General features: G+C 32.3%; 1 protein-coding gene and 1 pseudogene across 2 annotated transcripts; both read right to left on the minus strand.

The window, feature by feature from the left end:
• Positions 1 to 6,005: 6,005 nt before the first annotated feature.
• LOC149549981 (longifolene synthase-like) lies at positions 6,006 to 16,702 on the minus strand (annotated as a pseudogene). The gene is made up of 10 exons (XR_016354160.1): positions 16,564 to 16,702; positions 16,288 to 16,469; positions 16,077 to 16,192; positions 10,721 to 10,968; positions 10,507 to 10,598; positions 10,331 to 10,420; positions 9,578 to 9,935; positions 8,822 to 9,073; positions 8,324 to 8,731; positions 6,006 to 6,034 (listed from the first exon to the last, which is right to left on the minus strand). The product of XR_016354160.1 is annotated as a longifolene synthase-like (transcript).
• A 4,816-nt stretch (positions 16,703 to 21,518) lies between these two features.
• Positions 21,519 to 30,044, minus strand: LOC149549982 (longifolene synthase-like). Its single transcript, XM_089793168.1, has 9 exons — positions 29,870 to 30,044; positions 29,594 to 29,775; positions 29,383 to 29,498; positions 24,019 to 24,266; positions 23,805 to 23,896; positions 23,629 to 23,718; positions 22,876 to 23,233; positions 22,121 to 22,372; positions 21,519 to 22,030 (listed from the first exon to the last, which is right to left on the minus strand). The coding sequence occupies exons 1-9, from the start codon at positions 29,975 to 29,977 to the stop codon at positions 21,734 to 21,736; spliced, it is 1,743 nt and encodes a 580-aa protein (XP_089649294.1). The 5' UTR covers positions 29,978 to 30,044; the 3' UTR covers positions 21,519 to 21,733.
• Between the last annotated feature and the right edge of the window lie 42,045 nt (positions 30,045 to 72,089).

Here is a 72,089-nt window from a genome sequence, read left to right on the forward strand (position 1 = left end):
GGCCTATTTTTATGAGATTTTTACTTCAAACATGTAGCTAACGACTTTTTTTCACCAAAATTTGATGAAATGAAAAGGGTTTCTTAAGAACATTCTTATATTTCCATAAATGTAAAGTTTGTCAAATTATGAGTTTAGTAAGTAATTATTATTTATTTTCTAATGGAGTTACGTATAAAGTGTCGACTGGCACACTACTTCAAAAATAACTATAAATTTCAAATGGTACAACATTTTTTAAATCCAAAAGATGTATCACATTCTATGTTTCTTCTACTATAAGGCAAAAAAATAAAAAATTCAATTTTGCATAAATTTGAATTAGTTAAGGTGGTCAAACACGAGAGTTCTTTTATTCCAAAAATTCTAAAGTCAAAAAATAATTAATTAGTATTTATTTATAATAAAAATACCCAAAAATATATGTCACATCTAGGCATAATTCTACTACTTATATCTAGGATATTATTAAACAATATTATCATTTAATTTTGATTAAAGTGGTCAGACATATGTCTACTTCTTATTTTTGTTCTGAAATTTTTGTAATATTGGATTAAAATTCAAAATTATCACCAATCAATTTTTATTTTTTCTAAGATAAGTCCTAGTAGTTTAGAAACTAGATTCAATTTTCTAGAGATTATTTTCTCTCAACTTTTTGATATAAATTTAATAACAAGTAGAAAATTGCACATCAAGTTGACATAACCTTGATTTTCTGATTTTTTATTGCCACTTAAGAGCATAGTCAGGTTGACCATGATCCTACACATGCCCTTAACTTGTTGATATCTTCAATATCTGATCTTATCAAGTATTCCCTCTTTACATAAAAGTCATACAAATTTTGTTCTCTAACTTGCAAGTATATCAACTAGATAAAGTGTGCATTCAAACATTAGATCATTACACTATAGTGTCACACTTTGCTAAACAAAAAGATAACTCCTTTATGTTGGAAACTTCAATTCAGCCAGCATTGTATCCTTGCACATTGCCAAATATTTAGTTTATATTATTCTAAATGTGTGTTAAAATATACGATGTCATCCCAACCTTTTTTAGTAATTATTGTTCAAGACAAGGTAATTCCTTAACCAAAATACCAATACTTTGTTCTTTACCTAGTTCTGCTTGTCAAACCTATTTCTGATAAATTGCCCATGTGCTATCCAAAACTTATCATTAGTTTCAAAAATCTTGCACATGTTCTCTCTAGTATCTATACTACCTTCTTGTAAGCTTTCATAATTTCATGTTCTTCCAATGAAGGTCATTGAACAAAATAATTTACCTATTCCCTGAATTCTTGCTTTATACTTCGTCAATCTTCTAAGTAATATTTTAGTAGACTTAATCAAAATATTTTTACTCTACACTTATTATCAAAATTATGCATGCAATAGTCATACCTTTTTATTGATTAATGTTAGGAGCTTATCGAAAAGCTATTTGATGTGGTCCTTATGGAAAACACAAGTTTTTTTTTCTTATTTAAGTAAGGAAAGGTTTCAAAGGAACACAAAACCCACACCGTATCTAACTAAAATGTATAAATAGTAATGACCAATATAATATTTATGCTAGAATTATATAAAATCATGCAAAACATCCAAAAACTAGCATCCAAAACGAGCACAAAAGTAAAACCAAAAAAGAAAAGAATATGGAATCCAAACCCAAGACATCTTCTTCCAAACCATGGTCTTCATCTTCCTATTGATTCTTCCCTTAATTCTTCTCCCAGGCCCATCAACATCATCTTGTTATTCTTTTTATTTTTGATTTACATGTATTTCAAGGATTGTACCCTCCAAATCAATCATTCCTTTACCTTTCATAATCTTCTGAAAGGAGGAATCAATCATATTGTCCCTATTCTTTAGCATTTTACCTTCACTCAAAAATAATTAGCAAATAAGACAACAAAATGATAAATGATAAATTCCCTTGAGAAGAAATGACACTTGGATAAATCCCTAGGTCCAAATGGTTTTAATCTAGGATTACTTCAAAAATGTTGGTCTTTCTTAGAAGTTAATTTATATTCTAAAAATCTAGGAGATTATTGACCCATAGCCTTATGTAATACAATATACAAGTTACTAATGAAATATTTTTCCAACAAATTCAAACTGTTGCTTGCCAAATTATCTTATAAGATCAAACAAGATTCTTCCCTAATAGCTTGATCCTAGAAGGCATTGTAATTTCTCAAGAACTAATACAAACTTTGCAAACCGATAAGGAACTAGGTATTGTAATTAAATTACACATCCAAAAAGCATACGATATGGTCGATTGGAGATTCTTATGTAAATGTTTGTAAGCCTTTCATTTCTCCAAAACATATATAAACATGATATCTTCAAATACATTTCGACAACTAAACTTTCACCATTAATTAATAATCACCCATAAGTTTCCCTCCCCTCCTCTAGAGGAGTCAAGCACAGTGATCCTATCTTGTCTTTCCTTTTTGTTATAATGAGAGAAGAATTGGATAGGTAGATTATGAAGAAGCATATTGAAGGTGTAATATTATTTCAGTTATCACACACAAATAATTTGTAGATGATACTATCATTCCAAGACAAGCACTAAAATAGAAGCCCATAATTTTAAGAAAAATATTGATCTTTTTATGTAAGCAGCACATCAAAAATTAAATGTAGATAAATTTGAAATATACTTTATGAATTCTTATAAGAATATCAAACTTAAAATTCGTAATATCCTAGGTTCTAGAGAGAGTAAGTTTCCTTCCAAATATCTAAGAATCCTTTTGGATACTAACACTTGAGTAACAAAATTAATGGAATAAATTTATGAGAAAGTTTCTAATAGGAAGGGTTATTAGAAAGGCATATGCTTATCTAGTGCAGTGAGGGTAACAATGATTAAATTAATTCTTTTAAGGTCATTCAGATATATCAAATATCAACACTTCCTATATTAGGGAAAAACAAATCTACATTAGACAAACACTTTTCAAGCTCCTTTTAGAAAGGTTCCTCTTAAAATAAGAAACTTCCTACGATTGAGCAGAAATATATTTTTTCATTGCAAGATAATGGTGGGTTAGGTATTAAGAACCTCTTACGGAAAAATATGGCCATACAAGTGATTTTTTTGGAGTATCATCCAAGATCCTAGAAGAAAATGGGCCTCCATTGTCATAAATAAATATGTAAAGGATACATGTTGGATAAATATCTTTAGATCTTACAACCTTAAAAAAGGCTTCAGAATTTAGAATTTTGTTAGTGTGCATAGACAATTGATTAATGAAAAGTTATCATGGGATGTTGGGAATGGTGAGAATGACTTTTTCTGGGAAGACTTATAGTCACTATTAATTATTCTATTGGGCTAGGTTGGTAATGGAGGAATATCAATAGTTTAAGAAGATAGGTTGGTAATGGAGGAATATCAATAGTTTAAGAAGATAGGTTGGTAATGGAGGAAAATCACAAAATGTCTTTGCCTATATATGGATGGTTCAATCTTAACTTTGATGACATGTCTAGAGGTAATTTAAGGAAAGTTGGCATTGGTTTCTTAGTGAGTTATCAGACTAGAAATATTTATACCAAATTGGCCAAACCTATCAATGAAACCACATATAATATGGTTGAATACATAGCATTTATTATGGGACTAAAGTTGTGTAAGGATATAAATATTCTCAACCTTGAATTTAGATGTGGTTTACAAATTAGTATTTATGCATTAACATTTAGGAAAATTGTTCATTTGAGATTGAATTCTTACCTTAACAGAGCTCTTTGGCTCTTTCACCAATTTATTTAAATATATATCACGAAAATATACAAACAAGGAAACAAGAAGGTAGATATTTTTGCAATTAAAGGAAAAAATGAAGAAAATATTAAAGAAATTCTAAAAGAGACTATTTGAAACTAATAGAGCCCTCCTAGATTAGAGTAATTTAATCTATATACACACTATGTGTTATCCTCTCTAATACACTTTAAATAGTCATCAATTTGTCATTAATATTTATCTCCATACATGCCATCTTATGATGAAAGAACTATTTAAAAATTCAAAGATATCTAAATAATATATTTCCTTTGCCGATAATAAAAAGTGAAGATGATAGGTAAGAGCTTACAACACAATGATAACTTATGAACCTTTCAACTGGGAGATCTTGGGATTAGATTTACATGAGCTTAACACATAATAATAATTAATTTTAGAAAATAATAATTACTTATTTGGGCTTCATCCTATTTCTTATAGGAAGAAGAATTAGATGTAATGTTTCTAGCATCCATATCGAAGGAGATTCTTAGGTAATTATAAACTCTTGTCTCTCATGGTCTTCTCAGGCCTGGAAATTAACCTATATCCTTCAACAATGTTGGGATTTAATTGACTCTTTTCATGCTACTTGTCTCTCTCATACTCTAAGGTAGGGCAATAAATTGACTAATTGTCTAGCTAATCTTGGTTGTGAAGGCTCCATATTTGAATCTTTCCATTCAGAGGATTTTTTTTTTTTAAATTCCCATGCTTAGAAGAGTGTCATACTTAGGACACAAAGAAGATGAATGAACCGTAATAGAAACTAGTGCTATAGTTGTTCGACACACTTTTCATTTATTTGGCTATTTTTTTTCATACTCTTTGTACACGAGGATTCATCTTTTTATTGAAAATGGAAGGTATGGAGTTGGCCTTCATGGTTCGTGTCCCAGATGTTGATTTGGATGGTATTTTTCTATTTCACAAATGCTCCAATTAGACTGGTAGTTCAATGTTCTCTTGATTTTAGTTAAATCTTCCAGGAGGAGAAGTTCATGTGCATAATTACACCCTGCTCATTGCAGTGTATAATTGGACCCTGCTCATTCCAGAGTATTTGTATATACCATGTTTTGGGAACTCTTTCTTAATGCAGAGTAATTGAATTTTGTTGTAGGTATGTCTGGTACAACCTATCAGTCTTCAACATTTTTATACTTCGGCAAGGATTTAGAGTTTTCTTGCTAGTTCTTTCTTTGATGAGCCCTTGAACTAGTTTATTAATAAATATAATATATAAGTGCTATGTCACTTTTTGATATTTAAAAAAAAAGCATAATTATTCATGAATTATTCAATTAAAATATTTTAATCAATTTTGTAATAATTTTTGCCCTTTTCACTAATGACAACACAACAATAACAATATATAGATGAATATCTTTGATCATCCCAACTATTCTATTATCCCAAAATTATTCTCATCTTCGCAGAAGATATAAAAAATAGCTCACAACAATACACAATGTTTTTTAATAGACATGTGGAGCATCCATTGTCCAAACACCTCCAAGAACTTCCTATACCAACTTGAAAACATGATACCTTCCCTTTCAAAATTTATCACCTCATATCCTTATAAGGTTCCCTACACACTTCAATACCCTAATTGACTCCACACATACATGTTGTCTTCACAAGACTCTATTGAATCATAGGAACATAACACTTCACTTGTTGATAACAAATTCCTCCTTGACAAGATGTTACCATCATAACCCCTCTAACCATACCAACTGAATCATTGTTAGAAATATGTAATACTGACAGGGGGGTGAATAATTATGTCAAATGTTTTACCAACTATGGATAACAATAACACTCCTTAAACTTACATAGATGATCAATCTAGAAAGTAAGTTCATAACTATAACACAATGAAACTCATAATAGCAATTTTTGTTAACTAGAAAAATCTTGGCCAAGGAAAATTCCTAGTGGGGATGGTACCCAACATATGATCCACTAATGGAAACTATTTTGTCAAAGATCTTGACCATATTAGGAGTCTATTACATCTATATAACTTGTATATGTTCTTGTTACAGGACTAGGCCTTATTAGAACCCTCAAACCAATTAAGAGTTATGCTTACAATACAAAGTGAAAGATGATCTCACTTATCAAACATATGCATACAACTATACAAATCTATCTGTAGAGATATATATGAAAGCCTTTAACTTCTTATTGATATCTTCAATATTTGATCATATCATGTAGTTCATCTTCAAATAAATATCATACAAATTCTTTTCTCTGATGTGAACATCAATTTTTCATATATATCAACCAAATAAAGTGCACATTGAAACAATATATCATTACAATATAGTGTTAGACATCACTAAACAAAACGAGAGCAGCTTTATAGAAGAAACTTTAATTCTGCTAGCCTTGCTACCTCAAATGGTACCAAATCTTCAATTTAGATTATTCCAAATTTGTGTTAACATCTAGAATGTTGTCCCAATCTTTTTACATAATTATTTTGCAAGAAAAAAAAAAACCTTAACCAAAATAGGTCAACAATTTTTTCTTTACATAATTTTTTCCTATCAAACCTATTTCTGGTAACTTGCTCATCTATCATCGAAAACTTATCATTTCATTCAATGCTCTTACACACGTTCTCTCTAGTGTCCATGCTACCTTCTTCTAAGCCTTTAGCATTTCATGCTCTTCCAATGAATCTCATCAAACAAAATAAGTTACCTATTCGTTGAATTCATGCTTTATAGTTAGTCAATTTTCTAAGTAATATTTCTTTAGACTTATTCAAGACATTTTTACCGTACACTAATTGTCAATCTTATGCATGCAACAGTCATAACTTTTTATTTCTTGATGCTAGGAGCTTACCCCCAAGCTATTTGATGTCATGTTAATGCCAAAACACAAGTTTTTTGATTAAGGTAAAAATAGGTTTCAAAGGGACCCAAAACACACATAGTATCTAATTAAAAAGTATAAACAATAATGTCAAAAATAAGAACTATGTTAGAATTAGATAAAACCCTACAAAACATCCAACAACTAGCATCTAGAACTAGCACAAAACAAAAATAAAAATAAATAAGAAACAAAGAAAGAAAGAAAGAATATAGAACCCAAACCTAAGACATCTTCTTAAGATCTTTCACAGCTTGAATCTCCCTCACAACAAGAGTAGCCCCAAAATTCTTCCAAACCATGGTGTTTGTCTTCCTATTGAGTCTTCCCCTCATTATTTTTATAGGCCCATCAACATCATCTTGTTGTTCTTTGTCTTTTCTATTTATATCTATTTCAAGATGAGTAACCCTGCAAATCCATCTTGCCTTTACATTTTGTAATCTTCGAATGCAAGAATCAATATATTGTCCCTATTCTTTACAATTTTGCCTTCCCTCAAAATCCTTCAATTACACTTCATTTCTGCAAACTATTCTCCAAGCAATCCACCTTCTCTCCAGGGGAAATAAATTAATTGTAAACCAAGGTATCAAATGGCGAAGTGAGATCAGTTTATCCTTTCTTTGGAGAGGATGCCAAAGCACAAGTTTCTACCACTAGCATAGCTAGGTTTGGCATGATGCACTTTCTAAAAAAATCTCCACATGAAAATTAATGCATTGTCATTAAAACTTATAATAAACATATGGTATAAAATTTGCTCTCACTTTACTCTAAATAGCTCATACTATCATTGACCATTTTAAACACTCTCATTGTAGTATGTTTTTTAGTATCAACTATATTTGTGTTCCATTTTCATTCTACCATAATTATATAAGATCCTATAATCAAGAGCTATTCATAAACCATCGCACACATGCAGTTTATGACCATAATGAGATCTAATCATAAGCTAATATTCATTATGTAAAAACCTATAAATATATGTCAACGGCAAATGAAAAAGAAATATCTATGACCATGTTTATGTTGTATCTCACAAACTATATATAGAAGTTTGTGGTATCTCCCAAACTATATATGGTACCTAATCATTAAGTATCCTACAGATGTAGTTTATGACCACAATCAAGACCCAATCATAATTTTAATGTCCATAATGTAAGAATCTACACAAAAAATCTCAAGTTAGCATCATTTGAAATATCTAGTACCATTTATATGTGGTCTCTGAAAAATTATAGAAACAAACTAGAAATTTTTATTTTTTGAGTCAAACATAGTGGAATAATAGATTAGAGATGTATACTGAGAATCACTATTTATTACAAGTACACCACATTACAATACTAATGAAGAAAATATAAAACGATATCTAAAATCAGATAATTTTCTTAACTTATAAAATTTGAGTAACGTCTTGATATAAAGAAAACTTGTCTTATAATTAAATGGTATGGAAAAAAATTCTAATAACCATATTACATTCATGAAAACATTTTTTAAAAACCATATTACATTCAAAGTCTATCTGAAGGTGAGTGGTAATTCAATCTAAATCAGCACAACTAACTATAAAATCAAATACATTATTACAATAAAGTAAAAGTAGAAGCACATATATAAGTTTGTGCCTCATTTCAAGTATAAGGTAATAAGTGAGTTTCATTTTTCTTAATAATGAGAACTCTTTTATTTTCTACACCTTTATTAGATCAACAAGAATTTTAAATATCTGATGCTTGATCTCCTTGTGAGAATATGTAAACCCATCTCCAAGTATATAGTAAAATTGCACTCCTCTAGTACTATTGACACATATCTTTTCCCATTCAACAAAATTAATATTTGATTTCAAAAAATCTCTTGTAAATTCTCTCAATAAGTTATTATCGAGTGTGACGATTTGATTGATGGCCTTGCTTTCTGAACAATTTGGATGATCACCCTTATAACAAGAAATAGCTGAGGCAATCTTTCCATGGAGCCTCTCATCCTACAATAAAATTAGATATACATAAATATTTGATTTTTCAAAATATCTTTTTCTAATTTTTTATTTCTATAAAAGGGAAAAGAGTAAAACCTCAAAATCTTTTATATCATCAATCAACCACATACACACTCGCATGAGTTTAAAAAATCTAGATTTGTCAAGGGATATCTTCTCAATATCATCATCGCATAAATTAGGAGATGCTAGTAGCACAGTAGGTAGAAATATCAGTCCAAATCCAACACATAGTTCAGCAGACTTCATGTACTCATTGTAGGTTGGAAAATATCCTGTCAGTTTCCAGCGTCCCTCCTCAAAGCAGGCTTCTATATAATCTGCCCACTGAAATACAATATAATGTATATGTTAAACTAATCTTCTAAATTCATCCCATTGTCATTATAATCATGTTTTACTTGTAAATATTTGTAGCAATTTAAAATATAAATACAAATACAAATATTTCTTATATTGATATTGTACTAGTTCAATCTAAAATGACATACTATTATTTTAGCAATTATAATATGTTATTATAAATATATATTTCTAAAATTGATAAGAAAGAAATAATTTTAATAGCAAGTAAATTTTTGATATTGCTATTGGGATTTAACTTTGTATCTATTTTTGAGTCAAACACATCTACCCGACTCATGTAGCCCATATGTCATGAGAATGAATGGAACATTTAACACCTATTAAATCTAGGGTATGTGTAATGGTTCCAAATTCCTAGAAATCTCAAGCATCTAATATAGAGTTTTATTTGACTTCTCAATTTCTATAGAATCTATATAAGACTTTAAAAAACATGCATAAAAGGTATTGGAGAAGTATACATACCACTTTTGTAAAAAAAGGCATCATGTCATGTCCTTGATATTTAGTAGCATCTATTGCCATTTCATGAACTGTTTTAGAAACAAATTCAAAGCATGTCTTCAAGTTGTTGGGAATATTTTCTATAATAGAAACATCCCAATTTTTAGAAATGGCATCTGTAATACATTTGAGATCCTCAAGTGTTGCATAGTCATCAAAGATGTCATCCAGTATTGTAATAAGTGTGGTGGACTTTGCAATAGCTATTCTACTACTAGAAAACTCCAACTCATCTGTAGAAGCAACTGCCCAAAAAAGATATTCAATATATTGCTCCCTTGTTGCAATCAGATTGGATATGCCAGATTCAACCCACCAACTGCTATGAAAACTAGTATTTATTAGAAACATTCTAAAAATAACAAAAATTTGAAATAATATAAATTTTAATATATGATAAAGTTTAAAGATATAATCATAGGCAACATAGAGTGAAAAATGGGAAAATGAAACTCAAAAGTTATATAATTATGTCACCATTATTTATTATAATTATTTTTTATTGTCAAAACATAAATTAAATTTTAGGAAACAAATCAGTTTTAGAAATTATTGAGAATAAATAGTAAACTAGAACATGATCTTTTCAAGCTCTTGGAAAGAATGAATTGTTTTCTTGGAATAGTTTTTATGCCTTAAAGGTTATAGTAATATGTATGGAATATTATTGAAAATAAAACATTCTAGATATCTCTTTGTAACTTGAAAAATTACCTTGAGAGATTTTTCATCTCCAGCTTATATTGAAATTGTAGTATATTAAAATCCAATTTTGCAAGTTCTAAAATCCTTTTGTCTTTCAACCTAAAAATATTAATAAAAATATATAGTTAATTTAAATAAATAAATAAATAAAACTTAAAAATAAAGAAACAATATTTTAATTCTACCTGTCATTATCTAAATCACAGATTTCTATGAAATTTTATGCCTCCCATCTAGTAAAGGTTCGAGGCCATTCATATGTAAGAGCATACTCCACCTATATGAGAAAGAAAAATTAAAAATATATAATTTAATAATCAAATTCTAGTTTATAGTTGGTTAAAATACACAGTTTTAAATTATTTGTAATTAAAAAATATAAAGACTAGAATGAATCACCTCTTTAATAAAACTCCTGTTAAATGTATCTCCAGAAATTTCTAATAATTCTTTAAGGTATCTAGTGCTAAATGCTTTAGCCTCTTCCATAATGATTTCTCCAGGGAATGCCAAACTGGATAGTCTGAACAGGTTGAGCATACTTCTCATCACTTTCTCTTCCTTATTAGTGTCCTCATCGTTATTGTCTTTATTTTCTCCACAGAGGAGGAACACCCCAGTATTGTCCTTGAAATTGTACAACGTGTCTTCTCACCGTACAAAACGTAAGGAGTTATTGAGATACAGATAAATATATCAAGAAGTAAAGATAGAAATTTGATTTTATCAATACACCTTGATATTAGAATTGAATGTTCCTTCAAAATAACAATCAAGATAAATACATGATATGTTTCTCAAAAATGTCGAGGAAAAACTCGCGCTCCATAGATTTTCAAAATGTGTTAATTGGTATAACTATAGAAGATCTGATGCTGCGATCAAAGTATTCTTAAAAGTAAAACTCTAGTTCCACCGCTGTTTACAGGAATTACAATTAAAACTTTCATGCATAGTTATCGGCATTCTTTTGTAGTTTGTTAGTAGTTTATTTTTAAATTCTTAAATTTTCTCTTTAGCAAGACATGGAATAATGCTAAAATCACTGTCAGAACTCCAAATCTATATTTTGATCTATGTGTTAGGGATTAGTTTTAACAATTTTCTTATTTGAATAAATGTATTGGTTGAATATCAATTGTGGTTGGAATAATATATCAATTTTTTTTCTCTGCAGTAAAACAAAGCCTCCCCTGTTCTGAATATTATCATTTTAATTATTATGTTGCTACTATTGTCTAAATCCTACATTTGGTATCAGAACTGAAGGTGTTTGAAAGACAACAGCATGGCAAACAATTTGCAAATCCCAGAGTTTGATGGAGTTAATTACCAATATTGGTCAATCAAAATGAAGACTTTTTTGATTGGAAAAGATTATTGGGAGATCGTTGAATCTGAATATGAAGAGCCTACAGATTGGAATACTCTCCAACCTAATGATAGGAGATTGAATAAAGAAGTTGAGAAAAAGAATGCAATGGCATTGTTTCACATCCAAATAGCTCTTGATAAGAGCTTGTTTCCCTGAATTGCTGATGCAAAAACAACAAAAGAGGCCTGGAAGACTCTAAAAGATGCTTACCATGGCAATGATCAGAGCAAGGTTGTGAAGCTACAATCCTTGAAAAGAGAATATGAGAACTTGAAGATGAAGGAGACAGAGAGTGTGGGAGATTTCTGTGTGAGAGTGAAAGATGTGACTCATAAAATGGCCACTTTGGGTGAATCTATTGCTCAAGAGCAAATAATACAAAAGGTATTGAGATCTCTAACCCCAAGATGGAATATTGTAGTAATTGCCATAAAAGAAAGCAAAAATTTAGCTACCATGGAGTATGATGAATTGGTTGAATCTCTTATATCACATGAGGATAGAATAAGGGACACATCTACCAGTGTTAATGAGAAGGCTTTGGCTTCTCAATTGCAAATTTCAAAGAATGATGGTGCTAGCAGCAGTAGTAACAAGAACAAAGGCTTGGGAAGGGGCAAAAATCAGAATTTTTTAAGAAGATCTAGAGGAAGAGGAGGTGCTCAAGGAGGAAGAGGTACAGGCAGATTTGATAAAAGGAACATCCAATGCTATCATTGCAATAAGTATGGACATTTTGAGAGAGAGTTTAGACTGAAATCAGGTAACAATAATGCAAATTATGCCCAACAAGATGAGGATCCTTCCTGAGGTAATTTATTTTTGTGTTATGGGAAAGGTGAAAGTAATGTGAATGATGTTTGGTATTGGGATTCTAGATGCTCTAACCATATGTCTGGTAACAATGAAATATTTTCAAAGCTTGATGATAGTTACAGATCCAATATTACCCTTGGTAATAACAATACTATGGATGTTGCGGCCAAAGGAGCCATGGATGTTCAAACAAAAGAAGGTATGAAAAGTGTTGAAGATATTTATTATACTCCCAAGTTGAAGCATAATTTATTGAGTGTTGGGCAGCTATGTGAGAAGAATTATAGAGTGGTATTTAAGAACATCAAATGTACTATCTCTGATAAGAATTAGAGAAATAAAGTGATTACAGTTGTTCCTATGATAAAGAATATGATGTTTCCTTTGAAGTTTGGTGAAAATGACAATCAGCTTGTCAATATGGGCAATGAAGACAAAAGTTGGTTGTGGCATCTCAAGTATGGCCATTTGAATTTTAATAGTTTGAAGAATCTAAAATCAAATGCATTGGTTCTTGGATTGGCTAAGGTTGAAGAACATAAAAAAATTTGTGAAGGGTGTACAAAAGGGAAGCATGCTAGAGAACTATTTCCAAAAGACAATGCATGAAGGGCCCAACACCCGCTTCAGCTTATTCATTTAGATATTTGTGGTCCTATGCAAACACAAAGCTTGGGTAAGTCATCATATTTCATTACTTTTATTGATGATTACTCACGCATGTGTTGGGTGTATTTTTTGAAAACTAAGGATGAAGCCTTTGATACACTTAAGAGATTTAAAGCTCATGTAGAGAATGAGAAAGGGAACACAACTAGATGTTTGAGAACAAATCGTGGAGGAGAGTTTTGCTCAAAAGATTTTCAGAATTTTTGTGAGATGAATGGGATCAAAAGACAACTCACAATTGCATAGACACCCCAACAGAATGAAGTGGCTAAAAGGAAGAACCGTACTGTAGTAGAAATGGCAAGGAGCATGTTACAAACCAAGGGTTTGAACAATTCTTATTGGGTTGATTCAGTTGCTACAGCCGTATATATTCTAAACAGGAATCCTACAAGTGCCCTACATAAGATGACTCCATATGAAGCATGGTATGAGAAAAAGCCTAACATAAATCATTTTAAAGTCTTTGGTTGTTTGGCTTATGTCTACATCCCTGATCAAAATAGGTAAAAGCTAGATGGTAAAAGTGAATCATGTATTTTTGTGGGCTATAGTGAGGAAAGAAAAGCTTATAGACTATTCAATCCTATTACTAATAAGATTTTTGTTCCAAGAGATGTGATTTTTGATGAAGGGGGAGTTTATGGTCATAAAAAATAACATGTTGGAAAGCAAAAATCAGTTTTGGGTGATGATGATATTGCTGATAATGATAATGATAAGCCAGCTAATGGTTCTATCTCAAGATCACCAAGCCCACCAAGAAACCCCTCACCAATACCAATAGCAAGTCCATCTTCAAGTCCTCCAAGAAACATAAGAAGATTGAGTGATATCTATGAGAAATGTCAAAATCAAGCACATGAAGAAGATCCAATAGGTGAGACAGTAAATTTTGCATTACTTGCTAAAGCTGATTTTGAGCCATCATGTTTTGAAGATGCATGTTCTAATGAGGTTTGGATACAAGAAATGAATGAAGAGATGGATTCCACTGATATGAATGAAACATGGGAGCTTGTAGATCTTCCACATAAGAAGAAGAAGATTGGCACAAAATGGGTCTATAAGATCAAGTATAATAGTGATGGGAGTGTTGAAAGACACAAGGAAAGATTGGTTGCTAAAGGTTTCACTCAAAGGTATGGCATTGATTATGAAGAAACTTTTGCACCAATAGCAAGACAAGAAACTATTAGGATGCTAATCTCTCTTGCTGCTCAAAAAATATAGAGTACTCATCACATGGATGTGAAAAGTGCCTTCTTGAATGGGTACTTAGAAGAAGAGGTATATGTGGGACAGCCACAAGGTTTTGAGATTCAAGGCAAAGAAGATTATATATACAAGTTGAAGAAGGCTTTTTATGGCCTCAAGAAAGCACCACGTGCATGGTATGCAAGAATAGATGGATATTTTCAACAGAATGGCTTTCAAAGAAGTAAGAGTGAACTTACCCTTTACTACAAACAAGAAGGTAATGAAATTCTCATTGTGAGTTTGTATGTTGATGATTTTTTATATATGGGTAGTAGTTCAAAGATGAAATATGAATTTAAAGTTGCTATGATGAATGAGTTTGAGATGAAAGATTTAGGTCTCATGAAGTACTTTCTTGGCATGGAGGTTTATCAAGGTAAAGATGAAATTTTTATTTGTCAAGAAAAGTATGCAAAAGATATGTTGAAGAAATCTGATATGGCTGATTGTAAACCTCTTTCCACTCCAATTTCTCATGGAGTTATATTATGTAGAGATGATGGTGCTCAAATTCTTGATGAGACATCATACAAGAGCATTGTGGGGAGTTTGATGTTTTTAACTCACACAAGGCCTAATATTGCTTATTCAGTTTTATTGGGTTCAAGGTATATGAAAAATCCATCAGAGGAACATATGAAGGCAGCCAAGAGAATTTTGAGGTATGTGAAAAGCACAATAGATTTTGGCATTCACTATTCTTCTAATAAGTTTGAGCTTGTTGGCTTTAGTGATTTAGATTGTGAAAGTTGTTTGGATTACCGAAAATCTACATCTGGTAATTGTTTTTCCTTGGGTTATGGTTTAATTACATGGAGTTCAAAGAAGCAAAGTATGGTTGCTCTCTCTTTTACAGAAGAGGAATATGTTGCGGTCACTTCAGCTGGCACACAAGCTTTATGGCTTAGAAGGCTTCTTGAAGAAATTAGAGAGATACAAGTTCAGCCTAATGTGATTTTTTGTGACAACATAAGTGCCATTAAATTGGCCAAGAATCCGGTCCATCACAGGAAGACCAAACACTTTGATCTGAAACAACATTTCATAAGAGATTTGGTACAAAATAAAGCAGTTGAGTTGAAGTACATCAGTACAAAGGAGCAAATTGCAGACATCTTCACAAAGGCAATTGCAAAAGATCAGTTTTTGGCACTTAGAGATCAAATTGTTAGTCCTCTTAGCATCAAGGGGGAGTATGTAGAAGATATGATGCTGTGATCAAAGTATTCTTAAAAGAAAAACTCTAGTTCCACCACTGTTCACAGGAATTACAATTAAAACTTTCATGCATAGTTGTTAGATTGTATAGTTATCGGCATTCTTTTTTAGTTTGTTAGTAGTTTCTTTTTAAATTCCTAAATTTGCTCTTTAGCAAGGCATGGAATAATGCTAAAACCACTGTCAGAACTATAGATCTATATTTTGATCTATGCGTTAGGGATTAGTTTTAACAATTTTCTTATTTGAATAAATGTATTGGAAGAACAACAATTGTGGTTGGAATAATATATCAGTTTTATTTCTTTGCAGTAAAACAGAGCCTCGCATGTTTTGAATATTATCATTTTAATTATTATGTTGCTGTTGTTGTTTAAATCCTACAATAACACACCATAAATAAAGTGAAAACAATACCTGGAGACATGTCATAACAATGAAGTATAAGTATTCTGAGTCCCAAAGCTGTGGCATTCAAATGTTTTGTAGCACTCTTGCAGCCTAATCCTATACCCACAGTTCCATCCCAAGAGCTGCACTCATTGTACATAGTATTTTAGTATAATTTCTAATTTTAGGTTTAACAATCCAAATGTTAGCATTAAGAGACAATAGGGTTTTAACAGACAAGTAAACATAATCAAGAGCTTCTTTAATCTCAGCCTGAAAATATCGCTCAATGCCAAGGCATTGCAATGCATCAACCATCTCGAGCTGCTCGATTAGATCGCCATCTCTATTTTGCATTTCTTTTAACAATATTTTGACTTGTTTCACAAGTGTTTCAGCATGTTCACGGTATTCAGGTTCCTGAAGGATGATTGTAGAAATAAAAATAGGAATACAGATAGAAAAATAGTAGAAGATTGTAGAAAGGAAAATAGGAACATAGATAGTTACTTACCCCGTACGACATCTCCATAGATTGAACAAAAGCATCGGCCCACTCATTAAATGCATGGGCTGGAATGGAAGAAACAGAAGAAATGTGGTCTCCTTTCAAATTCGACATTGCAGAAGCACTAAAGATAGTTTCTCTTAAAATAAATATGATATTCAAATGTTTAATGTTTGTGCTCAACTCTTCAAGGGTACTTCTATTTATAATGCTCTTCGTATGCTTTGGCTATTTGTTTTCACACTCTTTGTACACGAGGATTCATCTTTTTATTGAAAATGGAAGGTATGGAGTTGACCTTCATGGTTCATGTCCTAGATGTTGGTTTGGATGGTATTTTTCTATTTCACAAATGCTCGAATTAGACTGGTGGTTCAATGTTCTCTTGATTTTAGTTAAACCTTCCAGAAGGAGAAGTTCATGTGCATAATTAGACCCTGCTCATTGCAATGTATAATTGGACCCTACTCATTCTAGAGTATTTGTATATACCATGTTTTGGGAATTCTTTCTTAATGCAGAGTAATTGAATTTTGTTGTAGGTATGCCTGGTACATCCTATCAGTCTTCAGCATTTTTATACTTTGGCAAGGATTTAGTGTTTTCTTGCTAGTTCTTTCTTTGATGAGCCCTTGAACTAGTTTATTAATAAATATAATATATAAGTGCTATGTCACTTTTTGATATTAAAAAGAAAACCATAATTATTCATAAATTATTCAATTAAAATATTTTAATCAATTTTGTAATAATTTTTGTCCTTTTCACTAATGACAACACAACAATAACAATATATAGATGGATATCTTTGATCATCCCAACTATTCTATTATCCCAAAATTATTCTCATCTCCATAGAAGATATAAAAATTAGCTTACAACAATACACAATGTTTTTTAATAGACATGTGGAGCATCCATCATCCAAACACCTCCAAGAACTTCCTATACCAACTTGAAAACAAGATACCTTCCCTTTTGAAATTTATCACCTCATATCCTTATAAGGTTCCCTACACCCTTCAATACCCTAATTGACTCCACATATACATGTTGTCTTCACAAGACTCTATTGACTCATAGGAACATAACCGTTCACTTGTTGATAACAAATTCCTCCTTGACAAGATGTTACCATCATAACCGCTCTAACCATACCAACTAAATCATTGTTAGAAATATGTAATACTGACAGGGGGGTGAATAAGTATGTCACAAATGTTTTACCAACTATGGATAACAATAAAACTCATTAAACTTACATAGATGATCAATCTAGAAAGTACGTTCATAACTATAACACAATGAAACTCATAACAGCAATTTTTGTTAACTAGAAAAATCTTGGTCATGGAAAATTCCTAGTGGGGATGGTACCCAACATATGATCCACTAATGAAAACTATTTTGTCAAAGATCTTGACCATATTAGGAGTCTATTACATCTATATAACTTGTATATGTTCTTGTTAGAGGACTAGGCCTTATTAGAAGCCTCAAACCAATTAAGAGTTATGCTTACAGGGTGAATGCATAAAGTTGGGTTGCAATTCTACGGAAGTCAAATCCACGAAATGAGACCTCTTAGAAACGGGTACCTGATTTTAAAAAATGGGCACCCATTTTCGGCTCGGGTGCCCGACCCTAAATTTAAAAAATGGGTGCTCGTTATTTTTAAAAATTGGGTACCCATTTTTTATTTTCAAAAAATGGGTACCCGTTTCTTAAAAAGTCTTTTTTTAAAGTTTTCGGCAGATTTTACATGCCGCTTTTAGCTTTTCAAAATGGGTACCCATTTTTTGAAATTTAAATAACGGGTGCCCGTTTCTTACAACATGAGGCAGGATTTTTTTTCCTGTCTCAGATTTTGGTTTGGGATAGGCTTGCTGAGACCAAGCCTATGCCTTGGCGTCTCAAGATTTGGCTAAGGCATTGAACTGACAAATTCATACCTTGCAATAATTTTTAGAGGGTCTTTCCGATCAAATTTTTTTACGAAACAAAAACCCATTAGAGCTCTCACTGTCCTACTTTCAGAAATATAAATTTTATAGAGTGATGATTTTATTTACTATTTTTTTTTAATTTTTTAATCAAAGGTGGTACCTAAATGTAAAATAGCAACGTTCACTAAAACTTTAATAACTTTTATATTTTATATTTTTTCTTAAATTAATTTATATGTCATCAATCTACATTCAATTCTTTTGAAGAAAAAAAATTGAAAAAAGTGTAATTTTGATCAAATTATGGTGTCCGTACTTGAGAGGTTTAAAAATTTTCCTTTATAGCCAATTAAAAATTAATTTTAAAAAAATATTCATTAAAAAATTCAAGAAAAATATTCTCATCAATTTTTAGTGTGTCAGGTAACTCCATTTAAAAGGATTCACAAAAATTCATTCATTTGTGTCAAATTATGGTGTCCGTACATGAGCATGGTATGGTCCTAAAACAAACATTTTGAAAAAGTGGTTTTTAAATATCCATAGCAAAAAAATAATCTATCATATGGGTATACAAATAAATTACATATTCAAAAAGAAGATTACAGGCACTACAATTTTTATTTTAGTAATTTTTTTATATTTAATCTCTAAATGGCTTAAATTTTGGCATCAATTGACAAAATATTTCAAAAACAGGAAAAACACTTCCACTTTTTGGTCAAAAGTGAGACCCAACTTCTTGCACTGACCCTACAATACAAAGTGAAAGATGATCTCACTTATCAAACATATGCATACAACTATACAAATCTATTTGTAGAGATATATATGAAAGCCTTTAACTTCTTATTGATATCTTCAATATTTGATCATATCATGTAGTTCATCTTCAAATAAATATCATACAAATTCTTTTCTCTGATGTGAACATCAATTTTTCATATATATCAACCAAATAAAGTGCACATTGAAACATTATATCATTACAATATAGTGTCATACATCACTAAACAAAAAGAGAGCTCCTTTATACAAGAAACTTTAATTCTGCTAGCCTTGCTACCTCAAATGGTACCAAATCTTCAATTTAGATTATTCCAAATTTGTGTTAACATCTAGAATGTCGTCCCAATCTTTTCTTATAATTATTTTGCAAGAAAAAAAAAATTCCTTAACCAAAATAGGTCAATAATTTTTTCTTTACCCAATTTTTTCCTATCAAACCTATTTATGGTAACTTGCTCATCTATCATCGAAAACTTATCATTTCTTTCAATGCTCTTACACACGTTCTCTCTAGTGTCCATGCTATCTTCTTCTAAGCCTTTAGCATTTCATGTTCTTCCAGTGAATCTCATCAAACAAAATAAGTTACCTATTCCCTGAATTCATGCTTTATAGTTAGTCAATTTTCTAAGTAATATTTCTTTAGACTTATTCAAGACATTTTTACTGTACACTAATTGTCAATCTTATGCATGCAATAGTCGTACCTTATTAGTTCTTGATGCTAGGAGTTTATCCCCAAGCTATTTGATGTCATGTTAATCCCAAAACACAAGTTTTTTGATTAAGGTAAAAATAGGTTTCAAAGGGACCCAAAACACACATAGTATCTAATTAAAAAGTATAAACAGTAATGTCAAAAATAAAAACTATGTTAGAATTAGATAAAACCCTACAAAACATCCAACAAATAGCACAAAACAAAAATGAAAATAAATAAGAAACACAGAAAGAAAGAAAGAATATAGAACCCAAACATAAGCCATCTTCTTAAGATCTTTCATAGCTTGAATCTCCCTCACAACAAGAGTAGCCCCAAAATTCTTCCAAACCATGGTGTTTGTCTTCCTATTGAGTCTTCCCCTCATTCTTTTTATAGGCCCGTCAACATCATCTTGTTGTTCTTTGTCTTTTCTATTTAGATCCATTTCAAGATGAGTACCCTGCAAATCCATCTTGCCTTTACCTTTTGTAATCTTCGAATGGAAGAATCAAGATATTGTCCCTATTCTTTACAATTTTGCCTTCCCTCAAAATCCTTCAACTACACTTCATTTTTGCAAACTATTCTCCAAGAAATCCACCTTCTCTCCAGGGGAAATAAATTAATTGTAAACCAAGGTATCAAATGGCGAAGTGAGATCAGTTTATCCTTTCTTTGGAGAGGATGCCAAAGCACAAGTTTCTACCACTAGCATAGCTAGGTTTGGCATGATGCACTTTCGAACAAGATCTCGACATGAAAATTAATGCATTGTGATTAAAACTTATAATAAACATATGGTATAAAATTTGCCTTCACTTTACTCTAAATAGCTCATACTATCATTGACCATTTTAAACACTCTCATTGTAGTATGTTTTTTAGTATCAACTATATTTGTGTTCCATTTTCATTCTACCATAATTATATAAGATCCTATAATCAAGAGCTATTCATAAACCATCCCACACATGCGGTTTATGACCATAATAAGACCTAATCATAAGCTAATATTCATTATGTAAAAATCTATAAATATATGTCAAAGGTAAATGAAAAAGAAATATCTGTGACCATGTATATGTTGTATCTCACAAACGATATATATAAGTTTGTGGTATCTCCCAAACTATATATGGTACCTAATCCTTAAGTGTCGTATAGATGTAGTTTATGACCACAATCAAGACCGAATCATAATTTTAATGTCCATAATGTAAGAATCTATACAAAAAATCTCAAGTTAGCATCATATTGAAATATATATTACCATTTATATGTGGTGTCTGAAAAATTGTAGAAACAAACTACAAATTATTATTTTTTGAATCAAACATAGTGGAATAATAGATTAGAGATGGGTACTCAAAATCACTATTTATTACAAGTACAACACATTACAATACTAATGAAGAAAATATAAAACAATATCTAAAATCAGATAATTTTCTTAACTTATAAATTTTGAGTAAAGTCTTGATATAAAGAAAACTTGTCTTATAATTAAATGATATGGCAAAAAATTCTAATAACCATATTACATTCATCAAAACATTTTTTAAAAACCATATTACATTCAAAGTCTATCTGAAGGTGAGTGGTAATTCAATCTAAATAAGCACAACTAACTATAAAATCAAATACATTATTACAATAAACTAAAAGTAGAAGCACATATATAAGTTTGTGCCTCATTTTGAGTATCTTTTTTTTTTAATAATGAGAACTCTTTTATTTTCTACACTTTTATTGGATGAACAAGAATTTTAAATATCTGCTGCTTGATCTCCTTGTGAGAATATGTAAACCCATCTCCAAATATATAGTAAAATTGCACTCCTCTGGTACTATTGACACATATCTTTTCCCATTCAACAAAATTAATATTTGATTTAAAAAACTCTCTTGTCAATTCTCTCAATAAGTTATTATTGAGTGTGACGATTTGATTGATGGCCTCGCTTTCTGAACAATTTGGATGATCACCCTTATAACAAGAAATAGCTGAGGCAATCTTTCCATGGAGCCTCTCATCCTGCAATAAAATTAGATATACATAAATATTTGATTTTTCAAAATATCTTTTTTTAATTTTTTATTTCTATAAAAGGGAAAAGAGTAAAACCTCAAAATCTTTTATATCATCAATCAACCGCATACACACTTGCATGAGTTTAAAAAATCTAGATTTGTCAAGGTATATCTTCTCAATATCATCATCGCATAAATTAGGAGATGCTAGTAGCACAGTAGGTAGAAATATCGGTCCAAATCCAACACATAGTTCAGCAGACTTCATGTACTCATTGTAGGTTGGAAAATATCCTGTCAGTTTCCAGCGTGCCTCCTCAAAGCAGGCTTCTATATAATCTGCCCACTGAAATACAATATAATGTATATGTTAAACTAATCATCTAAATTCATCCCATTGTCATTATAATCATGTTTTACTTGTAAAGATTTGTAGCAATTTAAAATATAAATACCAATACAAATATTTCTTATATTGATATTGTACTAGTTCAACCTAAAATGCCATACTATTATTTTAGCAATTATAATATATTATTATAAATATATACTTTTAAAATTGATAAGAAAGAAATATTTTTAAGAGCAAGTAAATTTTGATATTGCTATTGGGATTTAACTTTATATCTATTTTTGAGTCAAACTCATCTACCCCACTCATGTAGCCCATATGTCATGAGAATGAATGGAACATTTAACACCTATTAAATCTAGGGTATGTGTAATGGTTCCAAATTCCTATAAATCTCAAGCATCTAATATAGAGTTTTATTTGACCTCTCAATTTCTATAGAATCTATATAAGACTTTAAAAAACATGCATAAAGGGTATTGGAGAAGTATACATACCACTTTTGTAAAAAAAGGCATCATGTCACGTCCTTGATATTTAGTAGCATCTATTGCCATTTCATGAACTTTTTTAGAAATAAATTCAAAGCATGTCTTCAAGTTGTTGGGAATATTTTCTATAATAGAAACATCCCAATTTTTAGAAATGGCATCTTTAATACATTTGAGATACTCAAGTGTTGCATAGTCATCAAAGATGTCATCCAGTATTGTAATAAGTGTAGTGGACTTTGCAATAGCTATTCTACTACTAGAAAACTCCAACTCATCTGTAGAGGCAACTGCCCAAAAAAGATATTCAATATATCGCTCCCTTGTTGCAATCAGATTGGAGATGCCAGATTCAACCCACCAACTGCTATGAAAACTAGTATTTATTAGAAACATTCTAAAATTAACAAAAATTTGAAATAATATAAATTTTAAGATATGATAAATTTTAAAGATATAATCATAGGCAACATAGAGTGAAAAATGGGAAAATGAAACTCAAAATTTATATAATTATGTCACCATTATTTATTATAATTATTTTTTATTGTCAAAACATAAATTAAATTTTAGAAAACAAATCAATTTTAGAAATTATTGAGAATATATAGTAAACTAAAACATGATCTTTTCAAGCTCTTGGAAAGAATGAATTGTTTTCTTGGAATAGTTTTTATGCCTTAAAGGTTATAGTAATATGTATGGAATATTATTGAAAATAAAACATTCTAGATATTTCTTTGTAACTTGAAAAATTACCTTGAGAGATTTTTCATCTCCAGCTTATATTGAAATTGTAGTATATTAAAATCCAATTTTGCAAGTTCTAAAATCCTTTTGTCTTTCAACCTAAAAATATTAATAAAAATATATAGTTAATTTAAATAAATAAATAAATAAAACTTAAAAATAAAGGAACAATATTTTAGTTCTACCTGTCATTATCTAGATCACAGATTTCTATGAAATTCCACGCCTCCCATCTAGTAAAGGTTCGAGGCCATTCATATGTAAGAGCATACTCCACCTATATAAGAAAGAAAAATTAAAAATATATAATTTAATAGTCAAATTCTAGTTTATAGTTGTTTAAAATACACAGTTTTAAATTATTTGTAATTAAAAAATATAAAGACTAGAATGAATCACCTCTTTAATAAAACTCCTGTTAAATGCATCTCCAGAAATTTCTAATAATTCTTTAAGGTATCTAGTGCTAAATGCTTTAGCCTCTTCCATAATGATTTCTCCAGGGAATGCCAAACTAGATAGTCTGAACAGGTTGAGCATACTTCTCATCACTTTCTCTTCCTTATTAGTGTCCTCATCGTTATTGTCTTTATTTTCTCCACAGAGGACGAATGCCCCAGTATTGTCCTTGAAATTGTACAACGTGTCTTCTCACCATACACAACGTAAGGAGTTATTGAGATACAGATAAATATATCAAGAAGTAAAGATAGAAATTTGATTTTATCAATACACCTTGATATTAGAATTGAATGTTCCTTCAAAATAACAATCAAGATAAATACATGATATGTTTCTCAAAAATATCGAGGAGAAACTCATGCTCCATAGATTTTCAAAATGTGTTAATTGGTATAACTGTAGAAGATCTGATGCTGCGATCAAAGTATTCTTAAAAGGAAAACTTCAGTTCCACCGCTGTTCACAGGAATTACAATTAAAACTTTCATGCATAGTTGTTAGATTGCATAGTTATCGGCATTCTTTTGTAGTTTGTTAGTAGTTTCTTTTTAAATTCCTAAATTTGCTCTTTAGCAAGGCATGGAATAATGCTAAAACCACTGTCAGAACTCCAGATCTATATTTTGATCTATGTGTTAGGGATTAGTTTTAACAATTTTCTTATTTGAATAAATGTATTGGCTGAACAACAATTGTGGTTGGAATAATATATGAGTTTTTTTTCTCTACAGTAAAATAGAGCCCCCCCTGTTCTGAATATTATCATTTTAATTATTATGTTGCTACTGTTGTCTAAATCCTACATTTGGTATCAGAGCTGAAGGTGTTTGAAAGATAGCAGCATGCAAAGCATGGCAAACAATTTGCAAATCTCAGAGTTTGATGGATTTGATTACCAATATTGGTCAATCAAGATAAAGACTTTTTTGATTGGGAAAGATTATTGGGAGATCGTTGAATCTGGATATGAAGAGCCTGTAGATTGGAATACTCTCCAACCTAATGATAGGAGATTGAAGAAAGAAGCTGAGAAGAAGAATGCAATGGCATTGTTTCACATCCAGATGGCTCTTGATAAGAACTTGTTTCACCGAATTGCTGATGCACAAACAGCAAAAGAGGCCTGGAAGACTCTAAAATATGCTTACCATCGCAATGATCAGATCAAGGTTGCGAAGCTACAATACTTGAAAAGAGAATATGAGAACTTGAAGATGAAGGAGACAGAGAGTGTGGGAGATTTATGTGTGAGAGTGAAAGATGTGACTCATAAAATGGCCACTTTGGGTGAATCTATTGCTCAAGAGTAAATAATACAAAAGGTATTGAGATCTCTAACCCGAAGATGGAATATTGTAGTAATTGCTATAGAAGAAAGCAAGAATTTAGCTACCATGGAGTATGATGAATTGGTTGGATCTCTTATATCACATGAGGATAGAATAAGGGACACATCTACCAATGTTAATGAGAAGGCTTTTGCTTCCCAATTGCAAATTTCAAAGAACAATGGTGCTAGCAGTAATAATAACAAGAATAAAGGCTCGGGAAGGGGCCAAAATCAGATTTTTCCAAGAAGATCTAGAGGAAGAGGAGGTGCTCAAGGAGGAAGAGGTAGAGGCAAATTTGATAAAAGGAACATCCAATGCTATCATTGCAATAAGTATGGACATTTTGAGAAAGTGTGTAGACTGAAATTAGGTAACAATAATGCAAATTATGCCCAACCAGATGAGGATCCTTTCTCAGGTAATTTATTTTTGTGTTATGGGAAAGGTGAAAGTAATGTGAATGATGTTTGATATTTGAATTTTGGATGCTCTAACCATATGTCTGGTAACAGTGAAATATTTTCAAAGCTTGATGATGGTTATAGATCCAATATTACCCTTGGTAATAACAATATTGTGGATGTTGTGGCCAAAGGAGCCATGGATGTTCAAACAAAAGAAGGTATGAAAAGTGTTCAAGATATTTATTATACTCCCAAGTTGGAGCATAATTTATTGAGTTTTGGGCAGCTATGTGAGAAGAATTATAGAGTGGTATTTGAGAACATGAAATGTACTATCTATGCTAAGAATCAGAGAAATAAAGTGATTACAGTTGTTCCTATGACAAAGAATAGGATGTTCCCTTTGAAGTTTGGTGAAAATGACAACCAGCTTGTCAATATGGCCTATGAGGACAAAATTTGGTTGTGGCATCTCAAGTATGGCCATTTGAATTTCAATAGTTTGAAGAATCTAACATCAAATGCATTTGTTCTTGGATTGCCTAAGGTTGACGAACATAGAATAATTTGTGAAGGGTGTGCAAAAGGGAAGCATGCAAGAGAATCATTTCAAAAAGACAATGCATGGAGGGCCCAACACCCACTTCAACTTATTCATTTAGATATTTTTGGTCCTATGCGAACACAAATATTTCATTACTTGTATTGATGATTACTCACGCATGTGTTGGGTGTATTTTTTGAAGACTAAGGATGAAGCCTTTGATACATTTAAGAGGTTTAAAGCTCGTGTAGAGACTGAGAAAGGGAACACAATTAGATGTTTGAAAACAGATCGTAGAGGAGAGCTTTGCTCAAAAGATATTCAGAATTTTTGTGAGATGAATGGGATCAAAAGACAACTCACAATTGCATACACACCCCAACAGAATGGAGTGGCTGAAAGAAAGAACCATACTATAGTAGAAAAGGCAATGAGCATGTTACAAACCAAGGGTTTGAACAATTCTTATTGGGCTGATTCAGTTGCTACAGCCATATATATTCTCAACAAGAGTCCTACAAGTGCCCTACACAAGATGACTCCATATGAAGCATGGTATGAGAAAAAGCCTAACGTAAATCATTTTAAAGTTTTTGGTTGTTTGGCTTATGTTCGCATCCCTGATCAGAATAGGCAAAAGCTAGATGCTAAAAGTGAATCATGTATTTTTGTGGGCTATAGTGAGGAAAGCAAAGCTTATAGATTATTCAATCCTATTACTAATGAGATTGTTGTTTCAAGAGATGTGATTTTTGATGAAGGGGGAGTTTATGGTCATCAAAAACAACATGTTGGAAAGCCAAAATCAGTTTTGAATGATGATGATATTGCTGATAATGATAATGAGTAGCCAACTGATGGTTGTATTTCAAGATCACCAAGCCCACCAAGAAACCCCTCACCAATACCAATAGCAAGTCCATCTTCAAGTCCTCCAAGAAAGGTAAGAAGATTGAATGATATCTATGAGAGATGTCAAAATCAAGCGCATGGAGAAGATCTAATAGGTGAGATAGTAAATTTTTCATTACTTGCTAAAGCTGATTTTGAGCCATCATGTTTTGAAGATGCATGTTCTAATGAGCTTTGGATACAAGCAATGAATGAAGAGATGGATTTCATTGATAGGAATGAAACATGGGAGCTTGTAGATCTTCCACATAAGAAGAAGAAGATTGACACAAAATGGGTCTATAAGATCAAGTATAATAGTGATGGGAGTGTTGAAAGACACAAGGCAAACTTGGTTGCTAAAGGTTTCACTCAAAGGTATGCCATTGATTATGAAAAAAACTTTTGCACCAGTAGCAAGACAAGAAACTATTAGGATGCTAATCTCTCTTGCAGCTCAAAAAAATGGAGTGTTCATCACATGGATGTGAAAAGTGCCTTCTTGAATGGGTACTTAGAAGAAGAGGTATATGTGGGACAACCACACGGTTTTGAGATTGAAGGCAAAGAAGATTATGTCTACAAGTTGAAGAAGGCTTTGTATGGCCTCAAGCAAGCACCACATGCATGGTATGCAAGAATAGATGGATATTTTCAGTAGAATGGCTTTCAAAGAAGTAAGAGTGAACCTACCCTTTACTACAAACAAGAATGTAATGAAATTCTCATTGTGAGTTTGTATGTTGATGATTTGTTATATATGGGTAGTAGTTCAAAGATGAAAGATGAATTTAAAGTTGCTATGATGAATGAGTTTGAGATGAAAGATTTAGGTCTCATGAAGTACTTTCTTGGCATGGAAGTTTATCAAGGTAAAGATGAAATTTTTATTTGTCAAAAAAAGTATGCAAAAGATATGTTGAAAAAATTTGATATGGCTGATTGTAAACCTCTTTCCACTCCAATTGCTCATGGAGTTACATTATGTAGAGATGATGGTGCTGAAATTGTTGATGAGACATCATACAGGAGCATTGTGGGGAGTTTGATGTTTTTAACTCACACAAGGCATGATATTGCTTATTCAGTTTCATTGGTTTCAAAGTATATGACAAATCCATTAGAGGAACATATGAAGGCAGCCAAGAGAATTTTGAGGTATGTGAAAAGCACGGTAGATTTTGGCATTTACTATTCTTCTAATAAGTTTGAGCTTGTTGGCTTTAGTGATTCAGATTGGGGAGGTTGTTTGGATGACCGAAAATCTACATCTGGTAATTGTTTTTCTTTGGGTTATGGTTTAATTACATGGAGTTCAAAGAAGCAAAGTATGGTTGCTCTCTCTTTTACAGAAGCGGAATATGTTGTGATCACTTCAGTTGGCACACAAGCTTTATGGCTTAAAAGGCTTCTTGAAGAAATTAGAGAGATACAGGTTCAGCCTACTGTGATTTTTTGTGACAACATAAGTGCCATTAAATTGGCCAAGAATCCGGTTCATCACAGCAGGACCAAACACTTTGATCTGAAACAACATTTCATGAGAGATTTGGTACAAAATAAAGCGGTTGAGTTGAAGTACATCAGTACAAAGGAGCAAATCGCAGACATCTTCACAAAAGTAGTTGCAAAATATCAGTTTTTGGCACTCAGAGATCGAATTGTTAGTCCTCTTAGCATCAAGGGGGAGTATGTAGAAGATCTGATGCTGTGATCAAAGTATTCTTAAAAGGAAAACTCCAGTTCCACCGCTGTTCAGAGGAATTATAATTAAAACTTTCGTGCATAGTTGTTAGATTGTATAGTTATCGGCATTCTTTTGTAGTTTGTTAGTAGTTTCTTTTTAAATTCCTAAATTTGCTCTTTAGCAAGGCATGGAATAATGCTAAAACCACTGTCAGAACTACAGATTTATATATTGATCTATGTGTTAGGGATTAGTTTTAACAATTTTCTTATTTGAATAAATGTATTGGCTGAACAGCAATTGTGGTTGGAATAATATATCAGTTTTTTCTCTCTGCAGTAAAACAGAGCCTCCCCTGTTCTGAATATTATCATTTTAATTATTATGTTTCTGCTGTTGTTTAAATTCTACAATAACACACCACAAATAAAGAGAAAAAAATACCTGGGGACACGTCATAACGATGGAGTCGAAGTATTCTGAGTCCCAACGCTGTGGCATTCAAATGTTTTGTAGCTCTCTTGCAGCCTAATCCTATACCCACAGTTCGATCCCAAGAGCTGCACCCATTGTACATAGAATTTTAGTACAATTTCTAATTTTAGGTTTAACAATCCAAATGTTAGCATTAAGAGAGAATAGGGTTTTAACAGACCGGTAAACGTAATCAAGAGCTTCTTTAATCTCAGCCTGAAAATATCGCTCAATGCCAAGGCATTGCAATGCATCAACCATCTCGAGCCGCTCAATTAGATCGCCATCTCCAGTTTGCATTTCTTTTAACAAGATTTTGACTTGTTTCACAAGTGTTTCAGCACGTTCACGGTATTCAGGTTCCTGAAAGATGATTGTAGAAAGAAAAATAGGAATACAGATAGAAAAATAGCAGAAGATTGTAGAAAGGAAAATAGGAACACAGATAGTTACTTACCCCGTACGGCATCTCCATAGATTGAACAAAAGCATCGGCCCACTCATTAAATGCATGGGCTGGAATGGAAGAAACAGAAGAAATGTGGTCTCCTTTCAAATTCGACATCGCAGAAGCACTAAAGATAGTTTCTCTTCAAATAAATATGATATTCAAATGTTTAATGTTTGTGCTCAACTCTTCAAGGATACTGCTATTTATAATGCTCTTCGTACGCTTTGGCTATCCTCTGAAATTAACGGATTCTGGTATAAAATGGTAATTGTCTCCATCTACACTCCGAAACAAAAAAAAAGGATCTTCAACTTTGAAATTATGCTTGGTAGCTCGGATCCATGAGTCAAATTCAACTTTGACGGTCGATCTCGTCGTATTCCGGGTCCGGTAGGTGTTGTGGTCTCCTCTGAGACTTGCTGGCAGCTACGTTGCTCAAGTTTGTTGTCAATTTGGGGTCCCATGTGGATAGCTGTGGAGGGCTTTGACGGCTAAATCTGATCCTTTTAAGAAGTTCATTGAGTTATGGGTTAATGGGAAGGTCACCCTTGGTAGAGTTTATTTTCATGTTTAGTTAGAAGCTATCACTATTGTGACAAGTTTGAGAATGAAGGCAAAGGTAATGCCTTAAAACTTAAAAGACAAATTATAAGGAGGATTTCAAGAGTTTATGTTATCATAGAGAAAAAATGTCAACACTTCAAAAGAGAGGAGTTTTTCTCTATGTGCAAAGATACATTTGAATGTTCACACCCTGTTGGTTCTTAATTTGGTAAGATTTTAACAATCCTTTGAGATCATGATCAGTACTTCCAGACATGTCATTAGGACCAAGTGCCAAGACATTTAGTCTTCTTCACTTTGAATTCTGCAAGATTCAAGCGGGTATACCATGAAATTTATTATCACTTCCTTCTCTAACAATATTTTATCATAAATTCTATTATACTAGAAAATAGCCTCTAAATCTCCTAATTCATTGACAAAAGAACTATTAGATAGCTAATTCTCAAGATCTTAAACCTCTCTAAACCAAGCATAGGCTAATCCTTTTCAGATCTTCATCATGAATTAAAATATTAAATATTTTTATTTATGAATTTGACACTATGTAGTTTTTAATGATTTGCTCAACTTCAAGACATGACTAGTGTTTTATTCATCTAGGTTATCTACTCATAAAATTTGACACCAACACTTTAGATCTATTTCCTTACTTTGTGAAGAAAACCAATACTCAATCTTAGATCTCATTCTTATCACTCCCTATGAACCCATTTAATTCTCTCATATCACATTAAGCATTTACTCAATCAATTTGATCAACAACAAAATATGAAATTTGATATAATTCAAAATGAATTACAACTGGAACTCTGTACGGAACTCCATACATAATTTCATTAAGTCAGAGAAAATTAAAGACATCATAAAAAGAGACAAGACCAAATTGGGCAACTCAGAATACTTCTCCATTTATATTAATTAAATTGAAAGAATAAATTTGAAGTATCAAATCTTGTGAAATTAGCTAACTCGGAATATATTTAACACACTATATTTCTTTTCTCCTTTCATGTGAACAATATCAAAAGTATCTCTTTATTGTTTTAGCAGAATTATTAAGCACAAATTAAGTCTCTTTATCTAACTCTGGCAAAATTAAGGGCATTAAGCCTACTTCTCGATATCTCCCCCAAGTCTTACAACAGTTTGTGGATGATACTTTTCTACTTGGTGTCTCCTCCATCCATGAAGCTAGAGAATTGAAAGATACCCTAAATATGTATGCTCTAGCCTTTGGCCAATGCATAGACTACCAAAAAAGTAAAGTTAATTTTTTTAACACTTGTCTTAATTTGTAGGAAAAGGTTATTGGCATGCCAGGATTCCTTGAAACCTACCTTGGTCTACCACTCATTGTTAAGAAGATCCCAAACCATTTCTAGAATGGTCTTATGGAACGTTTGCAAAGAAAGCTAGCAGGCTGCAACTCCAACTCCTCTTAGCTTGCTTGCAAGGCATCTTAGTGTATTTTCCATCTATTTTCAAACTCCAAGGTAGATTCAAAGATATCATTAAGAACATTTAGTGTGATTTTATATGGTCCAGAACTGAAGAAAAGAAAACAAGGAGCCTAGTTAGTTGGGAGAAAGTTTGTAGACCTAAAGCTCATGGAGGATTGAATCTAAGAAGAACTGGACACTTGGATAAGGCTCTATTAACCAAAATTTTCTAGAAGTTGGTTAACTCCTAGGGTAGTTGGAGTAACATCATAATGGCTAAATACTTTTGGGGATTATCTTCCCACCAATTTATATGGGCACATGCTCTGCCCCAGGGTTCTAAGATCTAAAATAACATTGTTAACACTTGGAAGATCCTAAGAAAGGGGTGTGACTAGCTCATGGGGAAGTGTAATTCTATAGACTTCTAGGAAGATCAATGGATTCATGAGGAACCCCTGAGGAAAACTAGGTTTCTCCTCTACATCAGATTTGCACTAGAATGTATGGCCCTCAGACCCATGACTTTATCACCTTTGATAGACAATAGATGACTTTGTAGAATATTCTACCAATGGAGTTGAGTTTATCTTAGGAATTATAGGATCCTTTGCATGCCTATAGGATTCCCCTCATCTTGGTTGAGGACTCCTTAGTGTGGAAACTCACACCCTTGTGGGAGTTTACTGTCAAGTCTTCTTATGTTTTTCAACTGGTAGGGGAAGGGGCATAGGATGATTAAAAAAAAGCTTGGCACCCTTGGAAACTACCTAAAATAAACTTCTTTTGGTGGTTAGCTTTGCATGGGCCGATCCACACTATTGACAACCTCCAACATCAAGGTTGCCAACTTTCCAACTGCTACATTTTATGCCTTGAAGATGTTGAATCTATTCTTCACCTGCTCATCCATTGTCCCTTTTCCATGGACATCTAGAGGGAGGTTCTTTCTTTATGAGAGGTCAGTTGGTGTATGGATAATGAGTTGAAGAAACTTGTCCACTAGGATGGCTCAATAGCCTACCCTTATTGCAAAATCCTTTGGTTAGTTCTCCCACCTTGTGTCTCATGGAAAATCTAGAAGGAGTGGAACAATAGGATTTTTAGGGAGCAAGACACAAGTAGCTTGGGGGTAGTTCAACAAATTATTAGGATCCTAAAGGAATGCAGTGGGATTTGGCATTGGAACAACCCACCCCCCCTCATCCCCCAAGTGAAACTGATAGGAACTAGGCTTTGACTTGGAGTGTGGGCTCGATGGTGGCACAGTTTGACAATTCCAAAATCTAGGCAAGAAAGAAGATGGTTTGGTATCCTACCTAAGTCCTAGATAAAGTTAAATTTCAATGGGTTGGCCATGATGAGGAGCACAACTACTGGGGTTATCTTCTAGAACAACATGGGAATTTTGGTGGCCTCTAATTGGCATAACTATGGTTGAGGTTCTAATTAATAACTTTAGATATGGTGATCACACTTCTCCAAGGTCTAAGAATTGTGAGAGCTCAAGGAGTCACTAAGCTGGTCATAGAAGGGGACTCTATGCTAATCAAAAAAGCTGCTAGGGGAGAGAGAAAATGAAATTGGTCGATTAAAATCATTATCGATGAAATATGAAGGAAGATGGAAGATTATCATGAAATAGATGTGGCACATATATATCAAGAAGGAAATAGCATGTGGTAGATGACCTCACCAAAGGTGGTCATAGTGTCATGTAGTTAGTGGAATCAGGTGGCATCAGTTTATTGCCATGATCAACTCATATTGTGATGGAAAGGGAGTGTACCTTCAATAATGACACATGAACTATCAAACTAGGTGGTAGGTCTCCTTTTCTAAAGGTGGTCATGAAAATGTGGTGCTTAGTAAAGGGTTTTTTTGGCATGTTTTGATGTTGATTAATATTTATGTTCTGACTACCATGAACATTGATGACTATAGTAAAAGAATGTAGAGGGGGGATTTGGCGAGATTTTATGAATGATTTTGTAATGATCATAAAGACAGGTTGGTTAATTCCCAAAATTGGTACAACTGGTTATGATTGTTTGTAGATGGAAAGGAACTCCCCACATATACTATGCTGGGAGATTTTTGGTTGTTTGGGAAACATTGTGGATTCATGATGACTATGCAATGCCTTTTCATTTTCTCAATTGTGGCTTTCCATTTTATATTTTGCAACTCCAAAATTTGGTGCAAGGCTATATCATTAGATGAGCTAGTTGTGGACCTGGGCGACAATATGGGCACTAGTGACCATATTGAATCAATGGGTGTAGATGAGTGTATCAGTAGAAATGAAGTAGTGATGGTCTACTTGCAGGAGGGGAACCTTTTACCTTATATGGATGGCATGGTTAAACACAACGAGGTCATCTCAATGTAGTTCTATCTAACTTGGAAGGATAGAAAAGTTACTATCAATGGGATGAGCTTTGAAATTTGTAAAGAAAACATTGTGAGGGCTAGGGATTTTCTGTTGGATGATAAAAAATGGTGGATGTAAGCTAAGGTCATTAAGGAGATGAGCTTGTAAAAAATCATCAAATCCAAGGAGGAACCGATGAAATTGCATGGTGGGTTTGTGTGGACTGCCCTTCCTAAACCTCCAGATACCATTTTCTATGCAATTAGTAGATACATTACCTTGGAGGATTGATGTCAAGAAATATATTATTATCATTTTCCTATCTTGAATCCTTTCATAAATCTAGACCTTATCTCCTTTTCATTTCTATTACTGCATTCACTGGAGGATAGAATCTTTAAGGCTAGAAGGAAACATGACAAGGGGAAACCATTCTACCTTATCCACCAGGGCCTAATGAATAAAATTTTACCTAGCATGTGGCTCAAAATCCACCTCTCTTGATTAAATCCTTGGCCTCTATCACCCCTCAGACCTCCTTCAACCCCATCCCTAGCTGTACTCTTAAGAAGTCCAAGGAAGGTCATGCTGCCGAGGTGAAAATTAACCCTAAGGTTAAAGTTGGCATTATTGAGTTGGACTCAGCAACCAAGAAGGCCAAGTAGTGTGCTAGGAGAACTAGCAAGTGTATCTAGATGGAGAAATTTAAGACCCCCCCAAAGTATGAATCCAACTCTAACTCCTCCGATGGTGAGGATAAACCTACTAAAAATAAAAGACTTCACTAGGACATTAAATCCAACCCCAGCTCTATCAGCTCATCCCATGTCTTTGATACCCTGGAAGCTACCCTAGCTCATTGTGGGGGGAAGACATCACTTCTCTTTGGAAGGAAAACCCCAAGGTTAATAAGAAGAAAGGAAAACATAGCCACACCAAGATGTAGATAGGGAGGCTTGAGAAGGCCATGAGGGACCTGGCAGATAACCATACTGCTATCTACCACATATTTAAAACCATAGTTGATTTCTTCACCAAGGTTATGCACTCTATGCCCACAACCCTCTACTTCCTACATGCTTTAAATGAGGAATAGGATCTGGGAAAGAAAAATGAGACAATCCAATCCATATATGGATTCTTGGTGGAGGATTGGCTAAAAACCATCCTAGAAAAACTAGTTAAAGCGGAGGACGAGGATACATCAGGGGAAGCTCTTGAGGAGTAGAGGAATGGTAACCAAGAGAAGGAAGAGGGCATCAAGCCTAGGTTTTGTTGTGTTTTATTTCTATTTTTATGATTATATCTTTGAGCTTTACACCCATGGGACTTTTTGGACTATGTCAATTAAGTGGACCAATAGCAACGATGTCTTTAAATGATCAATGATGGTTTATTATTTAGTTTCTTATGCATATTAGTTTAAGGATTGTGGCTAATGAAAATTTTACTCATAAAATATTTTTTTTTTAATATTTAAATTTGATATAGGTTAGATAACTAGGAAGTAACCTCTGACTAAATTCTTGGCCTTTTTGTACTCTGGAGTCATCCCCCCATCTTTTTGGCTGCTATCAACTACTTCAAAAACATATTCAGAAAAATAACACTACACAATATTGGACCAACTCAAACATGAGAAATAACATTCATCTTTAAAAATATAGACTTCTAATCCCAGTCTTGGAAATCCTTTTATAAACAAGGGTTGTAACAAGATTCAAACATGGGAGAGAAAAAACATGTGTCAAAGTTTCATTTGACAATTGTACTTGTTGCAAAAAAGACAAAAGTAGCAAGAGACAATATTGGAGATAGTTCTAAAAATGAACAACTAGGAGCATTTTTATTCAATATCACTTTGTTGTTTGCAATGTAGGTGTATCCATAGTAGGTGAACTAGACAAGTGAGATAGCCAATTTTGATCACTCTCCTCCCTCTATTGGATCTCCATGATCTATTCCACCTTGCATCTATTATATACTTTTTATTTGCAATCACTTTATTCATATCCATTTGAATTTTATATAATACATCAATATCCTCATAGAAACTTGACACGTCAACATCACAATAAGTTGTAATGATTCATAATATTCTTAAAAGATATGGCCCACTCCTATCAACCCCTAAAATTTCCATCACTATCGATAGGGTGATCCCACAATAGTGGGTGTCACTTTTTGACCAGTTTTGACACTGAAATCAACATTTTTGAAATAAACCTCACATTCGAGTGACTATATATCTCTGAAACTATTAGTAATTTGAAGATGATGTACACTAGTGATTTTTAGTACCTTGTTCCTACTTTCTAACCATTTTTTTTAATTATTAAAAAATAATTTATTTAAGTCAACTTTTTCTTCTTCCCTGAAAAATTGGTACATATGAACAATCAATATTTTCAAAGAGTGACAACATACTTGACAAGCATAACTTTTTTTCTACAAATGATAATGAGGTAATTCCTTTGATGTTGGATTTTTAATATCAATATCTAGAGGATCTATTTGATTTCATTCAATTTGGTTGAATATTATATAGTTTATGAAGTTTTGAAGTGACATGTATCATAATTTAGATATATGTTCATTTTCACAAGCATAACTTGAACTCAATATATCATAAATTAATTTTTATTTTTTCAATAGAAATCTAACTAAAAAAACTATTTCCTAGATATATTTTTAAAAAAAAATTGACCTAACTTACAATATTTCCCAAACTGTCAAAGTAAGTTGAATAGTTAATCAACCTATAATTATTTAAACTCATATTTGAAAGCCTTCATGAATATGATACATATTAAAATTATAGTCATTGAAATTCTTGTACTGAGCAACACAATTTGAGATTTTTAGATTTACTCCCAGTTTTGTAGGTCAAAAGTCCATCTTTTTCTTTTTCTTTCTGAAAAATAACATAGTTTAAAAAAAAAATAATGTTCCCACAAACATTATGTTTGCACGAACATTTATATTATGTTTAGAGTAACATATGTTTGTTTGAACATATCTATCAAAAAATTTGACAACTAGATTTTAGTTTTCTTATGTTCGCCCGAGCATGATCTAATTAAACCATAAAAAATAAAATAAGTTTTATTTTTTTCAAATTGAAAACAAATGTTTGAAAGTGATGAAAAATTTTATAAAGAAAATGCAAATTTTTGAAGGCAAAGACAAATTTTCAATTTTCTGATGGGAAACAAGAAAGGAAGACAAATAAAACATGCACGGAATAGATCTGATGAAGTAGAGGAAAGAAATCTTCAAAAAAAATTGGCATGTAATCATAGAAATAAACAAGGTATGTAATTATATATATATATATATATATATATATATATATATATATATATATATATATATATATAGATATAGATAGATAGATAGATAGATAGATAGATAGATAGAGGGGGGCGGGGGGAGAGAGAGAGAGAGAGTGCGTGCATATATGTATGTATATGTATATATATATTTTTAAATTTATTTATTTTTATGGTCTTGAATTTAATTATGTATCAATCTTTTTTTTTGTCTGATTTCATTCATTTATAAACATGTTGCAGACAATAAACAAGGTGAAGATGAAGAAAATGTTAAAGGAAGCTCAACACAAGTAGAAGAAGTACATATGAGAGAAGGGTCAAGATCACTCCCTACAAAATCTAAAACAATGAATGTTTTTCAAAGAAGATTCAAGATCACTCTCTATAGAAGTTCAAATAATGAAAGTTAGAGAAGGGTCAAAATCACTACCTATAGAATCTCAAACAATGAATGTTAGAGAATGCTAAAGATTTCTCCCTATAGAAATTCAAGTAATGCAAGTCAGAGAAGGGTCAAGCTGAGGTGTTCCTACACATATGGAAAAACTCATAACTATTGCTCAAACTATAAAGAATGGAGTTTATCATAAAAATTTAGATCATCTATTTTAAATGGATGTGGATAATTTGAGAATGCTTACAGCTACTATTCAACCCTTAAGTCTGTTTAAGAAAAGGTTAATGAATAAGACAATAAGAGAAATAATGACTAAATTTTATAACATTGAAATACTTGAAGAAGCTCAATTTCTTTCACTTTTTCTTACATAATAGAAGTTGGAAGATGTTTTGAAATTCTTAGGTGTAGGCACAACATCAAAAAAGAGAAAATTTTCTAACATGAAAATCTGAAAATTTTAAACAAGGTTTGAGAACCATAAGAAAGAGGTTTTGAACTAAAGATAGGTCTATGGGAAGAAAATTGATGTTGATATCTCAAACTAAATAAGAATATGACTCAAAATAGACAAATACCTTTAATTTTGTCTGAAATGGGTTTTAGCAAGAAAAAAATGAGAGAATATTTTAAGAGAAGATTAATTTTGGATGATAGTATAATGGAAGGCAATTGGCCAATTATGTGTAGAGCATCTCATTCTACTATTGACGAGGGAATAAAAAATTTAGTCATGTCATTTTGGATTGATAACACTCCTCCTTCATCAAATAGTAGAGATGTTATCAGACATAGAATTACATCTGGTCAATATGAACATCGGAGAAAGCATTGGTTGGACAAAACACAACATGAGTTATATGTGTCATTTTGTAGTGAACAATCTAATATAAAAATTGGGCAAGTGTTGTCTAAAAGATTGAAGCCATACTTTGTGAGGTCAAACAAAGTGTTTGAAATGTGTTGTTGTGGTTATCATATTGAATTTGATCTCCACTATCAAGTATTTTGAAAGTTTGTAGAAGACACATATGGTTTTTGTGCTACTCCTCCTAGTAGGTGAAGTGAGTTCATATCATCCAGTTTATGTGACAAAATAGATGATCTATTTGGTCAAATAAATTGTATAAAATGAATATGTGAAACATGAGGTGAATTTCCTCTTTTTCCTTTGAAAATTGAAAATATCAATGTAACAAAAAAGGTGAATTGTAAAAGTTAAAATTATATAAAGAACGAAAAAATGTTGGGAAAAGAGAAAAAAAGGTTAAAATGCATTGAAGAGGTGTTACCTATTAAAAAAATTTATGGAAAGATTTAAGAATTTGATATATCCTTTATTTGTCACACATTATTTGCAAATTGGCAAGCACAACAATTTCAAACTTTGAGAGATAATTTCCCACTTGGAACTATTCTATCAGTCATTGATTTTGCAGAAAACTATTCTTTTGTTCATCAAAAAGCAATTCAATCAGATTATTTTTTCTTTAAGTAGATCAATCTTATGGTAGATGTTTGTTATAGACATGCACAATTAGATTTGGATGGTGTTCAGTACACTTGAAGCATGAATCATTGAAAAGGAATGTTACTTCTATATAAGTGATGATAAAGAACGTGACATTCACTATGTAGAACATTGCTTCAATAAGTTTTTTTCTTATTTGAAAGAAGCATACATAAATATTGATAAAAATTATGTTTCATCTGATGGATGGGCCACAGAATTCAAATCATCTAGACCATTTTATGCATTATGTGTATATCATCATAATGAAAATGTAAAACACCTATTGAGTTTATTTGAGTGTGGGCATGGAAAAGGTGAACATGATGGTGCTAGAGCTTGCATCGAATGTGCTCTTCAAAATTATCAAATAAATTATAAGGGAGTTTGAATAAATAATGCACATGATGTTATTGATTGGTGTAAGATAGATTTTGCATCAAACGAAGTTGGGACATCATCAAGAACGAGTCAATTAGTATGTATAAATTTTTTTAGAGATAATAGGTATGGATGTGTACATTTGTTTAAATTTTATGCAATTAAGTTTTGATTTAATTTGTCCATATTTTTGTAATGAACTTTTAGGTGTTAACAGAAAAAAAAATACATGGTTGCAAGAGGATAGAAAAGACACGTTCGTTACATTTGGTCATGAGTACAGATCATCACAATTAGACATTGAAGATAAGAGAATATTCATATTTTTTTGACAATTGCATTGATCAAGAATATCAAAAATGCATCAATCAAACACATGGATATGTAGGTACATGGCTTTCTCTACCACTTGATGTTAGTGATACAATTGATAAAGATGAATATGAAATTTTTGATGATATGCTATTGATTTTCATTGATTATGATCATATCTATGGATTCAAAAAAGTCTTTCTATTTAATTGTCAATGAATTGTCTTATATAATGTACATGTATGCACTTGTTCTCCACAAGATGTTTTTGTAGTGATTGTTGAGCCTAAAAATCATGAAGGTGTCAATTATTATTTATTATGATGTACTGCAGAGAGGGAAAAGTTATATGATCCTAAAGAAAGTGATGAAATGTTGTTCCCCATATGTGCACGCACATACGTGGATTTATATATATCTAGGTAACTTTATATCAATGAAATTTTAAAATATTTAAATTTGTGGTGCTAGTTTTTTTTTGAAACAGGGAAAATATTTGAAGATATTGAAAATAGTCCAACATTGAATACACTTTGTTGATTATCAAGCTGATAACAAGGTTTTACAATACAATTACCTAATTGTTGCAACTGGGCTTTGTCTACATCTAGTCAAATTTAAGTGAGGACATTGCATGTGGAGACTAGAAAGTGAAGATCATGAGAAGATAGTGCATGTTATAAGTGGACATTATGGTTGAACTAGACCTTGAGATATTCTAATTTAATTTAAATAAAACTTTAGGACCTTTAAATGTAAACTTTTTATTTTTATTAATTATTGATCTGGATATACATGAGCACCATGGTTTCAAGGATTTTAAAAATTATATTTTAAATTCAAAATAATTTTCAAATTGATAAAATATATGTTTATTGTATGAACAAATTGATTTATGTGTTCATTAAGTATACAAATTTATTTATTACATTCAATAATTTCTTATAAATAATTTAAATGAAGATATATAAATATATTACTTTTTTGAAAATCATTTATTTTAGTATTTATTTATTTATGTGAAAACTCTCTCTGCCTCTCTCTCTAATGTTTTTCTAATATTTTTGTAATGTTTCTGACATTTTAAAAAATAGTTTCTAATGTTTTTGTAATATTATATAATGTTTTTCCTAATATTTACTAATGTTTTTCTAATAAAAGTAACATGTAATTAACCAATAAAAAATAATGATGACCTTTAACACTCAAAGGAAATCAATGTTTTTTCCTCTAATGTTATAATAATATTTTTGTTATACATTTTACCAATGTTTTCCTAATATTTTGTAATGAATTTTTATATTATTTTGTATTTTCTAATGTTATACTAATATTTTTCTTATTTTTTTCCTTGTGTTACATACTAATATTTTTCTAATATTCTAGACTAATATCTTTTTAATGTTTTAAAATATTTCCTAATTTTTTTCCTAATATTTTTAAATATTTAGTAATATTTTTCTAATAACACTAACATGTAATTAACCAATAAAAAATAATTATCACCTTTAGTGCTCAAAGAAAATAAAATTTATGTTTTTCTAATATTATACTAATATTTTTGTTATACATTTTACTAATGTTTTACTAATGTTTTGTAATGACTTTCATTATTATTTTGCATTTTCTAATGTTATACTAATATTTAAAAAAAAATAATTCCTAACTTTATTGTAAATTTTTTCTAATATTCAAGACTAATTTGTTTTAATATCTTCTAATTTTTTAAAATATTTTTTTAATGTTTTTCTGATATTTTCTAATACATTTTCTAATATTATCTAATGTTTTCACCAATATTTTTTCTAGTGACAATAATATATAATTAACCAACAAAAAAATAATACAATTAACTAAAATTAATAAGCAATACAAATATTAAATTAACACTACAATATTTATTGAAAAATTGAAAAACATAAAACAAAATTTTAAATAACCACATATGAACATACCTAAAATAGTGCAATGACCAAAAACTCAATGAAAAACACGTAACTCGCTCAAACCCACAACATGTTTGCTCTAACCTCTAGAGCATTTTTCTGTATGCCATAAAAGTGAAAATTAAATCAGAAAAGCACAAATAAAAGTAAAAATCATAGATTTTATATGTTCATATGAACACATGTAATGAAGTAGTGTTGGCATGAACATCATTTAAATGTTCAAAAAAACACATAGAGTTCGTGTGAACAATTGAAAGCCATTATTTTCCCACCATTTGCAATTTTGTTCATGCCACAACAGTGGCGCCCACTATTGTAGGCATTGGGCTTACCCATTGACAATAGGAGGAATAAAGCCATGTATGTCATATAAAATAGTTTTCATCTTCTTTTGTATTAACTGTATTCTACTAGAGAAAAAACCATTTAATTATTTCACCTTGCCAATCATTTTTATGGTAGGAATGATAATTTATTTTGGCAACTCTTTTTTTCTAGTTACGATTGAATTTAGCCTATCAAAAAATTGCCTATATGGCCCCCACTTTTAAAAAAAAAGGAGTTAGCAATGAAAATATCTTACAACAATGGTGTTCTACACCTTGTAAAGAAGTGTAAACACTTTGAACTTTTTTGACACATTCTTTAACACATTTATCCTATGGCACAGTATGCCTTTCATCTATTTTACCTCAACCTACTTTTCTATATCATTTTTATTAATGTCCATTCCTGATGGTTGATCAATCATCATAGTGGGAACTAACCCACCCTCTTCTATCTAGATCTCTGTCACTAACATCTATTATAGGCCTAGTAGCATTTTTCAAAGTCTTGATTTCTATTTCTAATTATGTGATATTCTACTCCATTACATAGGTCCTTTTCATTTGTTCTTCATAGTGCTTTCTTGTAGGAACATAATTTCTTAATGTTTGAACAAGCTGATACTCAATCTCTTCCATTTATCTTTTCTCAAGGCTATTGGAGAAGTTAACAAACCTAAAACCTCACCATCAAATGTATAGTGTACTACTCTCCAAAAAAATACACTTTCTCATGGCATACCTTTCACCTCCATTAGTTTTTGTTTGTTAGACTCATGATCAATACTCCACACAACCATTATCTAGGCATCGATGTTATAACTAGATCCTCATTGTAATCCTCTTAGGCCAAAAGCTTCAAAAGATATTGATTTATCTTGTCTCCTAATCTAGTCTAAGATGAATAAAGAGCTTAAATCCCATCTAGTGAGCAGTAGCATTCCACTTCTCGTTACCAATTCTCTAGCCTCCTCCATAGTGAGAGTCTCAATGTTGGAATCACAGGCTTGCAACTTCGCAACCAAATTAGCAATCTTCTCATCTAAATCACCTGGTTACAATTTCAAGGATAATTGGTGTTGCTTCATTTAAACAAAAAAAAATTAAACTTATCCCTTTAAAAAAAATCATCATCCTCTAGAAATTCTTGTTCTTGGATAATTCTATCATCCAACATTTAAGAAGGCATTTCCATCTCTATAGGAGTTTGTTCACTCTCAATAGATTTTGTTATCAAGAAGTTTTTCCTTAGCTAAGAAAAATAATTACCATTCCCAGTTTAGTGTCAACCCCTAGTTTACTTTTCATGTTATATTGTTCAATTCTTTTAGGTCATCTTTTATGGTTATATGTTAAGATTTAATTGTACTTCGTTACCTGATTTGGTTGATGTTATTTCATACTTAGTTTATATATTTGATGAGATAATTGATAATTATTTCATGTGTTCATGGTTATTTTTTTGATGATGTTTTGTATGTTCCATATAGTGATTTTAGTTGCTTTCATAATTATAGTTATATGAGTGACTTATATTTTGTTTTATGGTTACTTATCCCATACTTGCATGTGTATGGTGTACATGCATGTTTTACTTTATGTTTGATGTGGTTGAGGGAGGGATTTGTAGTTACCTGCTAGATGGGATCTAGACAATGTATCACTCCTCACTATTGCCTATTTAGTTTAGATTTATATGCATATGTACATGTTCAACTTTTATGTAGATTGCAGGTACCAAGCATCAAATTCCATGAGTTGCTAGGATGAGCATGCCCAATCACAATATCTCATTGGTAAAGAGAGGGGATAGTTCTCGAGTCCAAATCCTAAACCTAAGCCAATTATCCTAAAATATAGGACAAGTAACTAAGTTATTTGTACCTGTTGGTACTCAAAATTGCATTCCCATTTTGAGCGTCTATTTGAAATTTTGAATCAAATCAAGCCCTTTAAAATACCCATAAATTCATATGTACCTAGCTGTACCTTCAAGCCACATGAGGTGTTTAATGTTTCTAACACCTTCTATTCAGCCTATCCACCTATTTTATGAAGTCAAATTGTCATTCCGAGCAAGTTCATGAAGTCCCATTTAGAGCAAGTTTCAAATCTGCATTTTCACCTAAGTGTCAAACGGTGATAGGAGGTTGTGTTTGCATCTGAATATCTCACACCCAAAAATGTTTCATGAATTTCTGCTTTGGGAGTACCTAATATCCATACTTGAGAACCTTTGTTTCAGATTCTGAGTCATTTTGAGTCCATTTGACTAGGTTTTGAACCCCTCAAAGTTGGTAGTTTACTGTTTTGTGCATTTGTGTAGTTGTACACATTTCTGTGAAGCCCTGTTTGATGTGCTATAATTTTGACCCAGTTGACCCAAATGCTAAAATTCCTTTTGTGTTACATTGTGCACGTCAGTGACTTGTTATGTTTCAAGTTTCAATTCATGAAAAATCCATTTGATCAGTTTTCAAATGTGATTCCAAATGGAATTTCTAACTTTTATTGGTGTCAGCATATGCAAATTTGTCAGAAGTACTATTCGTGATGTTATATTTCCTGAACCATGATTGGTAAGATTGAATGGATTATACTATTGTGTTGTCCTTTGAAAATATTTCAAGTGTGTCAGTTTACAAGTCATGACGAATCTGTTTGCACACTTTTCCAAGTCAATTCCATTTGCAAAATTTCTTATCTTGTGAATGTTTCCAGTCAGCAATTCTGAGTAGCTCACTTTGATCGTCCACCATTTGCACCCAGTTATTTTTCATGAGCCCAAATCATAGATCCATACTCTCCTCATGACAATGAACTAGTGTCCTAGTTTTCGTTTCCTCAAGTGCCCATTTGCCTAGTTTTCAAAGCCTAATCTGAACCCTTTTTCTGGCCTATTTACTTGCAGGTAATTCTAAGAGGTCAACTAAGAGGTCAAATTCCAGTATTGATGCATTCCTAATACTGAGGCACCATATTTTTTTAGCATAATTCTCTCATGTGAACAGCAGTAGGAAGGAATATATAGATAGTTCAAATCTATTAAGTTGTTTCATGTTTTGATTCCATGCATATGAATGTATTAATTTCAAGGAAATAAATATAGAGAACAGCAAATGATTGAGTTTCATTTTAAGTCTTGTCTCCTTTATTAGTACCCTTCAATGTTTTATGATCTTTGATAGAGAGCTTAGGTTGTAGTTGCAGTCCTTTAAGGTTGTATGTTATTTCATTGTTGCCTATAACTCAAAGGGTTATGTAAATGCTTCAAGGAAATCAATAGGGTTGTAAGGTTACTCATGGGGATATCATGTATGGATGAGGTTTAGATTGAGCATAGATGTCTATTTACAAGTTAAATAGATAGATTAGATATCTGAAGATATGAATATGTCCTAGATATCCATGTGTGTTTTTGATTCATGGATTTGCCCAATGGATTAGGCACTAGTCAGTTATAGGATCGTTAGGTCTTATTGCTACATATCTGAGGTTTTGTTTCAAATCAACATTATTAAGTTTTTTCCCCCTATCATGTTGAAGAACCTAAATGTGATGCCCTCACTTAGCTTATGAACTCCATGGTTTTGCATTTAGCTACTGCAAATTTATGTCATTTTATAAGTCATTAGGAGATATAAGGGCTTTTATCTACTTTGTTAGATTCACAAATATGTTTTTTTGCATTGGTACCATATCGATTGAATCTGAGGTCCACCCACCTAAGTTTTGTAGAGCCTAAAGTGAAGAAGGGTCAAAGCCTTATAGTTGCCTAGTGTCTAAAATGATGTGTTGAAGACGGGAGTTAGCTACCCCTAGATATGTCATATTCTCATTGGGATAATTGGAAACCCACCAACATTTTCAAACACCAAAAAAATGGTGACTCCGCTGGGGACTTAAGATGACAATACATGTTTTTAAAAGGATAAGAATCTCTAGTATTAATTGACTATTTCAGTCCTATTTTAAGTATGGTTTTTATGAAGTGTGAAGTTCTTTTCATATCCTTGCTAAGTTTTGTGTTCCCCAGTTAAGTTTTGTTCATGGACAATAGTAGGTTGTAAGATTGGATATAAATTGTGTTTTATGACTATTATAAGTCCATCTTCAGTCAGTTCAGTCTTTACAAGTGTTGTTTTTAAAATCAAAGTTAAGAATCTAAAAATGAAGTGTATCCTCTTTCCAAGGTGTTAGTGATTTGCAAGTTTTCTATATTGAAAGTTTGGTTTAGAATCTACACATGGTAAAATTGTTTCAAATATTTTCTCACTAAGTGTGAGTGGTGACTCTAAAGTAAATCTCTCTACTAGTGTGTGTTTTGTCTTAATGTTAGAGGCTTTCAGTATTTGTGGGTAGATCTAGTTTGTTGGGAAAGAGAAATTATAAGTTTCTTGATTAATGGTTTATGTGGTTTCTTGTATGTATTGAAGAAATTCATTTCAAAAGATGAATCACTATTGTGATTTCATTTTCCTCTTCAAGGAGGTGGGGACTCTACCAAGGATTCGATCAGTGGTTTGAGGAATTGAGATCAACACCAGGTCAATTAGCAGATCTGAGGGTTCAGACAGCAACACATAAAGGTATTTTCAATTTTCATGTCTTTGTCATTCATGAAAGTCAAATGGTAAAAATGGTTTCCTCCATCTAGTGGTTTTAGCACTAAGAAAACATAGGTAGGAGTTTTAAAATTTCAAGAGATGGATTCTGAGTCTAGATTTGAAAATGATGTACCAAATCTTGAAAGTGTTCATGCAAATATTGCTAGATTGAAAAGAAAGATTAATGATAAGACTGTCTTAATGTTAAGAAGTACAATTGGTGATATCAAAGGTTTTAGTGGTTTCCAAATTTACATGAAGTTTAAGTCAATAGTTATGAATCTTGATGAGTTTTTTAGACCTGAGGAGTCTTCATGGCCATTGGTACTGTTAGAAGTTTTTATGCCACATTCAGTTGATTGGCCAACCAAGATAAGATAAGATTAGATTTATGAAATCCAAGATTTTATCATGGAGGTTGAAAGTGCTTTGAAGGCTAATGAGTCTAATATTAGTGAATGCAATGAATCCATTAAAGGTGATACTGAATATGATGAGTCTGAGTTTAATGAATCAGATGATAGTAATCAGCAATGTGATGATATGCATAATGTGGGTTCACCTTGTTATGATGATGATTATAAAGAGGAGGAAAAATATAACAACAGTAAGAGTTTTTCTTCTAGTTATGAAAATGAATGTGTTACAATACCAGTTGTTGAGGTATTGTCTAAAGAAGATGTAGGCGATGATCAGAGTTCTGATTTTTTACAAAATATTACTAATGAGTCTGTTATTACAAATGTGTCAAGCTATCCAGATAATGATCACAGCCAAGGAAACAAAATTAGTAGTGAAGTCTTGTTAAGCATTGATGAGATTTCTGATTTGTTGGCTCATGATTTTGAAAGGTATGCTAATCTATCTAAGGATGCTTATGTTTTCCCATGTTTTGCATTTCCATATGATGAAGTCATTTCCCCTAAATTTGATGTTGAAGAAGGTACAATTTCAGAATATGCTATGTCAATTTTTGGAGGTGTATGTAATGGTAGTTCATACATTAATACACATGATGACTTCTATGTTGAAAAGAAAGGTATAGGGATAAGGTCTATTAATGGTTCACGATTTTCTTGTTTTCACGAGGCTAAGATACATGTTGATAGCTCATGTGATGAAGAAAGAAGTACTAATGAAGTGATTTATTGTAGTGATTTATTTGAGGAAGAAATTGATATGGATCAGCATATTGATGGCATGCAATTTCATGATGATTCTTGTGATTTAATACCTAATCATTTGTTGAAATGTGAAGAAAATGCAGCATATGTTTAGTTTAATTTATGGAGTGCTGATATAAAAAATGAGGAGAAATCAGACTTTACATTTTCTTCATATTTGGATGCACAAGGTGTGTTACAATTTGATTCATGTAACTCATTGAATGAAGTAGAATACAAAGTTTTTGTGTTCCCAATTGAAGAAATCCATGATTCAGTTAGTGGTGATCAGTTTCACTTTGATCTCAATTGTTATGATCACGCTGATTCATTTTTTCACAGTGAGCAAGGTGTAGGAAGTAGGTCTAATTTTTATACACACTATGAAGATGATGATGATAGTTTTGTTTTGCCTGATGAGCTGATTGTGAATATTGATATGTTGGGTGAGACAAAGGAGAATAAGAGTTTTAGTCTACCTTCAGAGAATGTCAATGAAAATCAAGTATATGATAGAGGTGAGGAGTTTTGAAAACTTTTTAGTGGCCTGGGGTGATCACTTGTACATAGTAGTGTAGTTGTTTCCTATTTTCAATAAAGCTATTGGAGAGTTTCTGTAGTCATGTGTGTGGTCTGCTTCGTCTAGAGATTCAAAATCTTGCCATGCCCATAAGCGGCATGCATCCCCAGACAGAGCCATTGTTGGCGCTCAAAATTGCATTCTCGTTTTGAGTGTCTATTTGAAATTTTGAATCAAATCAAGCCCTTTAAAATGCCCATAAATGCATATATACCTGGTTGTACCTTTGATCCCCATGAGGTGTTTAATGTTTCTAACACCTTCCGTTCAGCCTATCCACCTATTTCATGAAGTCAAATTGTCATTCCGAGCTAGTTCATGAAGTCCCATTTAAAACAAGATTCAAATCTACATTTTCACGTAAGTTTCAAACAGTGATAGGAGGTTGTGTTTGCATCTAAATATCTGGCACCCAAAAATGTTTCATGACTTGTTGCTTTGGGAGTACCTAAAATCCATACTTAAGAACTTATGTTTTAGATTTTCTGTCGTTTCAAGTCCATTTGACTAGGTTTTGAACCCCTCAAAGTTGGTAGTTTACTGTTCTATGCATTTGTGTAGTTGTTCACATTTTTGGGAAGCCCTATTTGATGTGCGATAATTTTGACCTAGTTGACCCAAATGCTAAAATTCCTTTTGTGTTACATTGTAGACATTAGAGACTTGTTATGTTTCAAGTTTAAGTTCATGACAAATCCGTTTGATCAGTTTTCAAATGTGATTCCAAATGGAATTTCTAACTTTTATTGGTGTCAGAATATGCAAATTTGTTAAAAGCCTTGTTCATGATGTTATATCTCCTGATCTGTGATTGGTAAGATTGAATGGATTGCACCACTATGTTGTCCTCTAAAAATACTTCAAGTGTGTCAGTTTGCAAGTCATGATGAATCCATCTACACACTTTTCCAGGTCAATTCCATTTGCAAGAATCGTTATCTTGTCAATGTTTCCTGTTAGTAATTCTGAGTAGCTCACTTTGACCATCTGCCATTTGTGCCCAGTTATTCATCATGAGCCCAAATCATAGATCCATACTCTCCTCATGAAAATGAACCAGCATCCCAGTTTTCATTTCCTCAAGTGCTCGTTTGCCCAATTTTCAAAGCCTAATCTGAACCTAGTTTATTATTTTCTGACCTGTTTACTTGCAGGTAATTCTAAGAGGTCAACTTCGACAGTGAATATGTTTTGACCTTGAATTTTTCATGAGATGATATTTGATAGGATGCAAGTATGCATAAAAAAGTATTAGTGTGCCAAGTTTTAGAGCCTTGTTAGGTGTTTGGGTTAGTTTTTAAGGGTAGTCAACAGACCTCCTGACATAAAATTCACAATTTACAAAATAATGGTAAAATCAGTTTTGAATGAGAGTCCAATGATTGAATTTGATTTCAATCAGTATCAGGTGATCACTAGATCAATTTGAAAAGTTAGTTGTCTAAAAACAATTTTTTTTTTAGCTGGACCCACTTTGGGGTCTGACTGATTCTATCAAACTGATAAAAATTGGATGCAAATTGAAGTCTTAGGAAATGAAATTAATATGGAAATAAAGAGAAACATTGAGAATCAAGCTATTAAAATCTTGGCCTTGCTTGGTGTTGGAAGTACGCAAAGAAGTGAGAACATGTGTACTCTCCTAGGTGATGTCTTTAGGAAGTATGATCCGACATGTAACAGTGGGAATGCTGTTGGATATGAATGCATATGCATAGTGGCATCTATTATCCAAACTCTAAACTATTGGATGTACATTGTGAAGACATTGAGATAGACAAGAAATTGACATTTTGAATGACCATGTACAATCATCTTTGAAAAAGATCAATGCCATATATTCTGAAAGTGAACAAGATGGGATAGATTAGTGGCAACCTTGACTGAAGGAGGTAAAGTCGAAGCTCCGCTGCAAGTTAAGCAATCAAGAAGCTCCCATGTTCAAAGAAAAAAAGGCCCATGTAAATAAAGAGAGCTCATGCACCTAAAGAAACCCGGAGCAAAGGAAAAACCATGATGTATAACATGGGAGTCATGGCGTTCAAGGAAGGACAAAGCCGTAGAGCATCAAAATAGAAGCCTGCACCAAAAAGAAGACCACGCAAAGGGAATGGCATGTCAAATAATGTGAAGCCATGAGTAATAGGTAAGAGATCTATGGAATATGAGTGGAGGATCATGCAGTCAAAGATGAATATCGAGAATTGATGTCATGAAAGGACAGGGAGCAAGAAGGCTACCTTACGCAATGTGGAAGTAGCTGAAGTTAGTTGCCAACCATTGAGTCAAAGCCACAACTAAACATGAAGCTCATGGCATTAAAAGGAGTAGGAAGCAATAAAATGATGAACATGCCAAATAAATACACATTTAAAAACACATTTGAAGACACTATTTCAATAGAGCACTCCAAGCAATAAATTGGAAACACCAAAGCTGAAGCAGAGTAGTCAATGCCAAGTCTTTGAAAGTGTCTAGAGACCCTGTAAAAAATGTGTGAAACTAAAAGCCACTGTTAAAGGAAACACCATGGTTTTAAAAGGAGGCCATAATAGGGGAAAAGGAGCCCATGGCTAAGGATAAACACATCAAAGCATAACAACTAGTAGACTCGAGAGGTAGATAACTCACGCCTTTTACAGAGAATGCCTTTCTCATCACAAGGAAGCCCATAAGAAGATGGAATATCAGTGAAGCCACTTGTCAAAAGGAGGCTCATGCCAAGTAAAAAGTAGAGCATCCAATGTAACGTAAACAAAAACATGCATTGCAAGCATGAAGGCAGCTAGCTAGAGCAGAAATTGACCCACACAAAGGTGAGATGATGAAGTTGTGTACAAAATACAAAAAGCCTCCAAGTTGAAAGAAACTCAAACCAATAAAGGAGTAAGCTGCCAGCTAGCATAAGCAACATCCTGCACTATAAGAAAGACACAAAAGATTTAAAAGAAAGGAAAACACAAAGAGCCCACGTCTCTTAAGAGGAATCTCAGAGAGACCACCAAGCTATTAAAAGACCATTTGCACTAAAATTTAAGATAGAAAACATTCATTTGCTAATATAAAATGTTATATATATTAAAGACAGAGGTCTACACAGTATAAGGGAGCCCTCTCCAAGTAGGAAGAACTGTGGCATAGATAGGAGGCAAGGGATAAACTACTCAGGAGTTGAAGGGGGCATCTTAAACCTTTTGGTCCCACATTGCCCATATGGTGGGTATTTTGGCTATTTAAATATAGTAGCGCACAATATGCATTGTGTATGAAGCTATGGGTTTTTTGGAAGATGCAAGCTAGATGTGTGGGGCTTGCTGACACTAGTGACAACTGAAGATGACATCAGTGATGAGGTCATAAATTTTGATCAAACCTTCAGATGAATATGTTGATGTGTATTTGGACTCAAGAGATGTTACCATGTGGATGATCGAGTGGTCATTATTATGTCGCGAAGTGAAGTTACTCACCTATTAATCATAGTGACTTGGCGATGATGACATGTTGCAATGAGGGGGCATGGTGACATGGCACAAATGAGGTAGTTGAAAAAGTGATCAAAATTCAGTAGTCGCCATGCCACCACCAAAAAATGGGAAAATTTTTGGCAAGGGACTTGGTGACTTGCCAAAATTTTTAGAAAATTGGTGAAATTTGAATGTGGGTCTTGCTCGGATATCGTTGGCCAGTCAAAATGTGACATGTGGCATTAGTACAATTCAAAGAGTCAATCAAATATTGACAAGTGGGATGGTCTGATTGGGTAATAGGAGAAAGAAGAGTTTTAAGTTAAAAAAATATCCTTGTGTGCACATTCAGACTAATTTGAAAATTTTGATTTTAAATGATTGAATATTCTATAGTTCAAACTATAGAATATGTTAAATTTTTCAATTTCATTCTTTTGCTATGCAAAGCCATGAATGGGACCCTAAAACTTCAAACGGTCATAGCTGGAGTATTTTTTATCCAAAATAGGCAATCCAATATACCATCGGAACTAGAACAAGATGAACTTTCTGAATATGAGGTCAGATTGTGCACAGGTCTTCACTAGTTTGTCTTATAGGTCAATTTGTGTTTTCAAGGGTATTGGTAGTAGAGAAACCAAATTTGATCATTGAGCATCAAAGTTTGTTAGAGGGTAGCTTTGAAGACCCTTTGAAGCTTGAATATGGAGAAAACAATCTGGAAAACGTTATATTGGCTTCCGCATGTTATTTGTAACTAGTTTTTCACTTTTACCATGAATTCACTTTAGCACCAAAATAAGTTATGATGATGAATCAAATATCTTAGATATTTCTGCTTTGTAGAGGCCAAATGATGGGATTTTTGATATTTAGTTATAGAGAGAATGTAGAGAGAGTCTTTTCATGGCAAAGAGAAGGAATTTCAAGTGGATAGATGTCAAATGTAGAGGAGATCTAGGAATTCCTTCTTCCTATATCATTCTCATTCTTTCTCATTGTACAAGTTCCAGGTTTTCACGGTGAGACCATTGGTTCCAGTCTTTTGGAGAAAATTTGCACATTACCGTGATACTAGGGTTTTGTTTCTAGTCTTGATGCATTCCCAATACTGAGGCACCATATTTTTTAGCATAATTGTCTCATGTGAACACTAGTTTGAACGAATATACAGATAGTTCAAATCTATTAAGTTGTTTCATGTTTTGATTGCATGCATATGAATGTATTAATTTCAAGGAAATAAATACATAGAGTAGCAAATGATTGAGTTTCATTTTAAGTCTTGTCTCCTTTATTAGTACCCTTCAATGTTTTATGATCTTTGATAGAGAGCTTAGGTTGCAGTTGTAGTCCTTTAAGGCTGTATGTTATTTCATTTTTGCCTATAACTCAAAGGGTTATGTAAATGCTCAAAGGAAATCAACAGGGTTGTAAGGTTACTGATGGGGATATCATGTAAGAATGAGGTTTAGATTGAGCATAGATTTCATTTTACAAGTTAAATAGATACATCAAATATCTAAAGATACAAATATGTCCCGGATATCGATATGTGTGTTTTTGATTCATGGATTTGCCCAATGGATTAGGCACTGGTTAGCTACAGGATCAGTAGGTCTTATTGTTGCATATTTGAGGTTTTTTTGAATCAACATTATTAATCAAATGTTTTTTCCCCCTTTCATGTTGAAGAACCTAAACGTGATGCCCTCACTGAGCTTATGAACTCCATGGTTTTGCATTTAGCTACTACAGATTTATGTCATTTCATAAGTCATTAGGAGATATAAGGGCTTTTATCTGCTTTGTTAGATTCACAAATATGTTTTTTGCACTGGTACCATATCGATTGAATCTGAGGTCCACCTGCCTAGGTTTTTTCAAAGCTTGAAGTGAAGAAGGCTCAAAGGCTTATAGTTGGCTCAATGTCTGAAATGATGTGTTGAAGAGGGGAGTTAGCTTCCCCTAGATATGTCATCTTCTCATTGGGATAATATAAAACCCACCAATGTTTTCAAATACCAGTAGTACCTTTTTGAATTCGTGAAGAGACATGAACTCAAGATTTTGACCCTTAAGTTTGAATTCGTACTTCATCTTTTGGATGAGTTTTAATGTTTTAGTTTGTGGGTCTGCCATGATTTTTAATTTTTATTAAATCAAATAAAGATATATTAAATGATTTAATTAAACAAAAAAATTATAAAGAAAAATCAAATTTTAATTATATTTAATTAATTGACAAATTAATTAAATAGAGGAAATTAATTTAAAGATTAAATTAAAAGACCAAATTTGGCATTATTATATTTATTTAATTTAATAATGATAAATTTAGAAGTTTCATTTAAATAACGAACTTTAAATATTATTAGTAAAATTTATGAATATATTTGCTAAATACTTCTTATTATTTAATAAAGGCAAGTGAGAATAATTTAAATAATCTTTATTATAATTAAAATGAAAAAACATGCACAAAGAGTTAAATTAATTAAATATTTATACACACTATTTCTTTTTTTATTACTAGTTCATTCCACAAACACTATAAAATTGAAAAAATAATTTTCAATAATAAAATCTTTCCTAAATTATTTGAATTTTCTTAAATCATAAATTTATCATTGTTTAATAAAACTAATACTAATTAAAATATTTCATTTTGTCTTTAATAGAAAACTTAACATTTCCTTAACATCCTTCATGGTCTAGCATACTACCTCCTTGTCAAAGCTTTAGCATTAAGGTAGAAGGCATAATTTCACCCCTTCAAACTATTAATCTATAATATTATTTTTATTGTTGATGACCAAGTCTAAAAATACCATGATTTCTTCATTGGTTGGAGACAACAAGGATCATTCTAGAAGGAATTATCAATTACCATTCTATATATTTTTTAAGTTAGTAAAGTGATCTAAATATTTAAGTGTCCAAAATATATTAGTAAAGAATTGGGGTTAGTAAAATTTGCTAACTTCAAATTTATTCGCCAACTATTAGCATATATAAATTGGAAGGACCAATGTTGTAAACAGCAACATTTGACATTAACAAAATAAAGAGATAAGGGATGAGCTATTTCAAAAATGAAGTCTCTAAAAAAATTTCATATGTAGCCGGCTTTTATCTTTGAGAGGTATGTTAAAATGTAAAATAATCTATATACAATTCAATAGAAAAAAGAAGAATCTCACATCAATCAACCAGAACTACAAAAAGATGTAACTACATCCATAGAACAATAATAACTAAATATATGAATATCCAGCTCGACATAACCCTTGACTAATTTAATCAACAATATTTTATCAATATCATTCATTGTAGTCAAATAATTTTTATTTTATTTTACTAATGATTTATTATACTCATACACCGTAAATATATTATTATTTTCTTTACTGACAACAATTTGAATGGGATGTATTACCCTCCCCACTTTGAATGGATAACGTGATATGCTAATGGATGATTATGTCAAGGAGATTAATTTATGAGAATGCTAATTTGTGATATGAAGTGGAAATGAATTATCTATTTTAGGGATGAATGAGATTAGGGTATAATTTAGTGGCTAATATTCATAAATTGGCTAATTTTAGAATTTTTTGGCTGGTAATTTGGCTAATAATTTAAGATTTGATACAACCTAAATCGCCATAGTTTTATAAAATTCAATTCTAGAATATTTAAAATCGCTCAATAATTTATTTTATTGAAAAATTTAAACTCAAATATTTGCCACAATATTTGTTACATGAATAGATTTGAGTTACCAAAATATAATATATTATTGGAGAAATTAAATTGAACTAACCAATAATTATCATAATTATTAGTTAATTTAGGGATATATCACCAATACTTATTATTCACTATTGATTTAAAGTATATGTAACGATTCTCATAACATTCCACAAGGTAAAAAAATGTTTAATTTTGATTTGTAATATTCCATGGTGATTAATGAACTTCCCATTATTATTGAAATTTGTCAATATTTTATACAAAAAAAATTATGATTAAAAAATAATCACCAAAATTAATTATATTTAGAATAAAAAATTGAGTTTCGCCAATATAAATAATTTTGTTTTTTCAAAATAATGAAAGATTCGCCAATATTTTATATCTTTTTTTGGAGGCGGCTTTCTTAAAGTTTACCCTGAATGAGATGTTCATTGTTTCTAATCAAAGTAATTTGTAAAGAAGAAGAAAGAAGGTGAAACTTGCTAGATAAATAAAAGGGCACGGAGAAGTGAATTGATTAAGTCAAGTTTTTCGAAAATCCTTTAAAACACTTTTTTACCAATTCAAACTTCACAAAATTCAATATCAATAACTCGATGATCTCATTCTACTTCATAATTCATGCTTGTAATCAATTTTCTTCAAAAGTTTATCTCATTATTCAAAGCTTTAGCTAGTATAAAAAATATAACTTAGCTTTTACTTAGCTTTTACTTAGCTTTTATCGAGTTGTAATATTAAGTAATAACATGGGAAATATCTTGAAAATTTTAAAAAAGACACATTTGATACTTTGAATTAACGCGGAAACCCTACAAAGGTAAAAACCACCTAGGACCAATAACTGAAATAATTTCAGTCTTTTGAAGTGAGCTCTACTAGGAGCCAACCTTGTTAAAGGTTACATACACATTTTTAGTTTGACCTGGTTAGAGGGTTTTAACATAAAGATCATAGAGAACTTATCACTTATTGATCTTATCTATAGAGTAGGCTGATCTACAAGACCTACAAACATCACTAATTGATGTTACCATTTGAAATTTCATAGAATTATTAGGTCAACTTAGTTAAGATTTTTTTAACTAAGATGGTAAGAAATTATCATTAAAATGGTTAGTTAGGTTTAGCACTACCTTTCTTGTTCAAATCTTTGTTCTTATCTATCTTCTTCTTTATGACATTCTTCTAGATGATTTTCTTATTCACACTTTCACTTTGTTCTGACTCTTCTTGATCCTCAAAAAATTTCTCTGCTTGCTTAACTTTTCTTCTTCCTTCTTCTTCTTTACTTCACACAAATAACCAACTTAATACTAATGATAATAAACTAATGCATAAACCTAAGTAAACTTAAGTAAGTGTAAATAGTGAATACTAATTTACACTAACACCCCCCCTTAAGTACAACTAAGGGGAATGCCTTTAAGCTTATGAACTAGGATGAAGATGCATTATGGGTCGTAACTACTAGGCCATGTTAGGTACCCATGTACATAATGAAAATACAATCTCTCATAAAGCAGGGGAAGAGGGAAAACCTCATGGGAAAAACCCTACCCCAAAAAGAGAGATAAAAGGGATGCATCGATGGATGGAGTAATCAAGACCCCCCCCTCCCCCCATTACGACATACATATAGTATATACATAAGAGAATGAGAGAAGGAAGAGAGATAGAATAGGCTCCCCCCCCCAACCCCCCCCAAAAAAGAAGAAGAAGAATGTCAACAAGTAAAGGTTGTTGCGATGAAGAAGTTGGTCCAAGAATGTAGAATGGTGTTCCTCCCCTTAGGAAGAAATAAAGGCCAAAGATACACTCTTGAAGATGTGTGGTGGCCCTAAAACCTACTCAAGTATCCCTGTATTGATGCTGGTGTTCACCCCTACCAACTGTGTTGAAAAGAATGAATGTAGATCAGGCAAGGATGTCTTTTGAACCTGTTCCACTAAACCATCTATCTCCTTAATTAACAAAGAGACCTCCACTAATTTTTTTTCATAAGGATCCACAATCATGGCAACCTATGAAGATTGATCATGTAGAGAATGGACATGAGGGTCGGAGTGATCCCTCAAAAAAATTGTAGAAGGATCACCTTCATCAATGAGAAGATGTATGTCCTCAAGCTTGTCTCCCAAGTCAACTAAAGCTGGAGTTGGAAGATGAGATGTACCATGTTGTGATGGACTTTTCACTATGGCAATGCAAGCATGTGGACTAGATTGATGTGACCTCTCACTACAACTGTTGATAGAACCCCACATGTATGAACCTGTCGAAGCACTGTCACTGGTGTCACTATCAGTTTCCACTATGTATGATGTGCAGAGAGGAGTAGAGGACAAGCTTGTAGAACTTTCCTCAAAATGAACATCCTTCTCCAAAAAGATCTTGTGTGTCTCTAGATCCATTAGTCTGTAAGCCTTCACATTTTCTTCATAACTAATGAAGGTACAAGGCCTAGATGCCAATGCCTTGCAACTCTTGGAAGAAAGGTTAGCCCATGCTAGAAAACCGAAGACTCTAAGGTGACTCAAAACTGGTTTTCTACCACACCATGCCTCAAAAGGAGTGTCACCATCCAAGGCACTATGAGGAGACTTGTTAAGTATGTGAATAACACTACTAATGGCTTCAACTTCAAGTGTAGGATCGAGAGACTTGGATTTTATCATGCAACTTTCCATGGTCTTGAGAGTCCTCATCCTCATAGCTACAACATTTTTCTTGTGCAGACTCTATGCTGGTGAGTTCTAAAGATCAATCCCCTCAATTTTGCAAAAGTTCTTAAGTCTTCTGTCTACATATCTATTTTCATTGTCCACTCTTAATACCTTGATGGCTTTTCTTGGCTTGTGTTCAACATGAGTCTTGAAATCTTGAAGCTTATGAACCACTTCATTCTTGTGATGAAGGAAGTAGACCCAAGTGAATCCTGAAAAGTCATCAACAAATGTGAGGATGTAGCAACCTTGGCTGACTAAAGTCATTACAAAGGGTTCTGCTAATATGATGTGAACTAGCTGAAGAACAACTAGAGCTCAAGAAGACTTCCCTTTATCATACTTGTCATTGAGATTCATATCCACTGAACATGATGAACATTCTCCCTTAGAAAAGTTGAAATTAGGTAGGCCTTTGACCATGTGTTTTGAGAAAAGTTGCTGAAGAGAGCAGAAGTCAAGATGACGAAACCGCTCATGCCATAGGATGATGTGTGAAGTAGAGTGAGTCAGCAAGGCTTGAGAAGGATACTTAGGCACAAAGTGGGAGAAGGAATAAAGCCTCTTGCTATCATTGACTTTCCCCACTGCAACTAATGAATCATCTCTAAGACTTTGCACCATCACTAAATCTGGAAGGAACTCAACCTTATGACCATCTCCAAGGTGAGTGATTTAGTAAACTGATAGGAGATTGGAGCTAAGATTTGGAACATAGAGAACATCTTTGAATTCCCCATTTTCCATTTCAACATGTCCTTTCCCTTCAGCTTCCATCTTAGTATCATCTCCCACAAAGATGTGTGGTACCTTTGACTACTTCAATGAAGAAAAGTCTTCCTTTGAAGAACCCATATGGTAGGAGGAACCTAAGTCAAGTATCCATTCCGAAGAATAATTTGTGTTTTCCATAAGCTCTTGACCTTTACCCTTTAAAGAGGTTGGAGTTGAATCTTTGGAAGTACCTGGAACTTCATTTTTTTTCTTCCTAAGTAGATTTTCTAACTCGTCGATTCTTTTTGTCTTGCAATGATGCTCATCATGATTTGGCTTTTTGTAGTATGCACAAAAGATTCTTTCCTTCTTTTCATTACTTCCCTTCTTGTTGGAAGAAGATTTGCCTTGTTGAGAGGAGGATTGTTGTGTCTCAGATTGTGTTTTCAGCTTCCACTGCTTCTTCTTTTTGTTGCTTTTCCCCCCTTGACTTGATTTGTGATCATCACTACCTACCAAGGCTTTGGTCTTTGATGACTTGAGAATTCCAAAATCCAACAAGTGAGATTGTTCAACAATCAACATCTCTGCAAATGCATCAAAGGAAGGCTTGTGGTAAGTAGATCACATGGTTAACCTATGAGTATTAAAACTCAAAAACAAAGTTAGCATACTCAGAAGGTAGCCTCTTTAGGATGTGATGAATCAAGTCATCCTTATGGGATTTCCACAATCTTTTAGAAGTGCCCTATACTCATTGACTTTGATGATGTAATCTTGAATTGTGTCTAAATTCTTAGGATCCAAGAGAAGTAGATCATCCTCAATCTAAAATCCCTTTTCTCCATCCACTTTACCATACAACTGTTCAATTTTATCCCAAGCTTCTTTAGATTCTGAACAATTTTTAATGTAAAAGAGAAGATCCCCATGTACACAACTCCAGACAACACCTAAAGCCTGTCGGTTTTGATTTTTCCAATCAATGAGTTCCTTAGCATCAGTAGGTTTGGTAATTGTACCATCAACATAAAGGCTATATTCTTTTTCCATTAATCTACTCCATGCAATATCTTTCCATGTAGAATAGTTGTGTGAAGTTAGAGGGGGACATTTAAAACCCATGATGCAAAATTTAAAAGGGCAAAAAAAAGAGAGACACAAGAACACAGTACACACCCACCCCCCCCCCCCCTTTTTACTCAATCAAAAGAACCCCCCAAAAAAGATGCTTTTGGTACTTTATAATTAATGCATTTACAATGGGTCACTTGTCAAAATGGACAAAGTGGACTTTCTAATTTTACTGTTACAATTGCCTTATAAGGCTTAAATCTATCACTTAAGTACTATAGCTCAGATTTACAACAATTCTAAAAAAGAATCAAAGCTTTACAATGTCAAAAAAGGCCTAATTATAAAAGTGAGAAATTGGTCCACACAACCCTAGAATCTGACTTTAGATCTAGAAAGTAGATTAAAAAATACACTCTTTCAAGAAAAAAAAACCTAAAAAAGTGACTAGATGTGCCCGGACGAAGCCTTTGAAGTTGTAAATCATAGGATTATGTATGTACAATCACAAAAAATGCAATTTCTTCAAAATATATGCACTAAAACCAAAAAAAACACCACCACTAGAAAATTTAGGAAATTCTACACAATTTCAAAAAAAAATTGCACTTGAATCAGAGTCCGAATGTCTGAGTTATGGGCTTGCAAAGTCAGGCTGCCAAACTAAAAAGCAATCTAGAGAGAGGTCTAGACGAAAAATAAAGAGTTTAAATTTTATGGTCAAACATCCATCACTATAGTTGTAAATTAACTAGGTTTGATGGTCAAACAACCATCAATTTTAACCCAGTGATATGATGACATAAGCAAAAAATCTCAGCTCCTACTACCATATCAGCTGACTCGATGCTGAATAAGATTTTGTACTGTATGGAAAAGTACATGCGGCTTCCATATGGATGACATTGCAAAACAAGATGGGTTCCATGGGTGATGTGGTAGTCCTGATCTTGTGTGTGCAGTTGGTACATAGGGTAGTATACATGGCGATGCTCAATTCATCCTCATGGTAGAGTTTGGTTGGCTGTCTCTGTGCCTTCATGGTCATACCAAGAGATTACGCATGCCCTTCATGGGTACGAACACAAAAAAAGAAATCAGAAAATTTTTCAACACCATGGAAAAAAACTCTGCACATGGGAGATACATGGCAGAAGGTTGGTGACCGAATTTTCGTTGCTACTACCAGATTCAGAATTTGCCTCACTGAGATTCACAATGTAGTTTCCAAGGATTTTAAAATTTGCGACACCAAAAAAACCATTGTGCTGTTGGAGTTACAAACCCTCGCCAGGTTATTACAAATGCACATGCCCAAATGCTTTGATGAGGTCAGGATTCCTTGTCATGCCTGGAAATTTCAAAAAATGCCGCCACTATTGTTGGGATTTATCCCACATGTGATGTGGGTTGGGGCTTTATGATTTTAAAAAGAAATAGCCCATGGTTTGTAATGCAAAGACAAATAGCCAGTGGATATGAAAGGAGGTTGGATCATCGAATTTGGTAGTATGATGTCAGAAATCTTTGAACAACCTCGGCTAATGTTTAATGGTACCTAACTATGATATGCCTAATTAATAAAATTGAATATTTCTGCAACCAAATAAAACAAACCTCCAAAAATAACAAAGCTAGGGTGTCACTGCCCAGTTCTACTAAAAAATTTCTCTGAGTTTCCACAACTATTCCAACAGAAAATAAATAGTAGAGAAATAAAAAAATACAGATCTAAAAATAATGACCATACCCGAATTGCAAATTGGGGCCTCCGAGTTTTGATTTGCAATAAATTTTTTCCTCATGGTCGACTTTGGGCTCAGGTAGCCGAGTTTATAGTCAATTTTCATTGGTTCAACATTTTGGATGTAATAGAGAGGTTAGATCTGGCTTTTGACACTCCAAATTTTTGCAGCACTCCGTATTCGGGCTGACGTGATGAAGCAAGCATGGTATTGAATGGCTATGTGATGAGAAAATCTCCAAGCTTTGATACCATGTAAGAATTTGCCTAAGGGGAAAATTCACCCAGAAACTTAGAACTCAAACAAAAGCACACAGTAGACTAAAGAGAGAGAGAGTATGATTAGAATAACAATATATTCAATATGCCATGATAAGAGTACACTAGGAATGCCTGTATATCAAGGCCTCTTAGCAAGCACCTAGAATGTCTCTAGAAACAACCAAGAGATACGATAACTAAGCACCTTATCCAACATTCTAGATGAATGGATAAGAATAACAAAGTGTCATGTGTGTAGAAGATTCTTGTGTTGTAGACAACGTGTGCTTAAAAGAGGTGCAAACCCCTGTGATGTCATCATGATAACTCACAAGAGTGCAAAAACTCCTAAGTGTCTCACAAATAAAATAATGCAAAATAATAAACTAATGCATAAACCTAAGTAAACTTAAGTAAGTGTAAATAGTGAATACTAATTTATACCAACAATATTTAATGTGGAGTTTGATTTTAAAGTGATTTAAAGATTGTTAACAAGATTTTGTGTAGCATTTATTGATGAGAAGATTTTAGAGTGATTAAAGTGTGACTTGATAGTGAATTGATGTGTGTAAAGAAGACTTTAAAGTATGAAGTTGTACAAGCCCTAAAATGGAGCTTGAATTAAGTTTTTAGTGCACAGTTGAAAGAATTCTGACTAGTTAGATGATATATGATGTTAGTCAAAGATCAAGGTATAAATTCAAGAAACACCCATTTGTTTCTTTAGTAGATGATCTATTAGGTGCATTTTCAAAAATCCTATAGAAGGTGCTTCATATAGAAGATGTTTAGAGTTACATTAATTTTAAAATTGAAAGTATTGGAGATTAGGATATACACAAGGACTTAGGAGTCATTTGTAACAATGATCTAACCTTGAAATCTAAGAATGCACATCTAAAAGAGTTAAACCTAGTAAAGTATATGTTTTACATAGAGTTTTACAATCATGACTAGACCAGAATCATTCTAAGAAGAGTTCATCATGAGATGTTCTAAATAGGTGATGTACCAATAGCAATTGATAATGACCTAATTCACAAGTTCATAGGTTTTAGAAATGAAGGATGCAACCTAGTGAATGATATAAATGTGAGAAAGATAATTATGAAAAAATTGTACACCAAGTTTGATGCAAGAAATATGAAGTCGTACATGATTTAAGACAAAGAAGTTAAAGTGTTAAGTAAGATTTTAGGATAAAATCGTAATCATGGTTCAAGGGTTAGCTTAGTAGTAGCCAAATTCTTACATACAACCCATATAATGGATGGTGAGAGAAGAAAAGTGAACCTATGTGAGATAGTCATAATTCAATTATTGGACAATATTGCAAAATTCAAGAAGACTAAGAATGTAGTCTTTAGATTTGAGTCTCTATTGATACTTTTATTCTTGTATGCAACCAAGAATTTCCTAGGAATGAAAAATTTGGAAAGAAATGAGTGCACAATGAAGTTGGTGTCACAGTGCTATAGGGAAAATTTGGAAAATGTTAGAGACAGTGACAAAAACATGATGATGAAGAGTTTTCAAGATGAGATGAAACAAAGGTACAAAATACCTCCTTCCATGGTGGATAAGTAGAAGGATGATTTATGCATCATGGTTGAAACTTAAAATACATGCATGGAAGCAATAGAACCAAGGGTAAAATTTATTGAACCCATGGGATATGATATGAGTGCTAAACTTATTGAAGGATATGCATAGATCATACTTCAATCAGAAAAGGACATAGAATGCACTAGATGGGGTACCTATGACGAGAAGGTAATGGAAGTTCACTCTAAACCTTACAACAAAGATATTAAGAAGAAAGTAGAGAAGAAGATAGATTCCATCCTCAAGGAATTTGGTATGACTCAAGAGGAGTTTGATAAAATAAAAGGTAATGTCCTAGAAATAAAGAATAATAGATAGACTGAGGTGATAGCAACAACAATAATTGTTCTTGTAGTACCTTGTGATGGTGTAACAATTCTGAAACACAATGTGTAGACACCTGCACCCTATGCAGTAGTTGTTTAAGTACAACCAATCAAAGTTCATCATAATCAACCCAAGAGGAAATTAGAGGATGACTCACCTATTGTGTAGAGGAATTCTAAAAGATTGGTAAAGGTAAAGAAATAACCTTCACCATCTATGAAGAGAAGGGTCAAGAAAACTTCTAGTGGACCTGCAAAAAGGAGGAAGACCTTATAATTCAATGATTTTGAAGAAATAGAGGATGAAACTAAGGACAAACTAGTAGAGCTAGTACTACAAGAGGGTAGAACGCCAATAGGAAATAAGACATAGAAATGAAAGTTATAAAACCTAAACATGCAAATTATAAATGATGATGATTTTTTACAGTTGAATATATTCTATAGCTTGTATAATAATATTGAAGGAAACTAGATAATTCCATACTTAAGAAGTGTGATGTTCAAGAACAAAAGGTTCGACAACATTCAAAACAATATCCCAAAAGACCTATATAATAGGTTATTAAACAAGGAGAAAAGAATGATAGAAGAAGACACAAAGTTAAGAGAAAACAAGATAATAAACTATTTGAAGTTAACTCTAATGAATATGTGGACATAATTTTGAAGGGTACTGAGCCCTTGCTAAGGAACAAAAGAAGAGAAATTATTCTAATGAGAGGAAATTATGAAGAAGTTAAGAAGGAGATAGAGGAAGCCATAACAAAACATATGACTTCTATAGAAAAAGTAAGTATGCAATCAAAACCAATAATCTTAGTATATGTACAAGCAAGTACACCATCCAGTGATGAGGAATATTTTGAGGAGACATAGCAATCACCATCACCTCCTCACATAGTTATGGGTACTGAATCCATGTAAGTAGAAAGTACACACATAATAGTAGATGCAAAAGAAAATCATTTTATAGGTTTAGGGTCATCAATTGTTGGCAATATCATTGCCTGCACCAGCTTTGATGAGGAAGAAGAAGAAGAGGAAAAGAATAAATAAGTAGAGGAAAAGAGGAAAGAAGATGTAAAGAGGAGAGAAGAAGAAAATAGAAAAGAACAGAAGAAGCAAGAAGAAGAAAGGAGGAAATTAAAAAAAAGAGGGAGAGAGAAGAGGAAATATAGGATAGATAAAAGAAAAAAGAGAAGAGGAAAAGAGGGAAGAGGAAGAAAAGAAGAAGAATCAAGAGGAAGAGAAAAGGAAGAAAAAAGAACAATATTTTGAGCTAAAACAAAGGTAAAAGATTGTGATGCAAGAATTGACATTCTTTCCTTGACTAAAACATGTGGAGTTAGAACTTGGGAAGGTAATGTTTCAGCATAAGGTTGACATACCTTATGTAGCCCCAACAATTGTATCTATTGCAACACTTGCAACTATCTCATCATCAGTAATTAAGCTTGTGACAATAATATCTAATGAAAATGATGACTAGAAAGAGTTAATGAGGTCATTGAAAAGGTTTTTTGAAAAGAATAAATATTTGAAGTCTTTGGAGAAGACATTAACTAAAGTACTGGAGAGAATGCATAAGACATTTAGTACAACTATAACTAATCCAAACTTGGAGTCAATGGCTAAAGAATTGGTGAAGTATTTTGATTAAGAATTCACAACCTTGTGTAAAGTTGCTTTAGTAAAATCACATGCAAATAATGATACATAACTTTTGATACAATATGCATGAATGTAAGGAATGACTTAAAGTAACTTGATGTATGCATCAAAGAGTTAAGAAAGCATATTGATGAAGGTAAGAAGTTGTATGGATAGTGCGCACTGTCATACAAATACCTTAAAAATTTTGAGAATCAGTTAAAGGGTTAAATGAGTGAACTCAATACACTCATTGCAAGGTTACAGTTTCCAAAGGTGAGCATTGAAGATTTTGGAACTGAAGTTGAGAAGATCCATGATGCAATTAGGAGCACATCGGATGATTAGAAAAAGGTATTGAAAAGGCTCTCTACTCTTAGTGATATTTTGTCAGCTAAGATAAATATTTTGTAGAGGCAATTGGAGGAATGTATTGTGGCTAAAGCCTCCTATCATACATTTTCCTATACTGATTTGAGGGTAGTTGAAGTGGCATCCTATGCACTTTGTGCACTAATCAATATATTTTTGATAGTGAAGGAAAACTAGAAGAGAGAAGTTGAGAGACTGAAACATGTTTATGCATTTTGTTTTTCCAAGATATCAATTTAATCAGCAGCAAGCAAAAATTTTCTTTATAGTTTTTGACACCTTTGCCATTGATGAGAAAGGGGGAGTAATATATGTAAAGAAAATTGCATGTACTAAGGATCTAAGTATATGTGTAGAAAATGTTATATGTATATTTAAGGGGGAGTATACTTATGCTATAGTGTAAGGAGTGATAAGGAATGTAATGATCCATCAAAACATGAATAAAATTGTTATGTTTTGAAGCCACTTTTGTGTAGTTACTTTTATTTGGTTTTGTTTTCTATGACATCATTCTGGGACTTAGCCAATTTTTTCAAATTTTGCCATCAATTCCAAAGGGGGATATTTTTTTCAATATGGTTAGTTATATTTCTAGAGATTTTTTTCATTTATGGAAACATGTATTCAACATTTCATTTATGCATTTACATATAGGAAATTGTCTAAGTGTTAGATAGTTTGTAGTAGTACACATATACACGTGATTTGTATGGATGACACACTTTGAGTTAGCTCATGCATAGTTGAGGATAGATTTATGAAAATTTCATGATGATGTTAGTCATTTCGTAGATGTGTACAGATAGTATGCCACAAGTTAAAAGAACAATCCTAGTTTAGGTATTTGATAGAAAATAAAAGAGCATATCAAAAATATGAGTTGTATGACTTAAGGAATTATTTTGGTTACAAAGTAATTACTAATTCATGATGAGATAACTTTGTGGATATTAATCCATAAGTCATTTTATGTAATGTCAAGCATGTGAAGACATGAAGTCCGACTAAGAAGAGAATTATTAATTTGAAAGATATAAGTAGAGATCTAATGTTGCACAAATAATGTGAAGTTGATATGAAAATGCATGATATGTGAACTATTTAAAAGATAGCTTTAAACATATGTGAGCCTTATGCCATGCAAGATCTGATGTATGATTAAAGAAAGTGTGAGTTTTGGTATTGAGAAAGTATTGCATGACTTTATTGATTATTGCATGTTAGGCTATTGGACTCTTCTTGGACACATTATATTTGATCTACCAACTCCTAATACAGTTGAAGCAACCCCTAACAAGTTTGAAGAAACTCCTAGTAGAGTTGAGGCTTTTAACAAGGCCTAGTCCTCTAACAAGGACTCAAGACACTATATATACTTCATAGACTCCTAACAGGGTCAATATCCTTAACATGATTCTTTTCTTTAGTGGATTATCTAGTGGGTATCATCCCCACTAGGGCTCTTCCTTGGCCAAGGGTTATAAGTCCTCTTTGTGTATGATTATATTTATTGTTTCATATTGTTGTTTTACTTTCATATGCAAGTTATATAGTAATTAACAATATTTAGTTGTGGGAAAAGGTTTGTAGAACATTGATTCACACCCCACCCTCACCCCCCAATATTATCTATTTCAAACAATGTTCCCTTTCTATTTAGTAAGATCTTCATTTTTATCTTTAATGTATGAAATCCCCTTTTCATAATTTAGCATCCTTTCTATTTTACTTTTACAATATATCACTCATTACCATATTATCCCTTTACTTATAACTCATTTCCTCCTTTGGTCATTCTCTCTTCCTCTACTTAATTTTTCTACATTTCTTATTATATATATTTTTTCTTATTAATTCTCTCCCACTTTTTTTATTCTCCCCCCCTTTGACACTAATGCCAAAGGTAATTATATGTTTCAACTTAAAACTTTTAAAACCTAGTAGTTCTACCTCGTAAATTTCCTATACTATTCACATTAGTTTCACTACAATCATTTACATAAATCCAAGAAACAATCCCTAAAGAGTGAACTGTTATGTCAACTCCACAAATAGATTTCTATTTATTCATGGGTTAATACAACATGCTTCTTTACTTACTTAATTTTTGATAGGGGAAGGACCCCCAACTTACATCTTAGATACACAAAAACATCTTTGGCAATGGCTTGGTAAATATGTATGTTATTTTCTCTTTGGACATCAAATATTCAAACTTTAGTTGTTTCTCTTGAACTTTCTCCCTAAAGTAGTGACATTTGATTAATATATTCTTTGTCTTTGCATGCATCATTGGATTATTTGATGTATTTATCACACTAGCATTATAACAATAAATAATGACACAATCAGTTATCTCTTCTTGCATTCCTTTCAACAATCTCTTAATCTAGATTATATTTGAAAAATTAATTGGAGAAACAACATACTCAGCTTCAATAGTAGATTGTGAAATGCAGCTCTATTTCTTATTCAACCATACAATTAGTCAATCTTCTCAAAAGAAAACTCCACTACTTGTTCTTTTTATATCATCAACAATTCTAGCCCAATCTACATTAGCATAGACTTTAATAGTAAAACCACCATCTTTCTTGAACCATAATCTAAAATATTTAGTTCCTTTAAGATATTTGAATATCCTCTTAACAATAGTCTTGTGTGTCTCCTTAGGATTACATGAAATCCTTGAAACAACTCCAAAAACATATATAATATTGTTGGAAATATAAGAGGAGTAACTGAGAGGGGAGGGGTGAATCAGTTAATACTAAAATAAATCCTAGATCCCATAGATGTCAATACAAAATATAATATGGTAACTGAATATTGCTAATGCTCAGTAAATACATACAAAATGGTATAACTCGGTACATGAAAAAAGTGTTAACTTAGAAGATCTTAAGATGTCAGTAATTAATTAATCTTAATTAAAATCTTGAAAACAATAGCATGAACATGTATGACACAAGGATTTATCATGGAAACCCAATATGGAAAAAATCACCAATTGTAACTAGTTATTGTTTTTCACTCTTCTAAAGTGAGGCCTATTAGGAGCCAACCTTGTTAAAGATTACAAAACACACTGTTAGGTGTGACCTTGTTAAAGAATTTAATGAGCCTATTAGGAGTGGCCTTGCAAGAGGTCTTGAAACAATTCAATGGATTGGCCACTTTTTTAGAGGATTTAAAAATGGCTGTTAAACCAACTATGTTAAGAGATTTTAGATCACTGCTACAATGGTTACAGAGTAATAATGAAATGACTTCATTTAGATGCAACTAAATTGCTGATTGCAGATCTCTATTCTAGTTTATACTTGATCCTTCTTGATTGAATATCACTTTTCTACTCCACAAGGATACTTTCTTATCCTTCAAGTTCACTTCCTCCTTTTATCTCTTGCAATTCATTTAACTCTTCTTGCATACTTTGAAATCACATCTTGAATTTTTACTTATACCTTCTAGATTGTCAAGTTGGCTCAAATACAAATTAGAATAACCAATATTCATTACCATAGTTAGCTAGAATCAATAGGTAAAATAATTAAGCTTCACATGAAAAAATAAGAAAATCCTTTGTTAGTCGACCCAGTTCAGTAGAAACTAACTTTGAAGCAATTTCTTGTGTTAACCAATAGAGGCTCAGTTAACACTATGAACTTGTGAAAAAGAAAATCCTTTGGTAACCAAGTGAATTCAATTAGCACTAACTCTATTCTACTTTCCTTCATTAACTGAGTTAGCTTGGTTAACACTCTTTTCCTACATAAATTCCTTTAATGTCTAAGTGATCTTGGTAGACGTTGTCTTTGCATAGAGAAAACTTAGGAACACTTGGTAAACAAGGAAAATTGTCTTCATTGACCAAGTCAACATTGGTTCCAAGTTTTTACCATAAGCCATAATCTTTAGTACCTTTCAAATATCTCAAGATTCTTTTAATTGCCATCATGTGGTTTTCTCTAGGTTTTGTTGAGAATCTTGCCACTATCCCAATAGCTAAGGCAATATCAAGCCTTGTATATAGTACATACTATAATTTTTGAATTATTGATCTATATAAGGTCTGATTTAATTCTTTGGAGTCATCACCTTTGCTAACCTTAAGTCCAATACACATGGGGGTTCCAACTAGTTTTGAATCTTCCATTCCAAACTTCTTGAGTATCTCTTTGATATACTTAGATTGAGTGATATAGATACTATATTTATTCAATTCTATCTATAATCCAAAAAAGAATTTTATCTCACCAAACATGGACATCTCAAATTCTTTATTCATTTGTTCTGAAAATGCTTTGCATAAGTCATCATTTCCTATAAATAGAGTATCATTGACAAATATCTTTGCCAATACAATCTTCTTATCTCATCTTTCCTTGATATATGGACTATTATTATCATTTGTCCTTTTAAAACCAATTTATATTAAATAGTTATATAGTCTTTCATACTAGGCTCTAGGAGTTTGTTTGAGACCATATAGTGCTTTGTGTAATTTGCAGACCATGTTCCTTTTGTCAGGATCAACAAAAGCTTCTGGCTGTTCAATGTAGACTTCCTCATCAAGAATTTCATTCAAGAATGTAGATTTGACATCCATCTCATATACTTTGAATCCTTTGTGAGCTACATATGCAAGTAGAGTCCTAACACCTTCTAATCTTGAAACAAGGGCAAAAGTCTCACCATAATCAATATCTTCTTCTTGAGAATAACCTTTACATACCAATCTTGCTATTTTTCTTGACACTTTTGCATCTTTATTCAACTTATTTTTGAATACCCATTTTGTACCAATCACATTTTTATTCTTAGGCCTAGGAACAAGAGTCCAAGCTTTGTTATTTTCTATTTGTTTAATTTTCTTTTTGTCATTGTTCTATCTGATTTATCTCTAATGATCTAATTAGGTGCATGGTGCCTTCTGATATATTTGGCCAATACAAGTTCTTTTTCTTTTAAATGAATTTTAGTATATTCATTTTAAACCTCGACTTTAGGCTCAAGTCCTTCTATCTCAGTTTGCACTAACTTGGTAGCCTCTAAATGTGACTTAGGTCCCTATGACTTAGTTTGCACTTTCTGTGATAATTGTTGGAGATGTGGATAGCTCAGGAGATGAAGTCTCTTTTTTTTCAAATATGTTTGACAATGTATCAAGCTCATAGTAAACAAATCCTTTGTAGTCCTCTAGCTCCTTGTTTCTTTCTTCTTCACACTTTTCTACACAATCATCAATTCTCACATGTGCACTTTCTATGATCTTGTGAGTGGACAAATTCAGACATTTATATGCTTTACTTCTTTAGGAATATCCTAGAAATATACCTTCATCACCTTTTACATAAAATTTTCTTTTTCTAGATTCTTTCATGATATAACATTTTCTGCCAAATACTTTCAAGTAACTTACATCGGGTTTGTAGCCATACCATAGTTCATAGAGAGTTTTGTTTTAGACCTTCTTCAACTGAAAAAAGTTCATAGTATGAACTAAAGTGTTGATAGCTTCCTTCAAGTATTTGATAGCATTGTTCTTTTCAATCATTAGTCTCCTTGTAGAA

The sequence above is a fragment of the Cupressus sempervirens genome, chromosome 7 (genome assembly GCF_028749045.1).
Source record: "Cupressus sempervirens isolate cs-2001-9-10 chromosome 7, ASM2874904v1, whole genome shotgun sequence".
Lineage (NCBI taxonomy): Eukaryota > Viridiplantae > Streptophyta > Pinopsida > Cupressales > Cupressaceae > Cupressus > Cupressus sempervirens.

What these genes read in the sequence shown, in the direction of transcription:
- LOC149549982 (XM_089793168.1), bottom strand. Translation starts at nt 29,977, where the DNA reads ATGTCGAATTTGAAAGGAGACCACATTTCTTCTGTTTCTTCCATTCCA. An exon ending in GAGATGAAAAATCTCTCAAG is followed by an intron (nt 23,234 to 23,628) that starts GTAATTTTTCAA and finishes TTTTCATAGCAG; the next exon opens with TTGGTGGGTTGAATCTGGCA. An exon ending in TGCCTTTTTTTACAAAAGTG is followed by an intron (nt 22,373 to 22,875) that starts GTATGTATACTT and finishes ATTGTATTTCAG; the next exon opens with TGGGCAGATTATATAGAAGC.